Here is a 72,089-nt window from a genome sequence, read left to right as displayed (position 1 = left end):
ATTCATTGTTGGTTTTTCTCTCTTTTTGGAATATTTATATATTTCTAGTATCAGAAAGGATTATTGGCATCATAATTTATGAGAGTTCGTTTTTTCCTTCCTCCCTTTTCTTAGTAGATTTTCCGTTTAATACCATCAGTTGGGGAAATGGCATCAACTCCTCCAAAAGATCTTCCTCTAGTTCAGACCCATGTATCTTGGACGACTCGACTTTCTTCCTGTGCTCTGTGCAAGTGACATAATTTCTTTTTTGTGACCTGTAAATTTTGCTATGGTAGTGATCAGAATTTGAAAGAATGAATGTGAAAAAAGATGATTTAGAGTCGAAGAGCTTAGCAAGAAACGAGAACGGTGAAGAACAGAGTAGATCTTCCTCTTTGGACAGATTGTTGCGAGAACAAATATCAATATGCAGAAGAATAGATTGAGAATGCAATTTTTTTTTTTTGCTAGATATATACAGGTTACAAGGGAAGTTTACCAGACGAAACAAACAAAGTGAAGATATATAAAATCATACCGAACGAAATTCAGAGCTATGAATAGGAACCATCAAAGAACAAAGTCGGAGTAAATGAAACAAGTAAACAACATGAAAACGAGCAAAAGAGAAAATCAAACCTCAAATGAAAAATATAAGTTCATCAAGTATTAGTTCTTTTATGTTTTTTTTCCTCCTCTTAGTTCAAATCATGTGAAGTTGGAGAATTCAGACCTTTGATATCTTAATCGAGAGTATATATTTATATCAGTTGAGTTATACTCATGATGATGTTAGCTTGTGTTTAATTTAATGGATAAAGCCACGATATTTTCAATTTGAATGGAATTTCAATATGAAAAGCCTTCAAAGTTTACCTGCGATGATTGAACTTTATGAAAAACAAGGACAATATGAACCATTCAGAAAAGCTACTAAACTTGGTTAAAGATTTTGTACTCATTGTTTCTCTAACCTATTGGCGTTTTTATTTATTTATTTATATATCTTTATTCTCACCTACGTTTGCAGTACAAATCCTGGGTATTAAATATTATTATCAATTCAAATCCCATTTGCCTTGTTCAAAACATTGACCTATTACTTCTTATCCAAGCCTACTTACCTTAAAGAATCTATATAAGCATAAGTTTTTCTTACTTATCTCTCACAACTCATAAAGCATCATTTCTCCCCGGAAAGAAGAAAAAGAAAAATGTATTGGTTTCTCACCTTCTTCTTGCTTGTCTCCTCTACTACGGCTTCTTTTCCTCCCTGTAATCGTTGTGTTCGTCAATCCAAAGCTGCTCATTACTATGAAGATTCACCTACTTCATGTAAAGATTTAGTTTTCATTTCATTTTAATTTCTTTTTGGAAGTTGAATAAGTTTTACACCATTTACATATCATCACAAGTTCATTTTTAGTGGAATGAATGATGAATGCCACTAATTAATTTATTGGTTTTGCTTGATTTGATGTAGATGGAGGTGCTTGTGGTTATGGAAATTTGGCATTGGAAATCTCTCAAGGGTACTTTGCAGCTGCTGTCCCTTCCCTTTATAAGCGAGGAGTAGGTTGTGGCGCTTGTTATCAGGTATGAATGTTTGAAAGATACGTGGGTGCATCCTGAGTTGCACCCATTTTTTTCGGCCCACTTTAACACAAAAAATTAAAAAATATTTATAAAAACAAAGTTTGTTACATAGCAAACTGTGGTTAGACAATTGGTTGCAGCTTCAAGTATTTTTCTTTTCCCTCGATTTTCTTTCAATCGGGTCATTTTTTCTTCCTTAAAACATTATTGATTATGTAACCTAAGAGAGTTGTTTGATTTTTATAGGTAAGATGCAAGGACAAACGTCTATGCAATACAGCGGGGACTAAAATAGTTTTGACAGATCAAAATAATGATAATAGAACAGATATTGTTCTTAGTAAGAAAGCTTTCTCTGCAATGGCTTTAAAAGGAAAAGGTCAACAACTTTTGAATACTGGACTCATCGATGTAGAATACAAGAGGTAATCGAACCACAATCTTCATGGTAACTAACACATTAAATGTTAGTAGAGCTATGCTTGCTTTTGGAATCCAATATATATGGGTTAGTTATTTGTTACATATAGAACTAATTAAAAAAATCAACTCATTTTTTGTGTTTTATAATTACCATTCATGGAATTGCAGGATACCTTGTGAATACAAAAACAAAAATCTGTTGGTACAAGTGGTAGAATGGAGCCACAAACCATATTATTTGGCAATCAAATTCCTATATCAAGGAGGTCAAACAGACATACAAGCGGTTAACATAGCTCAGGTTTGACTAAAATTACATTTTTAAGTACTTTGAAAGTCATTTCATGCAGACTCTTACTATATACCAAATTCAATGCTGATTAACTTGATGTCGACTTTCGTAGGTTGGTTTACCAAAATGGCGGCCTATGAAAAGAAATTATGGACCCATGTGGGATATCAATAGTGTACCTGAAGGAGGATTGCAATTGAGAATGGTAATAACTTCAAGATATGATAATGGAAAATGGATTTGGGCAGGTTCTGTGCTCCCAGCTGATTGGAAAAATGGAGAAATTTATGATACTGGAGTTCAAATTAATGATATTGCTTTTGAATATTGCCCTCCTTGGCAATGTGGTGATGGACAATGGAAATAAAGAAAATAAAGACAAGCCTCAATGCATTCTCCTTTTATTTTACTTGTTTATGTATTTTCTGTTTATTTAAATATATTCAATGATGAAAGAATTCAATGGAGTTCTACTATTTATAAATAAACTACTTAGTATGTTTGAAAGAATTCAATCAGTTAATTTTCTCATCAAAATATAAATCTATAGGTATTATAATTATAATTTCTAAAATTTGGTGACAACATTACAATATTTGGAAATATATTAGTTAAAAGTAGATAAATATATACTAAAACCTCTACAAAAAGAGATCCAACAGGACAGTAAATATATAAAAGCAAACTTTTCTTCCTTTCACAAGTGAATGGATCGAATATAAAAAAATAGAGACACAGTAATTTGAAATATGGCAGTTCATCGTAAATTCGGGACTAAATCCAGTTTCGTGTGAAAGTAAGTTCTACTTTATATAGAGATTACAATGAATAAAAAAAAATTTAGAGTTTACAAAAAGAAAATGTATATTTTCTCCTAGTTGAGCACTTTAACTAAGTTAAAAAAAGATCTGTTTAGCGTCGAGGGATAGGTGTTTTGATGATGGTATTTTTTGTCGTCGGAAATAATTGACTATTCCAACGCTTTGCCTTGTAGGCATTAAGTTAACAAACACCTCCCGACGCGTGAAATGACATGTCGTGATAGAGTTCAAAGAAATTTCATTCAACCTAAATACTAAACATATAAACACAAATTAAAGGTAAAATTAATACCTATTCAAAATCAATTTTAAAAAGTGTTAAAGAACCATATCCAACTAATAAAAGAAAATCCAAAAATGAAACGGTTGAATGAGAAATTTTGGACCATTCACAAATTGTCAGTAATTTCAGATCCTCAAATTTGAAACCAATTAAGAGTTGACATGTGTCCCAAATTGGAGTTGAAGACAAATTGTGATGACGTCACGTAGTTTCATCATGATTGTTGGATCAGATAGGATTAATTTGACCAAATTTGATATTATTATTTGGGTTGAAGTCCAACTAAACCAAAAAATGGGCTGAATTTGACCCAAATGTGTCCAAATCTAACTAATTGGGCCCAAAAGCCAGACCTATGGACCAAACAAGTCTAAGTCCAACTAATCAGGCCGCCAAACCCATGGACCAAACAAGTCTAAGTCCAACTAATCAGGCTCAGGAGCTAGACCCATGGACAAACTAAGCCCAAGCCCACGAGGCCCACCATAGAACGTTATAAATAGAGGTGTTCTCTTCATTTGTGGGGTCAGTAATTCTACATTCCAAAGAGTCCAAAGAGAATTCTCCCAACAATTGGAAGACTCTTAGACTACTTTTAGACTACTGAAGCTGCACACTCCTTGAAGATACAAGTCTTCACGCACTTTACTCCTTCAAGTCAAACACACACATTCAACCGAGAAAGAATCAGAGAATCAAATACTAGAGATCGAACCACAACGCATCAAATCAACATTAACTCCAACTCAAGTTCATTCCACGAAATAACTCCAAAAACCTCGTGCGAACAAAGAAACTTATGATTGAAATTTAGAATTGTTGAAATTTAGATGAGATTTCCACAAAATAAGTTTCTAGAAGTTGACCACAATTGAAAATTGAAGTCCTTTGGAGATAAAAGCTGTAAACCCCGAACTTAGGTTCCCTAGATAAGCATGTTTAGCCAAGGGATGTTATATTACATATTTATTAAGTAGAAATTCATGTTGTTTATAGGACTTATGAATTAAGGGAAGGAAATATATTAAATAAAGAAACTCAATCATTAATCTGGCTGGAGACACTAAGTGTGGGGTGACGTAGCAATCTACTCTTTGAACTCAGGAAGCGGCAACAAGATTAAAAGGGAAGTGAAATTTCAAAAGCATGGTTTCGGCAATTGACAAGAGCAAATTTAGCGAATTCGGTGCCATTTGAGAGCTGGGAGAATCTAGTTTTCAAGGTTGTCTTGCTGGAGAAAGATTGCAAGAGGAGAAGAACAAAAGTGGAGAATTTGCAGAAGAGGCAGAACCACAGATTAATCAGGGCTCGAGATGAAGTTTGAAAGTTCCAAGCTAAACTATAAGAAATTATGGACTGAAATTTTAAGGTAAGGAAGTAACTCAAATCTAAACAAGTTTGTATAAGGAAGTTTCTTGAAAAGAGCTCTGGATTTTGAGTTATGATTTTTTGAAGTTATAACAGGGAATCGGTGCATAAGTAGACAGCTGTTTGTGAAGAACAAGCAAACAGTTCATTGTGGAGAATTATAGCGAGGTTTGGGCATGAAGATCTCGTTTATAAAGGAAATATCGCTGATTTTGTAAGAAGGATCTCGTTGTAGGGGGAAATCTCGCTAGGAATTGAGGTGAGTGTCGCTAAACATTTCACAGGAAAAGTTTGAACTCGCTCTAGAGGATCTCGCTGGTATCGCTCTAGAGGATCTCGCTGGTATCGCTCAGGAGGATCTTGCTAGCATCGCTCAGAGGGATCTCGCTAGCATCGCTCAAGGGGATCTCGCTGACCTCGCTCAAGGGAATCTCGCCAGTAAAGCTGTCTATATTGATGGAAGTTCCTTTAATAAATGAATTATTTGAGGTATTTTACTAGAAATTCTAAGTAGTTTAATCGGGAATTGTATCTTTTCAGGCCAAGAAGAGCTAGAGGAAACGTATAAACCAATAAGTGCCTGATCAACGGTGGGTGACTAAATAAACTTAAGGTTTCCAATACTCATGCATATATGATCAAGTAAAGCACAGTGACATTAATGATGTATTTATACTTCCTCAAGCAAAAAATGGTTGGAGAATAACTTAATGCATGTTTCCCGGCTTGTATGTGTGTAACACCGGCTAAGGTATATTGTGTAACTATTACAAAAGCTATGTTTTTGATTTTGATATATGTTTCCTAGAGGAAGGCTATGAGAGAATGAGTTCTTGTATAAATGAGTGGCAATGGAACAACTCTTGTGTAAATACTAGGCAATGGAACTTAATTTGATGTTACAAAATACACATTTGATACCGAAGGACGTTGAGATGGTATCTAACCAATTAGGTACCGAAGGACATTTGAGAAGATACCTGGCCAATTTGATACTGAAGGACATTTGAGAAGGTATTTGGCCAATTTGATACCGAAAGACATATGAGAAGGTATCATAGTAGCTCGATATTGAAGGACAAATTTCAGAAGGTATCTGAGCGAAAGTACCTAAAATATGAGGGTACTTAGTGTGGCCACGTGCACGTAGGCAGTTATGAATGAGAGACCGAAGTATGGGTCTCTTGGTCGGTAATAAACGTTTGGGAGCTAGAGCGTTTAGGTTCGTTCTCAACTAGGGAATAATAATGTTTAATGATGTTAAAGAATGGTTTATAGTTACATATAGAGACAATTGTTTGAGTTTACTCATTGGTATATTTACATGTTTATAGTAATGCTACGATTGTTGCTTTACGATTCTATAGTCACTCACTAAGCTTTTAGCTCACAGAATTTCTGTGTTTTCCCTTTTCAGGTAGCGGTCAGTTTCTTCAAGATTGATCCTGCTGCTGCTTGCCACCAAAAGACTCGGCTTATTAAAAGACTTAGGTTGATGATCTGTTTATGTACACATGTTTTGTGAGGGACTAGGGCTTCCATAGGAATGCTTGGGCCACATGTGAATATTTTTTCTATAAAAGTAATGTCTTGGCAGTATGCATGTATTTATGTAATCTTTGTAGAACCTTAAGGGAGGTTAGCTGTTTGCGTATATTACTAATGAGATGAATAGGTTGGTATTTAGATTAGAAGGCTTGGGTGATGAGTGCTGGTAGTAGGACTAGTAACTACCACGGTCATATCCTCTTCCAGAATAAAAGGATAATCTGGGAGGGGGTGTGACACAAGTATTCTTCCAAGACTTCAATTCCAAGAACATCACGTGCTCCGCTTCCTCAAATCAGGCGTACACATTCAAATGAGAGAGAATAAGAGGATCAAGTATTAGAGATTGAACCACATCACATCAAATCAATATCAATATCAACACCAACTCAAGTTCAACTCCATGAAACAAGTTTCTCTGGAAGCCTCGTGCGAACACTAATCCTCCAAGAAGATCAACAGGCCCAAAGATCGATCATTCAATAAGATCAACAAGCCCAAAAGTCGATCATCTAAGAAGGTCAAAGGCCGATCAACCAAGAAGATCAGTTAGTTTAAATATTAAAGTTTATTTTGAACGCATCAAAGAATCATATATTAGAGATTGTACTTGCTATACTAAAATCAATACAAATACGAAGTTCAAATCCACGAAACAAGTTTCTCTAGAAACCTCGTGTGAACAAAAACATATACCCATTATCAAGTCACATACCTCTCAAACTTTAACTGCAAAATTGAGTAGATAAAGATTGCCCCATTTGGTAACTAATTCATTTTTCTTTTTTAGTTTTTGAAAATTAAACCTACTTCATCCCCATTTTTTTACAATGATTTGCATCTTTATCAAGTACAGTGATTGAATTTTTAGTCAAATTCCAAAAACAAAAACAAGTTTTTAGAAGTTAATAGGCCCCGTTTAGTATATGACATTTCGTTTTTTGAACTTGTTTTTGTTTTTGGAATTTGACTAAGAATTCAATCACTGTACTTGATAAAGATGCAAATCATTATAAGAAATGAGGATGAAGTAGGTTTAATTTTCAAAAACTAAAAAAGAAAAATGAAATAGTTATCAAATGGGGCAGTCTTTATCTACTCAATTTTGCAGTTAAATTCCAAAGTGATGATCGAAAATGCCTATAATAGGTTCTATTATAGAAGTGTCATACAAAATTTATGATCGAAATTTTGTTGCCTTCGAAAAATGATATTTTGTTGCCTTACTCAATATCATTTCGATCATTAAGAAATGATGCTTCTAATAGAAGTGTCATAAATGGAAATCCATTCACAAAAAAGCAAAAGCAAACCCAATTTGTCTTGAATTAGGCAAAAATTTCACAGTAATTATCCAATCTTTGAGACACCTATATAAGTATCATCATCCTCATGCCTTCTTCCTCACACTCATTCATCTCATACACTTTCCTTACCAAAATGACTTGGTTTCTTAGATTTCTCTTTCCCTTTTTCATCTCTTTTTTTCATCTCTTCTGTTACTGCTTGTGATCGATGCATTTTCCAATCTAAAGCTAGCCATCTTTACGAATTGCCTACAACATGTAACCGAATATTATTCGTGGTTTTTATTTTATAAAAACAAACTTGCATGCATACGCAGTGGCACTCATTTATTGCAACTCAACTCAATGATCCAATCCTAGTTTTATCATTTGACACAAACTCTTCCTTTTTTTCTTCTTCAAATATACTCGGGTTCATCACATATGATCTTTGTACAACCCACCTAGCTATCCCATCACAAATTGTCATGTGTCAAATTTCTTTTTACTAAAAAATAGTTTATTTTTTTTTATTTTTTTTTATTTTTTTTATTTTCCCTTTACAATTGAAAAAGGAGAGTGCATCCAAGTATTACTTTTTGTTTTGTTTTGTTTTTTTTTTTTTTTACTATTTTTGAGTTTTTTTTTTCTATGGTATAGTTGGTGTGAGCTGCAAAACAGATGGGTGCAACCTAAGATCCATTCAAGTATTATTTTTTTTATTATTATTATCTTTAAATCTTAGCTCTCTCTCTTTTTCATCTTCTACTATTATTTGTGATCGATGTATTTTCGAATCTAAAGCAAGTCATCTATATGAATCATCTACTACGTGTAAATAAATATTATTTATATGTTTTTTAATTGTAGAAAAATACTTGCATACATACTCGATTGCACTCAGTTTTTGCAACCCAACTCGGTGATGTAACCCTAGTTTGTCATGTGGTGCAAACTCTTTCTTCTTCTTCTTTTTTTTTTTAGAAAAATACTTACATGTATCTTGAGCTGTACCTATCTTTGTACAACCCACCCAGGTATCTAATCAGAAATTACCACATGGTGAACTTTTCTTTTTTTAAAGAAATAGTTTATTATTTTCTTTTTCCTTTGTGATTGAAAGCGAGAGGTTGACAACATCCAAATATTACTTTTTGTTCTTTTATTATTGTATAGTTGTAAAAAGATGGGTGCACCCTAAGATCCACTCAAATATTATTATTATTATTATTATTATTATTATTATTATTATTTACTATTTTTGGGTTCTTTCTACTGTGAAGTTTGGGGGTGAGTTGCAAAAAGATGGGAGGAAACCAGGATACAACTAATTGCATTTTTATTTTACCTTTCATTTAAAACTGTTAAAATATATAATTTTTGTATATATTATATTTGACATTTCAGATGGGGGAGCATATGGTTATGGAAACTTGGCATTGCAGTTCTCTAATGGCTTCTTTGCAGCTGTTGTGCCTTATCTCTGTCTCTTATACACATCTAGATGTGTATAAGAGACAGGCTTTGCAATACAGTAGGAACTAAGGTGGTATTGACAGATCAAAATAATGACAATGTAACAGACCTTGTTCTTAGTCCAAAGGCTTTCTTTACTATGGCTCTCAATGGTAAAGGTTCAGATCTTTTGAATCTTGGAGTGGTTGATGTTGAATACAAGAGGTGAGCTTTCAATTATTTATAAAATTAGATTATTAAAATAATAAAAATGTTATAATATCATTTTAGTCCATCTACTTCGAGAGTTGTTGAATTTCAGTTCTTATACTTTCAAATGTCCATTTTAGTATTTGTAATTTTAATAAATCTTAAGTTTAGTCCATACTATTCGTACTTATTGTCTATTAGTATTTTCACAATAAATTTTAGAAACATATTTACATAATATGCATTTTCTTGCTTGAAAACAATTATTATTATTTAACCAATCTTGATTTTAAAAAAATAATTTTGAGAGATTAAATTTAAGATTTATTGAAAGTATAGAGATTAAACTTTGACAATTGAAAGTGTGTACATGGATAGAAATTTGCCCATTGTTTTAAAAATACTCTTATTAGTTCTTTAAAAAGTTGCAATGTTACCGTTGATTTCATATGAGTTTTTGAAAGTATAGAAATCTTTAAAATAATGGACAAAAAATCGATATGACGACGGTCAATAGGACGCTTTGTTAGGAATAGGTTGGGAGAAACGACATTCACACGCCGATGTTTCATCAACATTCTAACAATTTTCATACTCTAAGAAGTGCAGTTTAATTTTTGAAATGTTTATGAAAATTGTAAAGAGAAATATTGCAACTTTTGAAGAGTACTTTTTAAAAACATAAGGCAAAGTTTAGGGATATATATAATTTAGCCAATTTTTTAATGATATATAACAACAATATACCTTTAACTTTATGTATATATAATAAAAACAAATATCTATACGTATAATGATTCTTTTATGGACAGTTGCAAATATAGACATTAGACCCAAAATATTAGTAGATATAACATAATGTAAAAAAATTGCAAATATGGATAAATTTGAATAGTCTATTAGTGATAGACGATATTACTGATAGAAGTCCATTGGCAAGAGTCTATAAACGATAGAAGTCTATCAACGATGGAAGTCTATCGCTAATAAACTTGTCTATATTTGCATTTTTTTAAACTAATGTTATACACTTGATTATTATTCATAAAAATGTTACCAATTGCAATTACCCTTCTTTTATTTTGATAGGGTGCCATGTGAATATCCAAACAAAAATTTGTTTATGAGAGTGGAAGAATCAAGTTACAATCCATTCAAGTTGGCAATAAAATACTTCTACCAAGGTGGCCAAACAGACATGGTTGCTGTTGATATTGCTCAAATTGGGACCTCAGATTGGAGCCATATGAAGAGAAGTTATGGAGCTGTTTGGGAAACAGACAATGTACCTGAAGGTGCATTACAATTGAGAATGGTGGTGACTTCTGGATACGATGGAAAATAGGTTTGGGCAAAGTCCGTACTTCCTGCAAATTGGAAAGCTGGAACGATTTACGATTTACGATACTGGAGTTCAAATCAAAGATATTGCCCAAGAGAGTTGCCCTCCTTGGCAATGTGGTGATGCACAATGGAAATAAAGAAAAACTTTATAAATATATATGTAAAAAGTTTATAAATAGATATGTAATATTGACGATGGAGGGAAATGATTCATCTACATGCGATAATAAAGAATTCAATAGAATTCTATTCTTATTAAATTAATAATAAAATATTTTAAACATTGATTATGTCTTTGATTCTCTTTTCATTATTTTTCTGCCAAATAGACATTAGTTTTTTATGTTAAAAGTGACTGGTTGTTATTGTTGACATATAGTCCTCCCCTTAGGTTGGAAGTTTTGATTCTCACGTATCTCCACACTACTACAAAAAAAAACATTATTTAATATTTTTATGAAAAAAATGTCAAGTAATATATAAAAATGTCAAAAATAATGAAAAAGGCGGAGGAATTGTGAATTTTTCAGATATTTTTCACGTTGACTAAGTACATGATAGTTAAAAATCGTAAAGTTTAATTTTCTTTTCTTGTCATTTTTAAAACCTCAAGTATAACTAATTTTCTTAAAAACTAAAAAATCCTCGTGTGCAAATTTGGCTTCCATCGTATATGGAAAGAAAATTGATCGACACTCGTGCTTTTCGCTTCATCGTCCTCCATCGTCTTCAAAGTTCTTCCCAAAAGTTAGGGTTTGACGCTTGCAATCGGTCCCTTTATGGTTGCAATCGGTAGTTCCACGCTGCTATATCGACGATAGTACTGACACAAACCCTTTATAAGTTCAATTCATACATTTTGATTCTACTTGCTTTCTTCTTCCTAAAATGGATGGTGCTCCTCTGTAGTTTAGGTTTTTCAGTTCTTTGTAATTGATGGTGCTCTCTCTTACTGATGTTTGTTTCTTTTTTCTTACTAGTTTTATCTCTTTCTCTTCTAGTGTTGGTCTCTGCTTTCTTAGTTGATCTTGTTTTATTTGGAGATTTTTGGCATTGTTCTTGCTCAAATGTGAATCATATTTTAGTCCTAAAATGTTTGTTCGGTCCTATTTGATGTTTTATTTGGAGATTTTTGGCGTTGTTCTACTCTAGTTTTTACTAGAACGTTTGTTTGGTCCTAAAATTTGTTCAAATCATAAAGATAGAATTGATTGGTTTTACGAACTTTGCATTGTATTTTCTAGATTCACCCTTAACTAGAATTATACGTATACTATGCTAAAGACCCAGAGAAAGCTAAAAATTTAATAGAATGTTTGATCCAAAGATACTTATGTAAATGTTTGCATTGAAAATTAATTAGTAAGTAACAAATTTCTTTAAACATCGATGTTATTTGGTCAACAAATCTCACTATCTCTAGTAGTCATCACCTAGGACATGACTTTGGTCAAAGTTGTCACCTATTTTGTTACCGACACTTTATTTATGGAAAATTAATTAGTAAGTGGCATTTGTAGGTGCCATTTTTTTAATATAAAGGACAAAATTTTATCGAAAGTTAACCATCCTGTAAACTCTTTGGCTTGGAAGTTAGTAGATTTTATGTGGCCAGACTTTGGTTCTGAACCTAGAAATCTTTGTTTAGCATTGTCAGCCGATGGAATAAACCCACATGGTGAAATGAGTTCTAAATATAGTTGTTGGCCCTTAGTGATGGTTATTTAATCTTCCCCCATGGTTGTGCAAGAAAAATGAAGTTCATGATGCTATCAATGTTGATATCGGGTCCAAAGCAACCAGGGTATGACATTGACACATACTTAGCACCTAATTGAAGATTTAAAACTCTTATGGGAAAATGGTGTTGAATGCTATGATGCTTATCAAGAAGAACTATTCAATTCAAAGGCAATTTTTTTATGGACAATTAGTGATTTTCCTGCATACAGAAATCTTAGTGGATGTAGTGTGAAAGGGTATAAGACATGTCCAATTTGTGAAGATAATACGTCTTATATAAGATTGAAATATGAGAATAAAATAGCATACCTTAGACATTGAAAAATTCTGATGCGCAAGCATCCATACCGACGTCAAAAGAAGTCATTTAATGGTCAAAAGGAGCTTGGAACAATGTTTGTACCTTTTTCTGAAGAGACTATATATTCAAGAACAAAAGATCTTGAATTTTCAAAAGGGAAGAAGAAGAATAAAAAGTAATTTGTGAAAGGAAACACAAAGAGTTGTTGGAATAGATTATCTTCTTTTTTTTTTTAGCTACCATATTGAGAAAATCTTCATGTTAGACATTGTCTAGATGTGATCCAGATTGAAAAAAATGTTTGCATGAATATATTGGGCACGCTTCTTGATATTTCCAAAAAAGTTAGGATGGATTGAATGCTAGATGTGATTTAGTCCATTTGAAAATTCGATCAGAGCTCTCACCTATTAACATGGACAAAAAAATCTTCATTGTGTTTTGAAGACATTGTCAGAAATGAAGGTTCTTAAAGGTTATTCTTCCAATGTTAAAAACTTGTGTCAATGATAGATTTAAAACTTAATAGTATAAAATCTCATGATTTTCATGTAATCTTACAACAATTGTTTCCTATTGCGATAAGATCTGTGTTTTCAAAACATGTTTGGTATGCAATAAGTCGGTTGTGTATATTTTTCAATCTTATAATAAAGTTGTAGTTGTGCAACAATTGGAAAAGTTGAAAGAAGATATTGTGTTGACCATGTGTTTACTTGAGAAATATTTTCCTCCTTTATTTTTCACCATCACGATGCATCTTGTAGTACACATTGTTAGATAAATCAAACTTTGTGGGCCTATATATCTACTATGGATGTATCCCTTTGAAAGATTCATGAAATTTCTAAAAAGATACGTGAGAAATTGACATCGTCTAGAGGGTTGTATTGCTGAAAGTTATATAGAAGAAGAAGTTATTGAATTTTGATAGACTTTTTATAAGGATTGGATCTTATTGGATTTCGCACTGACCAATTAGATGACTGTTTAGACAATTCAAGCATTGGTAGACTATTGCTTATCGAAATTTCTTTCAAACCTGAACAAGATCTTCTATACCAAGCTAATCGATATGTTTCGAAAAATTCAATTGATATGCAACCATATATAGAGTAATTTTCAACGATCTAACTATATTATATATGTAAGTGTGAACCTTTGTTTTTCATTGAATTTTATCATATAAACCTAACTATATTATAATGTTTCAAAAAGTAAACATATTATAGTATTGCAATTACAATACCCAAGTAGAGTCGCTTATCAAAAATGGATTCAAGAAGAACACAATCGAACTTTCATACCTTGGTTACGAGAAGAGGTAAAAAGTTAAACTTAACTATCTTACAGATACTTTTCTATACAGAAAAATAATCATTAATTATGTTGAGGTAAAATTCATGGTAGGTGGAAATTGAGATTTCGATGGGAAATGTTGAAGTTTTAGATAACTTGAGGTGGATTGCTCATGGTCCTCATCCTTTTGTGATTATATATAATAGTTATGTCATTAATGAATTTCGCTATCACATAAAGTCTTATGATAAGAATCGAAGTGTACAAAATAGTTGAGTTAGTTTAGTGGAAAAAACAATGCAAGTGTCCAGTTCAAAAGATAAAAATCCCGTCATTGGAGATATATCTTTTTATGGAGTGAATCAAGACCAGGTAAAACGTCCACACATTGCGTTTGTGTGTTCAAAAGAAGGAAGGGTTCAATTTGAAGAGCTTAGCCAAGAGAAAGAAGTGCTTTGTTTGTACATTAAATAATTGGAAGCTATTCAAATGACACAAGGTGAAATGACATCTGCACATGGATCTTGCTCTAAACCAAGATTGGCATATGAGATTGAATATGAAAATAAATTGAAAAAGAAGGTAAAAAAAGAAGGTGAAGATGAATGATGTTATGCAAGAGGACAAGGTGAATATGGACATGATCATTCTGAACGATGAACATGAGAATTTCAAGAACGGACGCAAACATGAACAAACTTTAGAGGTAATTAGTTAAGTTTGTTCAATTTGTTGTACTAGTTTATGTTTTTTTTATGAATTCCATATTGTCGCATTAATGACTTTCATAGACTTTCATATTATTACTTTATGATCACTTTGTTACATTAAGATAAAACTTCAATGATGGTTGGTAAGGAAAAAGATGTTGTCTGTGAGTCTACAATCAATTTGCCCTTTAAAATCAATACTTAGGTTTGTTGAAAAGGTAATGGCCAAAGAGTCTGCATTTCTTTCTAACTACCTGTTGAGCTGTTTGGTATCAGTAGAAGGAGTTGTGTTATGCAGGAGGATATTATTGACTTCTGTAGCATGAGATAAGTTAAGACTTTGACGTTGGTTGCATATATGACGTAAGAAATATAATTTCATTTGTTTAGGTACTCAAATTTATTATAGGTACTCATTTATTAACTTTTAATCTTTTTAGGTACTTGCACTCAAAAGAAGTTTCAAATCACATATTTGTTAACCCATCCCTTATATCTGTTGGACAAATCACTCAAAAAATTAGGGCTCAGAAGCTATGTAGTAGATTAATGGCTTCACAAGAAAACCAAATCATTTTTGCACCTTTTAATTCAGGGTAAGTAAAGTTTTACTAGTCAATTCATTCAAAGTTCTTGTACTAATATTAAACATATACTACTTGTATTTTATTTAGTGGTCATTGGGCACTACTGACTATTAACGCGTATAATGATATCATCTATTATCTTGATTCATTACAAACATCATCTCAAGTAGATATCAAATACATAACAGACACGTAAGTTAACTTCTTATCCTATGCTGCTTTTCGTCATTTTAAAGTTGACTTTATTTTACTGTTTTATGGGTATTACATGGCAATAGGGCTATTGTGATCGTTTGATCCCAAAAATATATTCATAAAGGTCGAAAACAAATATTACGGAAAACCGTAAAGGCAAGTATAAACATATTTTAGTTCATATATATGTAGGTTATTCCTAGTGTGTATGCAACATAAATTATTTTAGTTTATATAGTATTGCAGTATCCTTTACAAGTTGGAACCACTAAATTTGGATACTATGTGATGAGATACATGAGAGATATTATCACAAAAGGGAGCAAAATAGTCACAAATTCAGTTTGTTGTTAATTAATACCTATTTGCATTATTCTCAATAGTTCAAAAATTTAACATTTGACAAAACATGTATTGACTTCAATTTTTGACTTCAATTTTTGGGCTTTGTATTAGATTGATACGAGGGACTCTTACAGTCAATTTGAGTTGGACGAGGTGCGAGTAGAGCTAACTGAATTTTTGGGTTCCCACATGTGATGGTGACGATTTGCATTTTTTTGGATATTAACATTCAATTTTTTGAAGATAAGGCTTAGGCATATATTGTTGATATTGGATATAGTGATAGAATGTTCATATTATAATTTTGGAAACGTGTGTGTTGATCATATGGAGTACCTAAATCTATATAGTTGGTGTAATTTTGGAATTGTAGATATTTGGATTTGTTCTTTTGGGATTTTAGTTTATATTTGGGATTGAACATTCTTTTTGAAACTGTTCATATGCATGGTGGGTTGATAGTCTTCTATAGAACATACAAATTAGCTATATTGTTCGTGTTTGGACTTTATTCTAAATTTTATAAACATTTTATGTTGTAAGTATATATGACGACAACTATGTTTAAGGATGCACTTTTCTTAGCTAGGTTGGTGAAAAGTTTCAAATGATTGAACAAATTAAAAAAGTTCAATATATGTGTTGTTTGTAATTTCTATATCATTGTTGAATTTCAAAATTGGAAATTTTACGGGTAATTTCTAATAATACAATTTTTTTTTTTAAAAAAAAAAAGCTTGACGAGGTCGTAGGTTCAAGTCTTGCCAATGTTTTTTTTTGTTTTCCTTTGTTCTTTGTATTTTTTTAATTAATTAGATTAATATAAATTAGTTATATTAATTTAATTCATTTTAAAGTGTAAAAATTAGTCCAATTTTTACTGTTTAAGTTAATTTAAATATGTATTGGATGTATGTTTAGATTAATGTTTGAATTCATATTACATATTGTATGTTATATAGATTCAAAAATTCTCACCTTAGGATAAACTTTTTCATGGATCATAATTAAATATAAGGGTTATATTTTATGGATGCGTGATTAAATTAGCATGCTCATGCATCATAATATAAGTGTTATGTTATAAGGATGTATGATCACATTAAGCATGTTCATGCATCACGCCATGTTATAATTATTATAATGAATGGTGGAATGATGCATGTGAATACTTGATTTTCATGTATGATTAATATAAGTGTTAATGAAAATTGAATTTGCATTGAGCATGACATTACTTAGATAAGTATAATTGTTGTATTTAATCAATGTCATTAAATGCAAATTTATAGGTTTTAATAAAGCATTAAAATATAAGTGTTATGTTTTTAATGAGATAGATTAAAATCTATATTCAATAATTACATGCAAATATAGGTCCAAATTAATTTTAAATGGTTTAAAATTAATTCACCTAGACCTATGTTGAAAATATTTCTAATGAGATTAGAAATAGATTAATCTTTTAATTTATTTTAATAGGATTAAATGAATTCCATTAAAAGATTAAATTTATAAAATAATTGCCCATAAGGGACCTTTGTCTCATGAATGTTCTATCTAGGCGAGGGTATTTAAGTTAACAAAAACGAAACACCTCCACCTGGGAACCGACCTGGAAGGTGAATTGGGTAAATATTTAACTAAGTGGATGTAGTGTGGAAGGGTATAATAATTGATTTTATTAAACAGTTTAATAAATGAAATCAAGTATTGTTAAATCATTCAATATAAATATTATATTGAGCAAATTAAAAGGGCTTAGATAAATTCATTAGCCGATTTTTAACTAAGTATAATAAAACCCTAAAAGTATTATAATATTTTAGTGGGAGAAAACTGGTATATGTGATATATCAAATTTCAGCTCTCACGTCCCTAACAGTTCACACTATGAGATCCATGCTCGGCTTTGTGTTGCCCTAGGCATGGACTCCCTTCAGAAAGTATTTGCATAGGTCACTAGCAAGGTGAATGGAGGAAGTATTTGTAGTAAGTGGGAGAGGGATGCGTGTCAACGTATCCTACGGTCTCCTTCATTAGGTTGTACCGTGAGATTCCTATGGTTCGCTTGCATGTTGTCCAGGAGCGACCATCCCTTCGGAGGGCCTGATCATAGGAGTCAGAACAATGCACACTTTAGCAATGGATAGGATTTCGTAGGTTAATCTTCAATAGTTATCTTTCCTTACGATAGTCTGTTGAAGCATACCTTTAGGATTCGAAAATGAGAGGGTCACACTTACGGGTGGAATTAAGCCAGTTAATGAATCTTTGACCGAAAAATGGTAGCTAAAAACTATAGGAATAAGAGTTATTCTGGTATTAGTGATCAGCTGAGATTGTCTCAATTCAGGGGAGGAGTAGCTAATCACCCTTCAGTGACTGTTGCTCTAAACCTTTGAAGTACCGTTGCAAAAATTAAATCAATAGTTTAATTAGGGTTCTATAATTACACATGTTTTTACTAAATTGATTGGATAATTAAGTAATAGATTAAGAAAAATATAACTAATACGGTCAATTGTTTGTTATTCGTTTCAACATGTCTTCCACAATCATTTTCTTGCTTAAAAACAAAAAATTAACCAATGAAAACTATGCGACGTGGAAATCTAACATGAATACGATTATGTTTATTGATGATCTGCAATTCGTCTTGATGGAGGAATGTCCTTCAGTCCCCCCCACAATGCATTCGAAGCATTAAACGATGCTTATGACCGTTGGATGAAGGCCAATGACAAGGCCAGAGTCTACATCTTGGTAAGTCTATCTAACGTTCTTACGAGGAAGCATGAAGCCATGATGTCTATGCGTCAGATCATGGAGTCCCCTCCAGGAGATGTTTGGACAACCGTCCATTTCAGTATGAGGCCCTCAAGTACATTTACAATGCGCGCATGAAGGAAGGCCAATCAGTGAAAGAACATGTTCTCGACCTGATAGTCCAGTTCAATGTCATCAAAACAAACAATGCGGTCATCAATGAGTAGAGTAAAGTGTCCTTTATTTTAGAATCTTTTCCAAAGATTTTCCTTCAATTTTGCAGCAATTCAACTATGAACAAAATACAGTACACCATGACCACCATTTTTAATGAGTTTCATTATTATCAGTCCCTTATGAATGGTAAGGGACTGATAGAAGGAGAGGCAAATTTTGTCCATTCCAATAAGTTTCAGAAGGGTTCATCATCGGGAACTAAGTTTGTTCCTTCATTCTTTGGCTATAAGAAGATCCTGAAAAAGAAATGAAGGAAGGGAAAGGCTTCCGCTGTTGGGATAGGCAAGGGTAAGGCCAAGGTGGCAAGAAAGGGTAAGTGCATCCGCTGCAATGTGGATGGTCATGGGAAACGCAATTGCCCCAAGTATCTCACCGAGAAGAAGAAAGAGAAGGAAGGTAAATACGATTTACTAGTCCTGAAAATTTGTTTAGTGGAAAGTGACCATAATGGCTGAATACGTGATTCGGGAGCCATTAATCACGTTTGTTCTTCTTTATAAGGAATTAGTTTCTTTCAATAGCTCAATGAGGGTGAAATGACGCTCAATGATGGAACGGGAGATACCATTTCAGCTCGTGCAATGGGAGCTGCTAAGTTCTTTTTTGGGAATGGATTCTTGTTCTTAGAAAACTTATACATTGTCACTAAAATGAGGATGAACCTTGTTTCTATTTCTTGTTTAATTAAACAATCGTACTTTGTTACATTTTCATTTAATGAAGCATTCATTATGAAAAAAGTTGTTCAACTAAACTAGAAGACAACTTATATGTGTTAAGACCAATTAAATAAAAAACACTTTAAAATCATGAAATGTTTAAAACTGTGAATACTCAAATAAAAAGGCGAAGAATTACTCCAAGTAACAATGATACGTATCTTTAGCAACTTTAGCATTTGAGATTAAGTCACATAAATCTCGATAGGATCGGGAGATTGGTAAAGAATGGACTTCTTTGCAAGTTAGAAGATGACTCGTTACCTTCTTGTGAATCCCATCTTGAAGAAAAAATGACTAAAAGACCTTTTAGTTTAAAAGGTTATAGAGGCAAAGAACCCTTAGAGCTCATACATTCAGATCTTTGTGGTCCAATAAATGCAAAATGCTAGAGGAGGGTATGAATACTTCATTTGTTTCATAGATGATTATTCGAGGTATGGTTACTTATACCTAATGGAACATAAGTCTAAAGCCTTTGAAAAGTTCAAGGAGTATAAGGTTGAAGTTGAAAACCTATTAGGTAAAATAATTAAATACTTCGATCTGATCGGGGTGAAGAGTACATGAATTTAGAATTCCAGGACTATATGATAGAGAATGGAATTCAATCGCAACTTTCAACAGCTGATACACCTCAACCGAACAGTGTATCAGAGAGAAGAAATAGAATCTTATTAGATATGGTTCATTCTATGATGAGCTATGCTCAATTACCTAACTCATTTTGGGGGTATGCAGTGGAGATCGTAGTTCATATCTTGAACAATGTTCCATCGAAAAGTGTTTATGAAACACCTTTTGTGTTATGGAAGGGGCGTAAATCGAGTTTACGTTACTTCAAAATCTGGGGGTTTTCTGCAAATGTGTTTGTGACAAATCCTAAGAAGTTAGAACCTCATTCAAGGTATGCCAATTTGTTGGTTACTCTGAGGAAATGAAAGGTGGTCTATTCTATGACCATCAAGAAAATAAAGTGTTCGTATCGAAAAATGCTACATTTTTAGAGGAAGACCACATGATAGATCATAAACCACACAGCAAAATAGTATTAAGTGAAGCTACTGAAGAATCAACAAGGGTTTTTTATGCAGTTGGTCCTTCATCAAAAGTTAATGAAAAAGCTAGCACTTTGGGTCAATCTCGTCTTTCTCAATTGTTGAGAGTGCCTCAACGTAATGAGAGGATTGTGATACAACCTGACTGTTAGTTAGATTTAACTGAAACTCAGGTTGTCATACCAAATGAGGTGTTGAGGATCCATTTCCCTATAAACAGGCAATGAATGACGTAGACAAGGACCAATGGGTCGATGTCATGGACCTTGAAATGGAGTCTATGTACTCCAATTCAGTATGGGAGCTTGTAGCAAAGGGTGTAAATGGATCTATAAAAGAAAGAGAGACATAGCTGGAAAGGTAAAGACCTTTAAAGCCAGACTTGTAGCAAAGGGTTATACCTAGAGAGAAGGGGTTGATAATGATGAAAATTTTTCCCCTATTACTGAAGGAAATCAAACACGAGGATTTCTATGAGCAGCGGAATGATCGTTCTAAATTTTCATTCGAAATTGAACATACTCAATTATAGTCAAGAAACGAAAACTTACAGGTCATGCATAATACGAAATTACTTCATGCTTTACAAAGATCAAGGGAAAGATTATCATACCTTTGAAGACTCATCTTCAAACTCCCTCGATCACGAACGCTCGTTCAATCTCCAAGACTGCAACACACAAACACTTAAACACAGTGACTACAATACAACACAATCAAAGCGAACTCAAACACAACTATCTTCGAGATCACGATCCTATCGAACGGCCTCCAAAACCTCGACTCAGTGGAGTTGAGTAAGACACCACCACATTAGCTACCTTGGTATTCTTGGTGTGAGAATCCAGAAGTGTGGACTCTTTGTGGGCTTGGTTAGAGGAAGAGACTGTGGGAGTAACAATTGTGTAAACGATTAAGCAAGTGGGAGATGACAAGAGTCTATTGTATAGACGATGGCCAATCATTTAGAAGATGGCAAGCTATCGTATAGAAAATGTCCCGCGATTGTATAGCAAAACGATCACGATCGTTTAGCTACGGCTAGCTGAATGAACTATCGAGTAGTGTCACTCCACGATCGTTTAGTTTCTCTTCAGCTATCGTTTAGTGAATCCTATTCACTTGACATCGATCCGTGAATCTATCCGAGAATGGAAACTCTCACAACAACTACTAAATTTAGGAAAATATTTTTCCTTTTATCTCAGGTTATCATGAAACCACCAATAACCTTCCACTCAATTGGTTATTAGAGAAAAAGATATAATTATCCAATAATTAATATTATTATAAATATATATATGATAACCAACTTACCACATTCTATTTATAACCTATAGTTTTAATAATTCATCTCATGAAACATATAAACCATATTTCTTTTTCTATTTCATGGTACTTAATGTAAATCTCATTTAAATTAATCCTCCACTTGATGTATCTCATACATCACACCGATCATATCATATATAATCGAATATTCTCCTGTCAATTTGAACATTTCAAATCAACACCAAGAGCTGATTCTCAACTTGAATCCATTGAGCTACCAAAGGGACCTTATGAACCTGTAGCTTGAAGCTCCAACGGTACATGAATAACTATCTAAACTCTTTAGTCACAGGATCCACCATTCGTTAACTGTCAGGCATTCCACTAAAGACCGATAGTTTAACTCTCCTTACTACAGATATATTTTGTGTCCATATCAACCAATAAACAGTGTGATAATCCTTCACAGATCGCGCGTAAGAATAGCTAGGCCAATAACCGTTATGCCCTTGTAGTTACATCTAACTTCTTAAGTACACTAATCCCTCTAGTGAACATAAGTCATAGTCCTACTATGACTGATTCCTCTCTTCCAAAAAGAAGTTGTGGTCACTATGTTCAAGACCCAAATCAGCCCCTAAGGGAGTAATCTATCTACTTACCTCTACTTCAGGAAAGGAGTGAATTCCATCTTGTGTAACTGAGTTCCCGGCTCCCAGATCAGACAAGTCCCCAAAAAGGTAGGTATGTTGAGTTGGCAATCTAACCACTCTCACCCATACTAATCAAAGGACTGTCCTCAAAGATAAGAGTTCCCATAACATTCAAGATTGAGATCATGTCACCTATGGTCGTTTAGGTGAGATGTAAGTCTCAAGTATCAACGGTGTTATATAAAGAGACTGGTTCGGTCTTATAGAATTCTTTGTATAGGACACCCCCGCTCGCATGTCTCCACATGAATGGTCAGGATCTGCCATCTGTAATAGTTCACAACACTTGCAAACCTCTACAAAGCGGGCCATATCTGTACTTTCACCAGGATCAGGTATCCCTTCTTAATTCTTATACTAGAGACCTTTTTAGGTTATAACTCTTATTTTATTCATAACAATGTGTAAAATTTAAAAACTACGAGACTCCGGGAGAATTAGGACCCCAATCTCAACAATTACTATGCTTAAGTCTATAAGAATTCTCTTCTCCATAGCCACATGTTATGACTATGAGATATGACAAATGGATGTCAAGACTGTTTTTCTAAATGGAAATCTTGAAGAGATCATCTTTATGTCTTAGCCTAAAGGGTTCATAGCCCAAGGTTAGGAGTAAAAAGTTTGCAAGATGAATCGACCCATTTATGTAACACTGTTCGTTATATAACACCGTTCATGACAGAGACTTCACTTCACTAGGATGACCATAGGTACCATGACCTCAATCCTGAGTGAATTAGGAACTCCTGCCATTGAGGACGGTCCTTTAATTTGTATGAGTGCGAGTGGCTAGGTCGCCGATTCAAACCTACCATTTTGGGGATTCGTTTAATTTGGGAACTGGGAACACAAAATGGAATTCACTCCTTCCCCGAAGCAGGGGTAAATAGATAGATAGCTCCCTTAAGGGCTTATTCCAGGGCTTGAACGATGTGGCGCCACACACCTTCTCTTGGCCCGAGAGGTGTTCATACATAATTGGACTATGGTGTATTGTTCATTAGAGGAATCAATGGTACTTAAGAAGTGAGATGTAACTATAGGGGCAAAATGGTAATTTGGCCCAGTTGTACTTACGAGCATCTGTGAAGGGTCATCGTACTCATAATTGGTTATATCCGATGGACACAGAAATATATCTATGGTAAAAAGAATTCAGCTGTTGGTCTTTACTGGAATGCTTAACGGTTAACAGATGGTTGATCTTGTGGCTAAAGAGTTTACTCAGCTATTCACGGACCGTTGGAGCTTTGAGCCATAGGTCCATTAGGACCCCTAGGTAGCTTGGATAAAGTTGAGAATCAGTGTTTGGGTTAATTTGAAATGTTCAAATTGACAAGAGGAAGTTCAATTATATATGATATAATTGGATTGGTTAATTATATATGATATAATTGACTAAATGTATGAGATACATTATTTTGGAGAAAATTAGATATAAATAGGATTTATATCAAGTAGAGGAGAAATTACTATAGTAGATATGTGATATCAAGCTATAGGGTAAAAATATAATATGATTATATTTATTAATAATTTAATTGGTTAATTATATGATAATTGGCCTAAAATTTCTCTCAGACGTGCAGTAGTGGGAAAAACCGAAGAATAAAATGAAATTTTGTTTCATTTTGCAAAGGTTTGAAAAGGTTTGAAAGGTTCGGAAAACTTGGCATCAGTGTGGAAACGTTAAACGATCGCATAGTTGAGAGCCTATACGATAGTCGCTTAGCGCCTAAACAACTGCATACCTTACGCCTAACCGATCGCACACTAATTCTTAAACGATTGCATAGCTTTCTTAAACGATCGTATAGTGTGCCGTGTTTTCTAAACGATCGTATACATTTTTCTAAACGATTGTTTAGTAAAACCTACACGATTGTGTAGCTTCTTCTAAACGATAAGCATTTAGCTATACGATAGCTTCCTTTTCTCTTCCAGTTGCTTATCGTCTACATGACTTGTTCTTCCTCCTACCTCTACCAAACTCACCAAAGACCACACTTTGGGTTCTCACTCTGAGAATACCAAGGGCTCCATTTTGGTGATGTTGTTGCCACTGTGTTCACTTGTTTGTGATAGAGATCGCATAGAAGTTTTTCGCTACATCTGAGTTCCAAACCTTGAAGAGCGTCTTCAACTGGTATGAGAACTCTTTTCCTTGTTATTTATTATTCAAAGCATGCCGTTAATTACTGTATATTTGCATAACCGTATGTTTGAATGTATATGTTGTATTTCAGTCACGATGAAATCGGAAAGATCCGAATGTGCTCATGGATGCTCTTCGTTAAGAGATTCTTTAGCCTCAACTGTGGTCAGCTTAATATATGTTATGCTCTGCACTAGGCCAGACATTTGTTATGCAATGGGAACAGTCAGTAGGTACTAGTCCAATCAAAGGCTAGACCATTGGACTGTGGTTAAGAATATCCTCAAGCATCTTAGGAGAACGAGGGACTACAAGCTGGTGTATGGAGCTAACGATTTGATCCTTACGCGATACACTGACTCTAATTTTCAAACTGGCAAGGATTGTAGAAAATCCACATCAGGATCAGTGTTTACCCTACCCTAGACGAGGGAGTTGTAGTATGGCGTAGTATTTTTGCAAAGGTGTATTGCAGATTCCACTATGGAAGTTGAATATGTAGCTACTTGTGAAACAGTAAAATAAGTAGTTTGGCTCAGGAAATTTCTAAATGATTTGAAAGTGGTTCCAAATATGAACATGCTCATCACCTTATACTGTGACAACAGTGGGTAGTAGCCAACTCTAAAGAACCTCATAGTCACAAACGAGGAACGAGGACATGTGATCATCACAACCACAATATCTAGAGAATCATCTGATACGGTAGATTGTGCAACGAGGACATGTGATCATCACAAAGGTCACCTCAGAGCACAACATTATTGATCCATTTACGAAGGTTCTCTCGGCTAAAGTGTTCGAGGGTCATCTAGAGAATCTAGATCTACGAGACATGTACATTGTATAATCTAGGGCAAGTGGAATATGTGTAATGGGTATATGGATACCCTAGTTTATTGTATTTATTTACCATATTCCCACTGTTTTGGATTTTGATATTATATACAACCCACTGACTAGAATTTTAGTTCAAGTGGGAGTTTGTTGGGTTTTATGCCCTAAAACTCGTAGATAGTAAATGTTATCAATTGATCGTCATAAATAAAGAGTTATCGATGTTAATTCAATAAATGTTATTAATTGTGTTGTATTCTATTTTGCCTTAATAACTCTAAATCCAATAAACTAACATCAAAGGCTACTTTATAAATCTTGAACTGTATGTGGAGACTGATGCGTTTTAAATATGCGATGGAGTCAGTGCTATGTGGTGTCTTATTAACATATTAGTTTACCTAGTTAAACCTAAGTATAAGTCTAACTAGAGTTTTGGTAAGTCCAGGGTCGAACTCAGAGGTTGCGTTCTATATATGCGAAGATAAATATTGTCTCGATCTTGACACGAGTTGTTGACTAAATATGCGATGATTTTGATCCTATTCTATTGTTAGAAGTGAGATGAATGTGATGGAAACCACACTTGAGAGTAAAACAATCAATGTGAGAAGTACAAGATTCAAATGAATGAAGGTAGAGTTAAGTAAAATATTCACTAACATTCCTAAGTAAAAGCATAAATCATGCATTCAAGCAAACTACTAAAAAATTACAACCTACACTACTCAGTGTATTCAACCATAATATCTTATCTCTAGGATGCAGGCGATGAGTATTTGATGCAAGAGATGTTTCTTTATTTCTAAAGATGTTCTCTTTTTGTTTTATGATGTCTAAATATTTGGTCTTTCCAAACTTGGATTTAATCTACTTAGAATAATCTTTCGACTTATTCAAATAATTTATAAAGCATGCATAAAACAAGTTAAACGCATGATTAAGCCTTGCTTAGTTCAAGTTAGCCACAATGTTTCTTAACCCATAAAGATAGTAGTTGCTCATGGTAAAAGTTGAGGAGATGGATAAGAGATAAATTGTAAATGCATTAATATTGAAATAAAGAAATCTTTCAATACACAATACAAATAATAGTTATAAAAAAAAAATGATAAAGATAGAAAGTTAAGTGTGGAATGCAATTTCTTGCTCCCTCTGGCTCTGTGGACGACTGCTTCACAAACAGTGTGTTGATGATGAGGTTCCCTTGTTACTTCCAGAGAGGAATCCTAAGATTTCACCTAAGATTCCATGAGGGCTCGAATGGGAAGTAAGAATTTGAGCAGAGTTTTTCTCCAATGTCTTCGTTGTTTTGCATGGAAATCTCGTTGGGTATTTATAAGTGTCAAAGAGCAACTTTTTCTTCTCTTTTTAATGATTATGCTGATAAGGTGCATTAAATTTCATACTCTGATGCACCACATTCTCCACGTTGGATGTTCATTGCTCTACTGTGGAACTTTCTTGTCAGCTACCAACTTGGTTTCTGATTTGACTTCCACCGCCCATGTGTCATGTCATCCTTTATCGCATACGACTACCAACTTATTCAACTACGTGATTCCAATGTTGGCGGTGAGAATTCCTTGCGATCACATAAGTAGATTTCCTGCACCCAAAAAAAGCACGATTTTTATAATTTTCATAGATAGAGACTTTGTACATGTGTGATGCATGATATAATTATTTTTATGAATTCCTTCTTAAGTTGTCTCATTTTCAGAGCTTTTTTTTTTTTTTCTAACTGCTTTAGATAAAAGAGGTAAATTAACTTGTATTTCTACAAGTTATCACACTTCCAAATTTAAAGCAATACTTATCCTCAAGCATATATTTAGAATCCTAATGTATCTTGAATGCTTTGACGCATTTCCTAGACCTCTCAAAGTGCCTTCAACTCTAGATTTGCTAGACCGATGTTGGAAATATTTCCAGCATTTAGATGCAGCAAGCTTATTCTTCAAAAATTTCTTGATCATTTTGAAAGCTATCTTATATTTCGTTTTCAGGAATAGGCTTTGGGTCTTTAAAATTTAGTAAAAAGAAATTCTCCTTGTGCACTTATTTAGGTTTGATCATGTGTTGATATGAGTATGTCACCTTCATTTTAGCTTGCCTCCACAGGTATCATGCAGACATCCAACTACGAACAAGGTGCTCTTTTCAGACTTGCGACCAATTATTTCCTATGTTGATCATGATTCCTACTTTCATTTTGGCTTGCCCTCACGGGTGACATGAGAACATCCAACTACGAGCAGGTTTCGATCTCAACTATGGTAAGGCTAGGTACCTTATCATAGTGACACTATAGATACGACCTACTTTGTATTTGATAGAAATGCAATGATCCAATGTATTCGTGTAGGTGACACACGATTAGAGGTATCCTATGCAATGAGTTTGTATAAGACCGAACTACGAAATAATAAACACTAGATGTAACGCCATTAACTAGTTAGGTTCCTATTTTAATTAGATGACCTAGGTAACTTAGTCTTAATCTTTAGTGTATTATGAACTTCTATTCACGAGGGATTGTCCTTTGATTTATATGTGTGGGAGTGGCCAGTTCGCTGATTCAATAAGCCTACTATTTTGGGGATAAGATCGAGTGGGAAGCTTGAAACATAATAATACAATATGGAATTCACTCCTTCCCGACTTCAGGGTAAGTAGATGGGTGTTGCCTTAAGTGGTGTCTCTGGGACTTGAAGAAAGGGCCCTACCTTTTCATTGGCCCAAAAGGGGTTTTGGTTTATTGGGTGGACCATAAATAGGTTGTTCATTAGAGAAGTGCTGGTACTTAAGGATACAGAGGTAATCCAAGAGTAAAACGACAATTTGACCTAGTTGGTGTTATGAACACTCATGAAGAACTAACTTGCTGTTATTGGTAATGCGTGGACACAGAAATATATCTATAATGCAAAGAGTGCAACTATCAGCCTTTAGTGGAGTGCCTAGTAGTTAATAAATTGATTAATTTAATAAAGAGTTTAATCAATTAATCTCATGTCATTGAAGTTTCAATCTATATGTTCATAAGGTCCCCTTGTTAACTTGCTAAAGGAAAAGAGGAATGATCTAAATTGTTCAAATCAATTGATGGAATAACATATTAATGAGACTAATATGATATGGTTAATTATAGACCTAATCTATAATTAAGAAAGAGATATTTGAATAGAATTCAAATATTAAATTCTTATGAATTTGATTCATAAAGAATTAATTAATTAATTTTGAGAGGTGGAGGCAAATAAATATATGATGTTTATTCATTAATTAAAAATATATATTAAATTGGATTTACTATGGTTATTTAATTAAAGAGTTATTTAATTAAATAATAGTTATTCAATTAAATTACCTCTAAGTGTAATTTTGGAAAGCTAAGGAGAAGATCTCCATATAAATTTATAATTGTGCCCAGGATAAGGGAATTCATTTTTAGTGAAATGAAACCCTAGCCTCCAAATTAATCTCCTATCAAAATTTCTCTTCTTCATATCGTCTATTCTTCTTCCTCATCCAAAGTGTATAGGTTATGAGAGGAAAATATATTTAAATATATTTAAATATAATATTAATCAAATATAGGATATTTAATTAACTGAACTTAATAAATTTCATTTATTAAATACTATTTTGGGAAATGATTTCAAATGGTAAAACTGTGGAAACTATTTACAAGATATAGCAAAATTTTTAAACTATCAATGATAGACGTTGATAGAAACTGATAGACTTTAGCATCTATAATTGATAGTTCTAAAATTTTACTATATTTTGTAAATATTTTGGTTCATTTTTCTATATTTAAAAATAGCCCTATTATTTAATTAATTTAAATTAAATTTTGATTTAATTTACATTATTATATAAATAAAAAAAATTACACCCATGTGAGGAGTGATTGGGAGTTAGTGGGAGGGAGTAACTCCCTTTCCCTTTACACAACGTGAAATGAAGAAAGAGATAAGATAATTGATTTTGTTTTTCATCTTATTCTTCCTCTCTAGTCTTAACTCTCCATTTCTCTCAAAAAATTCTCTCCTTCCTTTATACTTTCAAAAGGGTTCCCACAAGCCATGATTGTACCGAAAAATAACAGAGATACATTGTGGTGGGTACAAAACATCTTGATGGGAGAATCTCTTGAAAAATGGTCTTCAAAAGTGAGTATTTCTACAGTTTTTTTTTATTAAGTTACAGCATGTTTATTTATCTTTTGTTCTTGTTTTTTTAACGATTTTGAAGCACGAGCGTTCACATGTTTTTTTCACGAGATTCAATCACTTCTAGATACATCCTAATAGATTGGATAGGTGTCGAATCCAGTTCACCAATGTATTTAATTTGAGCAAAGTTACAAGTTTTCTTATTAGGCTACACTAACTTTCAAAAAAGAGCATAACATATTTGAATTCCTACTTTCTTATCATCATCTGTTCAAATTATGTTCTCATCAAATACCTAAATTAATTCTTCTTAGTAAAATTGCAATTTTGAGGATAATCTTTTTAGCTTTTATTTAAATTGATCATATGTAATTTAAACAAAAATACTTGATTATGAAGGTTTTGATTGTTTGTCAAATTAAGTTCTTACTAAACATCCAAATTGTTTTTCTCTCGTTACAAGGAGGGTTTATTAAAGATAATCCTTACTATTGGTCTGTAAATATTTTTAAACAATGCGATGATTTGAGTCGAGTTCTTAAACTCTATTAATTAATGTTAATTATTTTTGAAAATTAGTTTGGAAGTCTAGGTTTGATTTCAAGTACATTATATGTTAAGAGTTGGGGCATTAGATGTCACAAAGAGAAGTGATGTTTACCATCTTCATACTTCGTTCTAGGTTAGAGAGAATTTGGAACAAGGTGTGACAAATAAGTTGCAATTTTGAGGAAATTTTTTGTTATTTTTAAGAATGTTGTTGAAAATCATTCTCTTGGAGAGACGAATTGAAATACTTCCAATTTTTTTTACTACTTGTCTACAGGTGTGTACTTTCAGTGGATTGGAGATTTTTCTTCAAAAGGTTTTCAATTTAATCAATGTGTTTTTGGCCTACCTGTTAACTATAGTTATAAATTGTTTCAATAACATTATGTATCTAATATCATCTAGACATTTTGCCACCTGTTGATGAGGATATTTTTCTTATAGATGATGCTGATGTCCTGGTTGAAGCTCCACATATTACTCCTAACACTAGAAAAACGCATCATGCAGCTTGGGGCCTCCACGTCAGGTGAAAATGTTGAAGGCTTTGAGCTCATGTTAGATGCAACAAACTTGAATGGATAAGATGATATGCTGATGGGTTTGAGGATTCAAAGGATTCTGATTGATTATATTTGTTGCTGATTGGCTACTTTTTTCTGATGATTTAGTTATATTGTTTTTCTTATCTGTCTTATATTGTCTATAATTATGTTGTATTTGGCTGTTTTGTAAGTCAAACAAAAGAGGGAAAATGAGTTTGGTACTACAGTTCCTTGTGTTGGGGTTGATGCCCTAAAGTCTCGTGTCCTGTAGTTTGTAAACAGTTTGTACGAACGCTTGTGTTGTTAATATATGATATTTACTTCACATCTTGTATTTTGTTCAGTTACTTGTTTTATTTACTTTACCACAAACCAATAAACATAAAATCCCTCGTTATCTGTATGTAACTCAAGCATGTATGTGGTGACATACAAGTGGATCATGTCTTGAATGATAACCAAAATGGTCTGTAGTATATGGATATAGGAGGGAAACCTTATCCTGGTAACACTACGAGCGAGGGAGTTGGGGACATGCGAGCGAGGGCGTCCTATACAAAGAGTTTGTATAAGACCTACGTCTCGTTATATAATACAGTTCATGATAGAGACTTCACTTCACTAGGATGACCATAGGTAACATGACCTAAATCTTGAGTGAGTTGGGAACTCCTGCCATTAAGGGCTGATTTCGAGGCTTGAACGATGTGGCACCACACATCTTCTCTTGGCTCGAGAGGTGTTCACACATAGTTGGACTATGTTGTATTGTTCATTAGAAGAATCAGTGGTACTTAAGGACTGAGATGTAACTACAGGGGCAAAACGGTAATTTGGCCCAGTTGTACTTACAAGCATTTGTGAAGGGTCATCGTACTTATGATTGGTTATATTCGATGGACAAAAAAATATATCTATGGTAAGAAGAGTTTAGCTATTGGTGTTTAGTGGAATGCTTGACAGTTAACGGATAGTGGATCTCGTGGCTAAAGAGTTTAGTCAGCTATTCACGGACCGTTGGAGCTTCGAGCCAATGGTCCATTAGGTCCCTTAGGTAGCTTGGATAAAGTTGAGAACCAGTTTTTTGGTTAATTTGAAATGTTCAAATTCACAAGAGGAAGTTTGATTATATATGATATAATTGGACTGGTTAATTATATTTGATATAATTGGCTAAATGTATGAGATACATTATTTGGGAGGAAATTAGATATAAATATGATTTATATCAACTAGAGGAGAAAATACTATAGTAGATATGTGATATCAAACTATAGGTTAAAAATATAATATGATTATATTTATTAATATTTTAATTGATTAATTATATGATAATTAATTCAAATTTCACGTTTGGACATGGGTTAGTGGGATCCATCGGTTTTGTAACCGATGAATTAAAATGAAAAAGGTTTTCATTTTGATTTCCTCATCGTAATCGTCCAAAAGAAAGTGAGAGCGCGCGCTGGTGAAAGAAAACGATCACTTATGTTTTTTTCGAGAGCTTATATAATAGTTGCCTCGCGCCTAAATGATCGCACGCTATTTCCTACACGATCGGATAGCTTCTCTAAATGATTGTATAATGTGCCGATTTAGCTAAACGATCGTTTAGTAAATCCTACACGATCGTGTAGCTTCTCTTAAACGATAAGCATTTTGCTATGCGATAGCATCTTTTTCCCTCCCACTTACTTATCGCCTACACGATTCGTGTTTCCTCCTTCCGCTACCAAAATCACCAAAGACCACCCTTTGGGGTTTCACTCCGAGAATACCTGGGGCTCTTTACTGGGGGTGTCGTCCCCGCAGCGTTCTTGTTCGTGCAATTGTTCGTGCTGCTTTTGTTGACGATGCTGCTGGGCGTTGGTATATCGTTTGGAGGGTTTCGCTACTTGGAATGCCGAAGTTTGAAGAACGTCTTCAACTGGTATGGCACTCTTTCCCTTGTTATCTGGTTTATAGCATCCCGATAATTAATTTTTGTTTGCATAACTGTATGCTTGAATGTATATTATTGTATTTCGATCATTGTGAGATCGGAGCGATCCGAACGTGCTCATGGAACTCTTAGATATGAGATCCTTCACCTTGCTCTATTCGGTGCTGTATGGTTTGTTTTGATTTGGTTTGGTTTTCTTTCGTTGTCTTATTTTTTTGTGTTGTTTGTTTTGCATTAAAAAAATAACCAAAGGTGGAGATTATTACTACAATATGATTGACTAATTTTATTATAGGAAAAATTGAGCAACATATTCTGTAACATGTCTTGTATTATGTCAGCAACATGTCATATGCCATGTAGATTCTCCCTAGAGTTCTTCTATTAATATGCTTAGGGGTGAATGAGGTAATCTCAGATGCTTTATCGAGTTTACAAGGTGAATGAGAGGCTCCAATATAGGTAGGGGCAGGCAAAGTCATCATTAGTGGTTGATTAGGCCATTTTTTGAAAGCAAATTCATCATTTTTTGCTCGTTTTTCATGTGTACCTGTATGAATTGTATATAAGCCATTAATTCGTCTTAGAGAATGGAATTAGGAATTCGATTTGTTTCTTACTGTAGGTGACTGGAATGTATACCCTAAATCCTCATAGTTATATGTTATTTGAAATACTGGTTGATTATTTTATATATACAATAATTCATTAAAGAAAGATTCAAGATTATTTTATGTAACTTAAACATGTATGTGATTGACATATAAGTGGATCATGTTTCAGTATTAACCCAAATGGTTTGTAGTATATGGATAAGGCTCGTTAGCTTATCCTGGTGAAACTATGATACGACCCACTTTGTAATTGTTATACAAATAATCTAATCTTGATCGTTCATGTGGACACATGTGAGTGAAGGTATCCTATACAAAAAGTTTTTATAAAATCGGACTGCGAAATGGTTATTCTCTCTATATAACACCATTACTTAAAGAGACTTGCATTTCATCAGGATGACCATAGGTGACTCGACCTTAATCTTGAGTGAGTTGTGAACTTCTATCTATGAGGGCAATCCTTTGATCTTGTGGGTGAGAGTGGCCAAATTTGCCGACTCAGTATCCCGACTATTTTAGGGATTTTTCTGAGTATAGAGCTGGGAACACAATTACACAAGATGAAATTCACTTCTTCCTATCTTGATGGTAAGTAGATTAATTGTTCCGTTAATAGCTGATTCTGGGTCTTGAATAATGAGGCTTCAACTTCTCATTGTCCGAGAGGGATTAGTTTATAATTGGACTATGAATTGTTTAATTATTAGAGGAATCAGTGATACTTAGGAAGTTAGATGTAACTACAGGGGTAAGACAATAATCTGACCCAGATGTTGTTACGAAAAGTTCGTGAAGGGTCGATTTATTATTGATTGGTTATATCCATGGATACCGAAATATATCTACAGTGTGAAGAGTACGACTTTGGGTCTTTAGTGGAGAGAGCTATAGTGAATGAATGTTGACTTATTTAATTAAAGAGTTCAATTAATTAATCTCTATTCTAATCTATACGTCTATTAGGTCCCCTTGCTAGCTAACAAAGGATAAAAATAAGAATAAATTAATTTTAGATTAATTTGAATTGTTCAAATTAAATAAAAAAATTAATTATATAAGATACAATTAATATAATTTATATAGATACATTTGAATATATAGTTAATTCTAAATATGATTTATAATTAATACTATATATAAGATAAATAAATATTTGAATATGATTCAAATATTATTTATATGAATAAGATTCATATAAAACTATAAATTAAAATTAATATGAATATAATTCATATTAAAACTATAGGTTGTATGAGAGAATAGTGTATTTGATTAATATTCAAGTATTATTTATTATGAATGACATTCATATCATAACTATATGTTAAATTTGATATGAATGAGATTCATATTAAATCTATATGTTTAATTTAATATGAATAAGATTCATATTAAAACTATAGGCAAGATTAATTTGAAAGAGATTCATATTAAAAACTATAGTATATGAGAGAAAATTCATTTGAACATGATTAATTAATATGAATTAAATTAAATTAAATTAAATTAAATTAAATTAAATGTTAATGTTAACTCCCTAGTAGTTAGCAAGGGAGTTAACATGAAGATGGGAGTTATCTCCCCTCCGATGAGTGAGGCACATTAGTGTTCTGTTGAAAACACAGAAGAACAGTTCTTCTGTAGAAGGCTCTCACTCATCTTCCTTTCTATAGAACATCATAATTCTCTCCCTCTCTCAAGTGGTCTTCCTTTCCCAAAATTGAAAATACCACAACTCTTTCGATTCTTATTCGGAGAATAGTAAGGAAGACTCGATGGTTGTGTTCTTGGAAGAAGCTTCAAGTTCGAGGGAGATTTCACTATACGAAGAGTTTGTGGCCTGAAAATTCGTTCGAGAGGAAACAATAAAGATTGTATTCAAGGGTTAGTCTTCTAATTTCTCTATTCCTTTTTAAGAGCATGTTGAGATCTTTTATGTTTATTCTGCATATTGTACGTTTTTTTTATATTCTTTATGGATTTCCAAAACAAATTTCGAAAGCACAAGCGTTCGCACTTCTATTGAGGAATTTGATTCCTTCAGGTTATTTGTTCAATCTAAAATGTCATCTCTTGTTTGGTTTTTGGTAAAGATTTGATTTGAGTTCCCTTTCCAATTGTCCTGTCTTGTTTAATCCCTTGTCCTCCTATAGTACAACCCTCATAATTCTAAGTAAAAAGTTATAATAGCTTGTATTTTTACAAGCTATCAACTGACATGGAAGCTCCCCAAAATTCTGTCACTATTTTCCATTGTGACAACCATAATGCCACTCAGATAGCGCATAATGATGGCTTTCATGAACAAAACACATTAAGACTGGCTGCCACTTTGTCTGCCATCATCTCCAGAGTTCTACTCTGCGCCTTCAATCTATACCTACAACCGAGCAACCGACTGATATCTTCACCAAAGCCCTCTCTTTCGGCCACTTTCATCAGCTACTGTGCAAACTCAAGTTGGTCTCTACTTTACCACCTTGAGTTTGAAGGGATGTTAAATTGCATTGTAAAGATTTAGTTGCTAGCTTGCTTTTCTATCCTCAGCAACATGTTTTGCAACATGTCAATTATGATGTCAACTGTAACATCCCAAGTTTTCAAGTAATATTAATTTAGCTATCTTGAATTATTTTGGTGATAATTTGAATTTGAGGCTAAAATTGAATTATTGGGTTATGATAATTCAATTTTGTTTAAGCAATAAAGATTTGGAAATTTAGTTTAATTCAAATTTGATTGGGAGATTTAGAAGTTTGAATTTCATTTGGAGTTTTTGGAGAAATTGATTTAATTTGATGAATTTGTAAAGGGAGAAAGAAAAAAAAGAAGGATTTGATATATATATATATAATAATAATTAAGGTTAGATTTAAGAAAATGAAATATATTTATATTAAATCACTTTGTAAGGCATGCTAGACTTTTTCCCCCTTTGTTCTTCTTCTTCGTGGGCCTCTTTAGAGATAATTACCCAAAAGATCCATTTTAAAGGTCCAAAATGTCAAATGACCCAAATTTTGAAAAAAAAAAAATGTCAAATGACCTTTTGATCATGCATGATCACGTGAAATTACAACATTGTCATTCCTTTCTTCTTCACTGCGTCTTCTTCTTCTTTGACACAATGAGTTCACATGAACAGCTTCAAGGAGACTGATTGTTGATGTCGGGCGTGTAGCAAGACTATTTGAGGAAAGGAAGAGCGAAAATGGTGAAGAATGGAAGAGCGAGACCAGCAAGAGCGAAACCGTCGAGAGGGATACACATTGTTTGATGAATAAGACCGGACCACGAGATGACTAATCTTTGTATATAACATTGTTGATACTAGAGACTTACATCTCATCTAAATGGCCATAGGTGACACGACCTCAATCCTGAGTGTTTTGGGAATTTCTGCCTTTGAGGGTGGTCCTTTGATTAGTATGGGTGAGAGTGGTCAGATTGCCAACTTAACATGGCTACCTTTTTGGGGACTTGTCTGATCCTGTCTCTTATACACATCTAGATGTGTATAAGAGACAGGTGTTAAGCCCTCTTCCACTTGCTCAATCGTTTACACGATTGGTGTTTCCTTCTTCTTCTGCCTCAATCGAAGTCCACACAGAGCCCACCCTCTAGATTCTGTCTCTTATACACATCTAGATGTGTATAAGAGACAGGAACGGAAGTTGTCAAGTAAATACGATTTACTAAGCGACAGCTTAAAAAAGGTACACGATCATGTAGTGTTTGTAGGCGACAGACACGGAACTGAGCGATGAGCTAAACGATCGCTTAGCTTTTGCTAGACGATCGCTTAGCTTTTGCTAAACGATTGGGCATCGACCTATGCGATAGGTTTCAGCCATCTTCCACTTGCTCAATCGTTTACACGATTGGTGTTTCCTTCTTCTTCTGCCTCAATCGAAGTCCACACAGAGCCCACCCTCTGGATTCTCACACCGAGAATACCAAGGTAGCCTTCTTGGTGGTGTCATACTCAACTCGACGCCATTGGGGTTCTGTGTAGGCTGTCATGCTATTGGGGTGTTCGTGACCAATGCGATCACTGAGTTCGAGTGCGCGGTGTTCGTGTAGTGGAGCGGTCGTGTTGTTCGAGCGTTCGAGGTTGCTGTGTTCAAGCGTTCGTGATCAAGGAGCGTGGAGATGAGTCTACAAATGTTCGTAGCATTTCTCTTTGATCATTTGTAGTATCATGCTGTAATTTCTGTAATGAATGCATAATCACTTGTTTCGTCTTATAACTGTAAATTGTTAAGTTCATACATGATTGTAATTTGGAATGATATATTCCGCTGCTCATGGAAATCGTAATGATCGAATTTCCTTCATTAATAACATAGTCATTCATCATTTATATTACAAGGGTTATAATATATAGTTTGGATGTATGGAAGTATGTATATTATTAATTATTTCTTTACTTTAGTATATCGGTGTTATGTATGTTTAGTAATGAAATGGGAATTGCATGATGCATGACACTATTTTAAATAATCTTATAATTGTTATAATTTTATTAAGTATATTATTCGATGCAATAAATTATTTTAATTTATTTCATTTACTTTATAATTGTTATAATTAAATGTAATTAAAATCAATAATCCAGAGTTGCATGCAAACTTAGGTTAAAATCATTTTCTAAAATAATTTTAAACAATGATTCACATAGACCTAAGATCACAAAATTTGTAATGAGATTAGAAATTAGTTTAATCATTTAATTAGTTTTATAGGATTCAATTGGTTTCAATCAAAAAATTAAATTTGTAGCAAACGTATCTTTAAGGGACCTTTTGTCTAGGGCAAGTTCTATCTAGGCTGAGGTATTTATGTTGACAAAAATGGAACACTCCTACCTGGGAACTGATCTAGAAATGTGAATTAGATAGATTTACTACAAGCATGCTATTATTGATTAAAGTTCATTAAAATGTTTAATGAACATTAATCAAAGTTATTTAACTATCCAAAGTAAGTGTTACTTTAGAAAAATTTAAACAATCACTTAGTAAAATAATTAGTCGTATTTTTCTAAGTTATTAACCCTAGGTAAAATACTCAGTGGGAGAAAAATAAGATATATGATACTTCATTTTTCTATTTCACGTTTTTCCCTTAAAGTTCATACCATGAGATCTATGCTCGGCCTTGAGATACCTTTGTTTGTGTCTCCCTACGGATTGTGTTTATATAGGTCAATATCAAGATGAATGGAGAGAGTGTTTATTGTAAGTGGGAGCAGGACGTGTGCCAACACATCTCACAGTCTCTCTCAATATCAAGGTGAATGGAGATGGTCTCATTTTAGTGAAAGAGTACCTGATCACCCTATGGTGGTTCTTACCCTACTTCACTGAAAGATCATTGCAAAATAGATGTCACATAGGATGCAATAAATTATTTTGCTAAATTTGATTGGTGTTTTCCAAATGGGTATTGCAAGAATACTAATATAAATAAATTATATGTTTCAGAAAATTTTACAAATGACTTCCATGACATTAAACATGCTCGTGGTCAATAAGTTAACAGGCGATAATCACATCACCTAACATAGTTCTAATCATCAATGAACTGAGATTTATTCTGATGGAAGAATTTCCTCCAGTACCACCTCCAAATATCGCTCGAAACCTTTGGGAGGCATATAAGCAATGGGTACGGGCAAATGAAAAGGCCCAAACGTATATCTTGGTAAACCTTTCTGAAGTCTTGGCCAAGAAGCATGTGTTGGGGTTGATGCCCTAAAGTCTCATGTCCTGTAGTTTGTAAGCAGTTTGTACGAACGCTTGTGTTTTTAATGTATGATATTTACTTTACATCTTGTATTTTTGCTCAATTGCTAGTTTTATTTTCTTTACCATAAACCAATAAACATAAAATCCCTGGTTATCTGTATGTGACTCAAGCATGTATATAGTGACATACTAGTGGATCATGTCTTGAGTGATAACCAAAATGGTCTGTAGTATATAGTTAAAGGAGGAAAATCTTATCCTGGTAACGCTACGGATGCGGCCCCCTTTATGGAATGGTCACAAGTGTTGTGACTTGTCACAGATGGTCTGATCCTAATCATTTATGTTTGGGATATGCGAATGAGGGCATCCTATACAAAGAGTTTGTATAAGACCTGACATGTTAACGTCTCGTTATATAATACCGTTTATGACAGAGACTTCACTTCACTAGGATGACCATAGGTAACATAACCTCAATCCTGAGTGAGTTGGACACTCCTACCATTGAGGGCGGTCCTTTGATTTATATGGGTGCGAGTGGCCATGACGCCAACTCAAACCTACCATTTTGGGCATTCATCTGATTTGGGAGCTGAGAACTCAGCTACACAAGATGAAATTCACTTCTTCCCTGAGGCAAGGGTAAGTAGATAGATAGCTCCTTTAAGGTCTGATTCTGGGGCTTGAACGATGTGGCGCCACACACCTTCTCTTGGCCTGAGAGGTGTTCACACATAGTTGGACTATGTTGTATTGTTCATTAGAGGAATCAATGGTACTTAAGAAGGGAGATATAACTATAGAGGCAAAACGGTAATTTGGCCCAGCTGTACTTACGAGCATTTGTGAAGGGTCATCGGACTCATGATTGGTTATATCCGATGGATACAGAAATATATCTATGGTAAGAAGAGTTCAGCTGTTGGTCTTTAGTGGAATGCCTGACAGTTAACGGATGGTGGATCTCGTTGCTAAAGAGTTTAGTCAGCTCTTCATGGACCGTTGGAGCTTCGAGCCACAGGTCCATTAGGTCCCCTGAGTAGCTTGGATAAAGTCGAGAACCAGTGTTTGGGTTAATTTGAAATGTTCAAATTGACAAGAGGAAGTTCGATTATATATGATATAATTGTACTGTTCATTGTATATGATATAATTGGCTAAATGTATGAGATACATTATTTTGAAGGAAATTAGATATAAATATGATTTAATCAAGTAGAGAAGAAAATACTATAGTAGATATGCGATATCAAACTATAGGATAAAAATATAATATGATTATATTTATTATTAATTAATTTGTTAATTATGTGATAATTAATACAAAAATCATATTTGGACGTGGGTTAGTGGGAATGAGTCGGTTATTGTAACCGATCAAATAAAAATTAAATTGTTTCATTTTGAGTGTTCGTTCATCTATCGTCCAAAAGAAAGAGTGAGTGCACGTTGTAGAATCCTAAGAGATCCCTTAAGCATTTTGAGAGCCTATACGGTAGCTCATCTCCGCCTAAACGATCATCCACCTCGTGCCTAAACGATCGCACATTTGTTCCTACGTGATCACATAGCTTCTCTAAACGATCATAGTGTATGTCGTTTTTACTAAACGATTGTATACCATTTCCTAAACGATCGTTCAGTAAAACCTACACGATTATGTAACTTCTCCTAAACGATAAGCATCGTGCTATGCGATAGCGCCTTTTTCCCTCCCACTTGCTTATATCCTACACGATCCGTGTTTCCTCCTTCCTCTACGAAATTCACCAAAGACTACATTTAGGGTTCTCACTCCGAGAATACCCGGGGTTCTTTTCTGGTTATGTCGTCCCAGCAACATTCGTGTCATGCAGTTTTTCGTGCTGCTGTAGTCGATGCTGCTGCTAGGCGTTGGTTGATCAGGTGGAGGGTTCCGCTGCGTTTTGTGCCGAAGTTTGAAGATTGTCTTCAACTGGTATGACACTCTCTCCCTTGTTATTTTGTGGTTCATAGGATGCCAATAATTATTGTTTATTTGCATAACTGTACGTTTGAATGTAAATTGTTGTATTTCGGTCATTGTGAGATCGGAGCGATCCAAATGCACTCATAGAACTCTTCGGTAAGAGATCCTTCAATTGGTATCAAAGCTAGGTTCTGATACTCCGATTTCATCTGTTGCAACGAAATGAAATTTACATTCATGGTGGGTGTATTTCTACACTAGTTAATGGTTAATTTACTATGGATGTGCGGATTAATGGATGTTTTCGGGATAATTAGCCTCGGTTTGATTTAAATCCTTTTACATTTGCGGTTGTTTGTAAGGCCCCTGTGTTTTGGGGCATTAATAGTCATTATCGAGTCTGTATTCAAATTTTGTTTGAAGTTTTGAGTCGTTCGAAGTTCTGAGCAAGCACTACGGTTCTTCAAGGAAGGAGGCGATCTAGTGTTGATCGCATCATTTAGAAGATGTGGTATGCGATCACTGTTGATCGTATCGTAAAGATGATGGAGTTCGTGATCGTTGTTGAATGCATCGATTAAACGATGGGGTATGCGATGAAGAGTTGATCACATCGTATTAACGATCGGGTAAGCAATCGCAGAGTATCGGGTCGTGTAGACGATGAGATGCTCGCATATGGTTTAATTCGTGCGCACTAGATGATCGTTTAGGTCAGCAAGCTTCATCGCTTAGTAATTGACTAAACGATCGCTTAGTAACGCACAGTAAATCATTTACCTATCGTCGCACTATGCAATTGCATAAATGATTAGGCTTCGCAGCCTCGTCGTTGTCTACGCAATCGTTTAATTATGATCCTACCGTCTAGTACGCGCTAAACGATCGTCTACCTACTGAAGTTTACTACACGATGGAGACCTCCTGGCGGTTCAAGACCTGGTTCACCTGTGAACCAATTTGCTCGATGAAAAATGTAATAGATAGGTTTTTTTCATTCCGATTTTTGTAAACGCTCATCCCAGTCCATTAATTCTTTATTTATTACATGTGATGTATGTTTTTTTATATGTCATATGGTATGCATCATCTCATTATTGTAATTTTTATAATTTAGAGAAGCATGATTTAATTATGTCAGAGCATGCTCATGAATCATTTAATATAAGAGTTATATTTATGCATGCATAAAAAGCATTGACATGCATCATTTTTATATTATAATTGTTATAGTATAAGGGTGAATGATAGCATGTTTGCTTGGTTGTTACACGTTATATAAAAGTTATATATAGTAATGACCGGATATATAGTAATGACCGGAAATTGCATGAAGCATGACACATAGGTTACTTTATAAATGTTATAAACCTCGTTGTGTGTAATGGTTTTAGTTGTTTCTTTTTAAAAGTTAAAGAGAAATCAGAATTAAAAGAAATAAGAAAGACATGCATGCTCACTTAGGTTCAATTCATGTTTTTAAAGTGTTAAAAACTTGGATCACATAGACCTAAGATCACGATTCTAATACAATTACCAACCCTAGCTTTAATCTTTTAATTAGTTTAGTAGGATTAAATTGGCTAATAAAAGGTTAAAATGTAGCAAATCTATCTATAAGGGACCTTTTGTCTAAGGTGGGTTCTGCCTAGGCTGGGGTATTTAAGTTGACGAAAACGTAACACCCCTACCTGGGAACTTACCTGGAAAGTTGAATTAGATAAATTTGATACATGCAAGCAAGTTAAGGACAGTCCATTAAAGTGTTTAAATGCGACTACTTGAACTTGTTCATATTTCATAGACAAACGTTGTTTAAGAGCAGAGTTTATAAAGATGACTTAGACTAAATTCAGTAGCCGAATTTTCCAGGTTAATGAAACCCTAGGTAAAACATTTAGTGGGAGGTACTTGAGGTATAAGATGCTTTACTTACACATTTCACATTTCTCCTAAATAGTCCATACCGCGAGATCTACCCTTGGTCTCGCAGCACCTTTGGCGTGTCCCCCCAACGGATGGTGTTTAGGTAGGTCAATATCAAGGTGGATGGAGAGAGTGTTCATAGTAAGTGGGAGCGAGAAATGCGACGACATATCCCTTGGTCTCCCTCGTTAGGTTGAATAAAGTTACTGCGCATCGCCTCGAGGCACCCTAGGAGCTGTCTCTTATACACATCTAGATGTGTATAAGAGACAGATTCCATAGAGGTTCGACCTCAGAAACGAAGACTGTACCTTCTACTTCTAACTCTGCAAAGGGGAAGAAGAAGAAGGGTGGTAAGGGAAAAGGGAAGGCACCTGCTAACCCACCGTCTGTCGCCCCAAGGAGGCGTCCACAGGTTGCTAAGGGAAAGTGTTTCCATTGCAACCAAGATGGACACTGAAAGAGGAACTGTCCTCAGTATCTAAAGGAGAAGAAAGCAGCCAAGGCTAAGGCTAAGGCCGATAACTGTCTCTTATACACATCTAGATGTGTATAAGAGACAGGGATAAGGGTGAATGAGAATGCCCGAGCCTACATCTTGACAAGTCTTTTTGAAGTATTGGCCAAGAAACATGAGCCTATGGTCTCAACACATAAGATCATGGAGTCCCTGTGGGGGATTTTTGGACAACTGTCTAAACAGCTTATGCATGAGGCACTTAAATACATATTCAAGTCCAAAATGGAAGAAGGCACCTCTGTTCGTGAACATGTACTTAACATGATGGTCCACTTTAATGTGGTGGAGTTGAATGGGTCTACCATCGATAAGGGCAGCCAGGTTAGCATAACCCTGCATTCGTTGCCAGAGAGCTTCCTGCACTTTGTTAGCAATGTGATTCTTAACAAAGTGAAATATAACCTTACAACTCTCCTTAACGAGTTGCAGACATACAAATCTGAAAAGTAAGAAGAGGCAGAAAGGTGAGGCAAATGTTGTTTCATCCTCCAGGACATTCCATAGAGGTTCGACCTCAGAAACGAAGACTGTACCTTCTACTTCTAACTCTGCAAAGGGGAAGAAGAAGAAGGGTGATAAGGGAAAATGGAAGGCACCTGCTAACCCACCGTCTGTCGCCCCAAGGAGGCGTCCACAGGTTGCTAAGGGAAAGTGTTTCCATTGCAACCAAGATGGACACTGAAAGAGGAACTGTCCTCGGTATCTGAAAGAAAAGAAAGCAGCCAAAGATAAGGCCAAGGTTGATAAATGTATTTACTTGTTCTTGAAACTTGTTTAGTGGTGAATGATGATTCTGCTTGGATAATTGATTTGGGCGCCGTCACTAACCATGTTTGTTCTTCTTTTTAGGGAATTAGATCTTGGCGACAGCTGGAGGCTGGTGAGATGACGATGCGAGTAGGCACCGGGCACGTTGTCTCAGCTGTGGCAGTAGGAGGACTCTAGTTAGCTTTACATAATAGTTTTTTTATTTTACATGATGTATATATTGTTCTCGAACTAAAGAGGAACCTCATTTCTGTAAAGTGTTTATTGTAATGTAAATATACTATCTCGTTAATGTGGATAAATCGTTTATTCATAAAGATGGTATTTTCATTTGCATAGCAAATCTGGAATCGAATTTATATGTGCTAAGGCCGTTAGCAATTAATTCCCTCCATAATATTGAATTGTTCAGAACTGCTGTAACTCAAAGAAAACGTCGACGAATTTCTCCAAAAGAAAATTCCCACTTTGGCATATACGTTTAGGGCACATCAATCTCAATAGGATTACGAGATTGATGAAGAATGGACTTCTAAGTGAGTTGGAAGAAAATTCTTTGCCAGTGTGCGAATCTTGCCTTGAGGGTAAGATGACTAAATAACCTTTTACTGGAAAAGGTGATAGAGCCAAGGAACCTCTTGAGTTAGTATATTCTGACCTTTGTGGTTCTATGAATGTGTGAGCGCGAGGTGGTTATGAGTATTTTATTAGTTTCACTGATGATTACTCCAGGTTCGGGTATGTTTATCTATGCAACAGAAGTCTGAATCATTTGAAAAGTTCAAAGAGTTCAAGGTTGAAGTTGAAAACGCATTGGATAGACGGATTAAAACACTTTGATCGGATCGATGTGGAGAGTTTTTGGACTCGGCATTCTAGGACTATTTGATAGAACATGGAATTGTTTCCCAACTCTTAGTGCTGGGTACACCTCAACAGAATGGTGTAGCGGATAGGAGAAATAGAACTTTGTTAGACATGGTTCGCTCGATGAGGAGTTATGCTTCCTTACCGAACTCGTTTTGATGTTTTGCAGTGGAGACTGCGGTATATATACTCAACTGTGTTCCCTCTAAGAGTATTGCAAGAACACCTCTGGAGTTGTGGAACAGGCATAAAGCTAGTTTACGTCACTTCCACATTTGGGGTTGCCCTGCACATGTGCTTGAGGCTAATCCCAAGAAGTTGGAACCACGGTCAAGGTTATCCTCTTTGTAAGCTACCCCGGGTTATTTTTATGATCTGACGGAAAATAGGGTGTTTTTTTCAACAAACGCTACTTTCCTGGAGGAGAATCATATAAGGAAGCACAGTCCACGAAGCAAAGTCGTGTTGTGTGAGCTTTCCAATGAAACTACTAAAACTTCAACAAGAGTTGTTGAAGAGCCTGCTACATCAGTAAGAGTTGTTGATGGAAGTTCATCTAGTAGGTCGGTTCCACCTCAAGAGTTTAGGGAACCTCGACGTAGTGGGAGGATCACGAACCCACCCGTTTGTTATCTGGGTTTCACGGAAATCCTTGCTATCATAGAAGATGGCAACGTTGAGGATCTGTTGTCTTATAAGAAGGCAATGGAAGATGTTGCGGGATGAAAGGCCATGGATCTCGAGATAGAGTCGATGCACTTCAACTCAGTATGGAATCTTGTAGACCAGCCTGATGGGGTTCGCTCTATAGGTTGTAAATGAATCTACAAGCGCAAACGAGGTGCTGATGGGAAGGTATAGACTTTCAAGGCTCGACTTGTGGCAAAGGGTTATATCCAAGTAGAGGGAGTCGACTATGAGGAGACTTTCTCGCCTGTTGCCATGTTAAAGTCGACCCGCATCCTCCTATCCATTGCAGCTTATTATAATTATGAGATCTGGCAAATGGACGTCAAGATGGCCTTTCTGAATGGCAATCTTGAAGAGACCATTTACATGGTGTAACCTGAGGGATTCATAGCCCAAGGTCAAGAGTAAAAGGTTTGCAAACTGAATCTTTCCATTTATGGACTGAAACAGGCGTCTCGATCTTGGAACATACGGTTTGATATTGCGATCAAGTCGTATGGCTTTAACCAAAACGTTGATGAACCTTGTGTCTACAAGAAAATCATCAACGCTTCAGGTCTACTGACTGCAGTTAAGAACTGACAAGCGACCCAATTCCAAATAAAAGATTTGGGAGAAGCTCAGTTTGTTCTAGGTATACAGATCTTTCGGCATCGTAAGAACAAAGTGCTAACACTGTCTAAGGCATCGTACATTGACAAGATGTTGCTCAAGTACTCGATGTAGGACTCCAGGAGCGGCCTACTACGGTTCAGGCATGGAGTCACTTTGTCTAAGGACATGTGTCCTAAGACGCCTCAAGAGGTTGAGGAGATGAGACGGATCAGTCTAACCCAGGCCATTTTAATGTTGCTGACCCGTTTACGAAGACTCTCACGGCTACAGTGTTTGAGGGTCACCTACGGAGCATGGGTCTATAGGATCGCCCATGGCTAGACTAGGGTAAGTGGGGGATTTTATTGTACTAGGCTTTTATGCCCTAGTTTATTGTTTTGTACTAGTTTATTGTACACCCCACTTCGCTTTAGGACAAGTGGGAGATTGTTGGGGTTGATGCCCTAAAGTCTCGTGTCCTGTAGTTTGTAAACAGTTTGTACGAAGACTTGTGTTGTTAATATATGATATTTACTTCACATCTTGTATTTTTGCTCAGTTGCTAGTTTTATTTGCTTTACCACAAATCAATAAACATAAAATCACTGGTTATCTATATGTGACTCAAGCATGTATGTGGGGACATACAAGTAGATCATTTCTTGAGTGATAACAAAAATAGTCCATAGTATATGGATAAAGGAGGGAAACCTTATCTTGGTAATGCTATAGATGCGGCCCGCTTTGTGGAATGGTGACAAGTGTTGTGACTTGTCACAGATTGTCTGATCCTGATCATTCATATTGGAGACATGCGAGTGGGGGCATCCTATATAAAGAGTTTGTATAAGACCTGACCACGAAGTGTTAATGTCTCGTTATATAACACCGTTCATGACAAAGACTTCACTTCACTAGGATGACCATAGGTAACATGACCTCAATCCTGAGTGAGTTGGGAACTCCTACCATTGGGAGCGATTATTTGATTTGTATGGGTGCGAATGGTCAGGTTGCCGATTCAAACCTACCCATCGATTGGATGGATCTATATGCTATGGGGGGCGGAAGTGCTTGGTCGCTAGGGTTTCCTTTTCCTCAACCAAAACATTTGGGCATTCATTTAATTTGGGAGCTGAGAACTCAACTACACAAGATGGAATTCACTCCTTCCCCGAGGCAGGGGTAAGTAGATAGATAGCTCCCTTAAGGGCTGATTCCGGGACTTGAACGATGTGGCGCCATACACATTCTCTTGGCCCGAGAGGTGTTCATACATATTGGACTATGTTGTATTATTCATTAGAGGAATCAGTGGTACTTAAAAAGTGAGATGTAACTACAGGGGAAAAACGATAATTTGGCCCAGCTGTACTTATGAGCATCTATGAAGGGTCATCGTACTCATGATTGGTTATATCCGATGGACACAGAAATATATCTATGGTAAGAAGAGTTCAACTTTTGGTCTTTAGTGGAATGCCTGACAATTAACGGATGGTGGATCTCGTGGCTAAAGAGTTTAGTCAGCTATTCACAGACCGTTGGAGCTTCGAGCCACAGGTTCATTAGGTCCCCTGGGTAGCTTGGATAATATCAAGAACCAGGTTGGGTTAATGAAAAGCATTGACAATAGAAAGTTCGATAGATAGTGATATAATTGGCTAAAGGAATGAAAATACATTATTTTGGAGGAAATTAGATATAAATATGATTTATATCAAGTAGAGGAGAAAATACTATAGTAGATATGTGATATCAAACTATAGGATAAAAATATAATATGATTATATTTATTATTAATTAATTGGTTAATTATATGATAATTAATCCAAAAATCATGTTTGAATGTGGGTTAGATGAAATAGAATGAAATTGTTTCATTTTGAGTGTTCATTTATCAATCGTTCAAAAGAAAGAGTGAGCGTGCGTTGGTAGAATCCTAAGAGATCGTTTAAGCATTTCGAGAGCTTATACGATAGCTCCTCTTTACCTAAACGATCGTCCACCTCACGCCTAAATGATCATACACTTGTTCATACACGATTGCATAGCTTCTCTAAATGATCGTAGTGCATGTGGTTTTTCTAAACGGTCGTATACCATTTCCTAAACGATCGTTCAGTAAAACCTACACGATCGTGTAGCTTCTCCTAAACGATAAGCATCGTCCTATGTAATAGTGCCTTTTTCCCTCCCACTTGCTTATCGCCTATATGATCCGTGTTTCCTCGTTCCTCTACCAAATTCCCCAAAGACCATGCTTTTTGTTCTCACTCCGAGAATACCCAGGGTTCTTTTCTGGTGGTGTCGTCCCCGCGGCGTTCGTGTTTGTGCTACTGTAGTCAATGCTACTGTTGGCATTGGTTGATCGGGTGGAAGGTTCCGTTGCATTGAGTGGCTAATCTTTAAGATTGTCTTCAACTAGTATGTCACTCTCTCCCTTGTTATTTTGCTGTTCATAGCATGGCGATAATTACTGTTTGTTTGCATAACTGTACGTTTGAATGTAAATTATTGTATTTCATTCACTATGAGATCGGAGTGATCCGAATGCGCTCATAAAACTCTTCGGCAAGAGAACCTTCAGCATGAGCCCATGCTCACTGCCCGTGAGATCATGGAGTCCCTACAAGGGATGTTTAGACAACCGTCCGCATAACTTAGGCATGACGCTCTTAAATTCATCTTCAATACCCGTATGTAAGAAGGGGCATTTGTTCGAGAATATGTTCTCGACATGATGGTCCACTTTAACGTGGCTGAGATGAATGGGTTTGTCATTGATGAAGCCAATCAGGTTAGCTTTGTCCTGGAAACTTTACCTGAAAGTTTCTTGTTGTTCCGTAACAGTGTTGTTATGAATAGGATTGACTATAACTTGACTACTTTGCTCAATGATCTACAAACTTTCCAGTCCTCGATGAAAGTCAAGGAAAAGAAGAAAGAGCAAAATGTTGCCTCATCCTATAATAATTTCTTCAAAGGTTCAACCTCGGAAACTAAGTCCGTGCCTTCTTCCTCTGGCACGAAAAGGTGGAAGAAGATGAAATGTGGAAAAGGGAAAGCTAACCCACCAGCTACTATCTAGAAGGGCAAGAAAGCTAAGGCTGCAAAGAAAATTTGTTTCAATTACAACCAAGAGGGATACTGGCAGAAAAGAAGAAGGCTAAACAAGGTAAATGTGATTTACTTGTTTAGTGAAGAATGATGATTTAGGCGCCACTAACCATGTTTGTTCTTTATTTTAGGGAATTAGTTCTTGGTGGCAACTGGAGGTTGGAAAGATGACGATGCGTGTTGGAACTAAGCACGTCGTCTCAGCTATGATAGTGGAGGGCTTCGACTCTGCTTATAGAAATCTTACATTTTATTAGATAATGTATATGTGGTTCCGGACTTGAAAAAGAAACTGATTTCTGTAAAATGTCTTCTAGAACAACAATTCTCTTTAATTTTTCATGTAAATAAAGTATTTGTTTAAAAGAATGGAGTACATATTTGTTGTGCTAATCTCAAAGATAATTTATATGTGCTAAGACCATTAGCAACTAAAGCTCTCCTAAATACCAAATTATTTAAAACTGCGATAGCTCAAAATAAAAGACATAGAATTTCTCCTAAGGAAAATTCCCATCAAGCACCAAAGATTAGGACACATAAATCTCAATAGGATTGAGAGACTGGTCAAGAATGGACTTCTAAGCGAGTTAGAAAAAAAATTTCTTTACCTATGTGTGAGTCATGCCTTGAAGGCAAAATGACTAAAAAATATTTTACTGGAAAAGGTTACAGGACTAAAGAACCTTTAGAACTCGTACATTCAAACCTCTGTGGTCCGATGAATGTTAAGGTAAGAGAAGGGTTTAAATATTTCATCACTTTTTCTGATGATTGTTTTAGGTATGGGTATGTTTACTCAATGTAACATAAGTCTGAAGCCCTTGAAAAGTTCAAGAGGTACAAAGCTAAGGTTGAAAACGCATTAAATAAAATGATTAAAGTATTTCGATCAGATCAATGTGGAGAGTATTTAGATTTAAAATTTCAAGAATATTTGATAGAGCATGGAATTGTATCCCAACTCTCAACACCTAGTACATAATAGTAGAATGGTGTATCAGAACGGTCTATGATGAGTTATGTTTCCTTACCTGACTCGTTTTTGGGTTATGTAGTACAAACTGCAGCTTACATTTTGAATTGTGTTCCTTCCAAAAGTGTTATTAGGACACCTTTGGAATTATGAAATGGTCGTAAAGGTAGTTTACGTCATTTTAGGATCTGGGGTTGCCAAGCATATGTGCTTGAGGCAAATCCTAAGAAATTGGAACCTCGTTTGGAATTGTGCCTATTTGTAGGTTTTCCTAAAGGAATGAGAGGTGGTTACTTCTACGATCTCAATGATGATAAGGTGTTTATGTCGAACAACACTACCTTCATAGAAGAGGACCACATCAGGGAGCATAAGCCCCGTAGTAAGATCGTGTTGAATGAATTTTTCAGTGAAACTACTGAACCTTTATCAAGAGTTGTTGAAGAACCCAACACCTCAACAAGAGTTGTTGAAGTTGGTTCATGTAGTAAGCCACACCCACCTCAAGTGTTAAGGGAACCTCGACGTAGTGGAAGGGTTGAGAACTTGTGTATTCGTTATATGGATTTAATAGACACCCTAGCTATCGTAGCTTATGGGATGTTAAGGATTCATTGTCATACAAAAAGGCAATGGAGATGTTGACAAAGATGAATGGATTAAAGCTATGGATCTCTAAATGTAGTCTATGTACTTCAATTTAGTTTGGGATATTATAGATCAACTTGATGGGGTAACATCAGTAGGTTGCAAGTGGATCTATAAGAGAAGACGGGGTGTTGATGGGAAGGTGAAAACATTCAACGCTAGACTTGTGGCAAAGGATTACACCCAAGTTGAGGGAGTTGACTATGAGGAAACTTTCTCACTTGTTTCCATGTTGAAGTCTATCTGGACACTCCTGTCCATTGCCTCATATTATGATTAGAAGATTTGAAAAATGGACGTTAAGACTGCTTTTCTAAATGGTAATTTTGAGTATACCATTTATATGGAGCAACTTGAGGGATTCATAACCCAAGGTCAAGAGCAAAAGGTTTGCAAGCTTAATCGATCCATTCATGGATTGAAGCAAGCTTCTAAATCTTGGAATATAAGATTTGATACTAAAATCAAATCTTATGGCTTTGATCAGAATGTTGATGAGCCTTGTATTTATAAGAAAATCATCAATAGTTCAGTAGCTTTTCTTGTGCTATATGTAGACAATATCCTACTCATTGGCAATGATGTAGGTATACTGACTTAAATTAAGAATTGGCTAGCGACCCAATTCTAAATGAAATATTTGGAAGAGGCGCTTGAGACCAAAAGAACAAAACGCTAGCCTTGTCTTAGGCATCGTACATTGAGAGAATGCTTGTCAAGTTTTCAATGCATAACTCCAAGAGGGGTTTACGCTCTTTCAGGCATGGAGTTATTTTGTCTAAGGAACAGTGTCCAAAGACACCTCAAGACGTTGAGGAAATGAGACAGTTCCCCTATGCATCAACTGTTTGTAGCTTGATGTATGTGATGCTATGTACTAGACTTGACATCTGCTATTCAGTGGGGATAGTCAGTAGATATCAATCTAATCCAGGATATGATCACTGGAACGCCGTTAAGAACATCCTCAAGTATCTTCAGAGATCGAGGGACTACACGCTTGTGTATGGTTCAAAGGATTTGATCCTAAGAGGATACATAGAATCTGATTTCTAGACTGATAAGAATTCTAGGAAATTCATATCTGGATTAGTGTTCACTCTTAACAGAGGGACAGTAGTCTAGAAGAGCACCAAGCATGAATGCATTGCTGACTCCAATATAGAGGTTGAGTATGTAGCGGTTTGTGAAGCTGCTAAGAAAGCTATGTGGCTCAGGAAGTTCCTGACTGATCTGGAAGTAGTTCCAGACATGTCTAAGCCCATTACCCTTTATTGTGATAATAGTGGTCTTGTATCTAATTCCCGAGAGCCTAGGAGTTACAAGCACGGAAAGCACATAGAGTGGAAGTATCATCTCATTGAGGAGATTGTGCATCGAGGGGACCTGATTTTCACGCAAATAGCTTTAGAGCACAAAATTGTTGATTTGTTTATAAAGGCCCTTACGACTAAGGTGTTTGAGGGTCACCTATAGGGTATGGGCCTATGGAACAGGACACATTTAGTCTAGGGCAAGTGGGAGATTTTGTACTGGGCAAGTAGCATGCTTAGTTTATTATTTTTGTGTGTACTTTTATATTAGTATGACTTAAACATGTATAAACATGTATGTAGAGACATATAGGTGGATCATGTTTAAGTGATAACCTAAACGGTCTGGAGTAGATGGATAAGGTTGGGTATCTTATCCTGGTGATACTACGAATATGGTCCACTTTATAGATGTTACAATTTTTTTAAAGTGTTACAAATAGTCTGATCTTGATCATTCATGTAGAAATATGTGAGCGGGGGTATTCTATACAAAGGAGTTGTATTCCCGAAACATGAAATAAATAGTCCCATTATATTGAAGGAAATCAGACATGAGGATTTCCATGAGCAACAGAATGATCGTTCCAAATTCCATTCGTATTTGAACATACACAATTACACTCCAGAAACGGAAACATACAAGCTATGCACAAAACAAAATTACAGCATGCTTTACATAAGATCAAGGGATAGAATTATACACACCTTTGAAGATTCATTTTCAATCTCCCTTGATCACGAACGCTCATACAATTAGCAAGACAAAAATCACTAACACTCCAACACTTCGATCGCAACACAACACGATCATAACACAACACGATTACAATGATCACGAACACAGCGATCTCTAAGATCACGAACACAGCGAACGACCTCCAAAAACCTCGACTTAGTCGAGTTGAGTACGACACCACCATAATGCCTACCTTCATATTCTCAGTGTGAGAATCCAAAAGTGTGGGCTTTATGTCGACTTGTTTAGAGGAAGAGACCAAAGGAAGAACAATCGTGTAAATGATTGAGCAAGTGGGAGATGAAAAGTCTATCGTACAGATGATGCCCAATCATTTAACAAATGTTATGCGATCGTTTAGCAAAAGCTCTACAATCGTTTAGCTAAAGGCTAGCTGAGCGAACTATCATGTAGTGTCACTCCACGATCGTCTAGTCTCTCTTCAGCTATCGTTTAGTGAATCTCATCCACTTGACAACCAAGGCTCATCCATGTTCTGATCAAAGCCAAACAATTTGAGCGCACAGTTAAATCTAATGTTCCACGATTGAGATGTTTGTTTCAGCCCATAAATAGACCTATTAAGCTTGCAAACTTTTTTCTCTTAATCTGGAAGTACGAACCCCTCTGATTGAGCCATGTAGATGGTCTCCTTAAGATTACCATTAAGAAAGGAAATCTTGACGTCCATTTTCCATATCTCATAATCATAAAATGTGGCTATGGACAGGAGTATCCTGATAGACTTGAGCATGACAACAGGGGAGAAAGTTTCCTCGTAAACCACTCCCTCAATCTAGGTATAACTCTTTGCGATGAGTTTAACCTTAAAGGTTTGGACCTTTCCATCTACACCTCGCTTTCGCTTATAGATCCACTTACACCTTATAGGTCTTATCCCATCAGGCAGATCCAGAAGCTCCCAGACATTATTGAAGTACATAGACTCCATCTTCTGGTTCATGGCCTTAACCCATTCATTCTTGTCAACATCATTCATTGCTTGCTTAAAAGACAATGGATCCTTGACCCCATCATTAGAAATGACATTCTGAGCTTCAGTCAAACACATGTAGTGATCTGATAGGTTCATAACCCTCCCACTATGTTGAGGCAGTTTCAACTTTTAAGCTGGTTGACTAGATGCACCGATATCAACAACTTTTGTTGATCTATCGGCCTGTTCAACAACTCTTGTTAAACCCTCAGTAATCTCAGTCTCACAAGAAATCTCACATAAAACAAGCTTACTTCGTGGTTTATGATCCCTGATGTGGTATTCTTTCAAGAAGATACCATTTGTAAAAACAAATAATTTGTTCTCACACAGATCATAAAAGTATCCACCCCTCGTTTCCCTAGGATAACCTACAAAGAGGCAAACTTTCGGACGCGGTTCCAACATCTTCAGGTTAGTCACAAGCACATATGTCGGACACCCTGAAATCCTGAACTGACGTAAACTACCTTTACGGCCTCTCCACAACTCAAAAGGTGTTTCAGAAACACTTTTCAAGAGAACGTTGTTCAGAATGTAGCATGCAGTCTCCACTGCAAAACCCCAAAACGAGTTTGGAAAATGAGCAGAACTCATCATAAACCCAACCATGTCCAATTTAGCTCATGATTTTATTTAGTTTTTTAAACTATGATTTCTTCTTTTAATCCAAATTCGACTTTTACAGTTTTCAAAGGTTCTGTTTCTCCTTTCCGATACACGATTCTGCTAAGGTGTACCTGGGGTCAAGAGTTGGGACGCAATCCCATGTTCTATCATATAGTTATGGAATTGGAGATCCATATACTCTCCACCACGATCAGATCGTAGTATTTTTATCTTCTTACCTAAAAAGTTGTTTTAACTATCCAAGGTAAATGTTACACTTGCGCAAACATAAAAGTCACTTAGTTAAAATTCTTAGCCATGTTTTTTCTAAGTAAACTAAACCATAGGTTATAAAATACTCAGTGGGAGGAAGAGATGTATCTGATATGTCAATGACTCCACAGGTCCTAGGATCGGAACCTGGCTTAGATACTAATTGAAGGAAATCAGACATGAGGATTTTCATGAGTAGCAGAATGATCGTTCCAAATTCCAATCGTATTTGAAAATACACAATTACAATCTAGAAACAGAAACATACAGGCTATGCACAAAATGAAATTACAGTATTCTTTACATAAGAGCAAGGGATAGAATTATACATACCTTTGAAGATTCATCTTCAATCTCCCTTGATCACGAACGCTCGTACAATTAGCAAGACACAATCACGAATGCTTGAACACTTCGACCGCATTATAACACGATCACATCGATCACGAACACAACGATCTCCAAGATCATGAACACAACGAACGATCTCCAAAAACCTCGACGTAGTCGAGTTGAGTACAACACCACCACAATGACCACCTTGGTATTCTCGGTGTGAGAATCCAGAAGCGTGGGCTCTGTGTGGACTTGGTTAGAAGAAGAGACCGGAGGAAGAAAAATCATGTAAACGATTGAGCAACTGGGAGATGACANTCTGTGTGGACTTGGTTAGAAGAAGAGACCGGAGGAAGAAAAATCATGTAAACGATTGAGCAACTGGGAGATGACAAGTCTATTGTATAAACGATGCCCAATCGTTTAACAAATGCTATGCAATCGTTTAGCAAAAACTCCACGATCGTTTAGCTAAAGACCAGCTGAGTGAACTATCGTGTAGTGCACTCCACTATCGTCTAGTCCCTCTTCAGCTATCGTTTACTCAATCTCATTCACTTGACAGCCAACCATGAGTCTTTCCGAGAATGGAAAATCTCAATCATTCTAAAATTAAGAAAACAATTTTTCTTTTATCTCACAGTTATCATGAAACTACCAATAACCTCCCACTCAATTAGTTATTAGAGAAAAAGAGATAATTATCCAATAATTAATATTATTATAAATATATATGATAACCAACTTACCATAGTATTTTTATAACCTATAGTTTTAATATTTCATCTCATGAAACATATAAACCATAACTCTTTTTCTATTTCACGGTACTTAATGTAAATCTCATTTAATTAATCCTCTACTCAATGTATCTTATACATCACCCCGATCATATCATATATAATTGAATTACCTCTTGTCAATTTGAACATTTCAAATCAACACCAAGAACTGATTCTCAACTTGAATCCATTGAGCTACCAAGGGGATCTTATGGACCTGTAGCTGGAAGCTCCAACAATACGTGAATAACTGACTAAACTCTTTAGTCACGGGATCCACCATCTGTTACCTACCAGGCACTCCATTAAAGATCGACAGTTGAACTCTTCTTACTACATATATATATTATGTTTCCATATTAACCAATCAACAGTGCAATAAAACTTCACAAATCACTCGTAAGTACAGTTAGTCGTTTAGGTGAGATGTAAGTCTCCAATGTCAACGAAATTATATACAGAGACAAATCATCTCGTGGTCCGGTCTTATACAAACTCTTTGTATAGGAAACCTTGCTCGCATGTCTCCACATGAATGGTCAGGATCTACTATCTGTAGTAGTTCACAAAACTTGCAAACCTCCACAAAACGGGTCGTATCCGTAGTGTCACAAGGATCAGGTATCCCTCCTTAATCCTTATACTACAGACCTATTTAGGATATCACTTAAGGTATGATCCACATGTATATCTCATATACATGCTTAAGTTTACATACAATAACCTTGGAGCTTTGTTTATTGGATATGAGTAAATGCCAAATAAAATAACTCTTGTTTTGTCCATAACAATGTGTATAGATTACAAACTACGAGACTCCGGGAGAATTAGGACATCAATTCCAACAATCTTCTACTTGTCCTAATGCCTCGGGAGACTAATGTACAATACAAGATGAATACGTGTACAATATACAATAAACTAGGGCATACCCTAGTATCATATCCCACTTGCCCTAGACAAGATGTTGTATGTCCTGCAGACCTAGAATCTCTAGGTGACCCTCGAACACTTTAGCCATAAGTTCTTTGTAAATGGATTAACAATGTTGTGCTCCGATGCGATCTTCACGACAATCTCCCTGATCAAGTGGTATTTCTGTTCGATATGCTTGCTTCGACGATGATTCCGAGGTTCCTTCTAATTTGCCACAACCCTGCTATTATCACAATAAATAGTGATTGGTAAATCCATATTTGGAACAACTTCCAAATCTGTAAGGAATTTCCTCAGCCAAAAAGCCTCTTTAGTTGCTTCACAGGCTGCTACGCATTCAGCTTCCATAATGGAGTCTGCGATACATCCTTGCTTGATGCTTTGCCATACTACAGCCCTTTCATTTAGAGTGAACACTGACCCCAATATCGATTTACAAGAATCTCTATTGGTCTAAAAGTTAGAGTCTGTGTATCCTGTAAGGATCAAATCCTTATCTCCATACACGAGCATGTAGTTCTTCGTTCTCCGAAGATACTTGAGGATCGTCTTGACTGTCGTCCGTGATCAAACCTCCCACTACGGGAGGCAGTCTCAACTCTTGAGCTGGTTCATAACCTTTCCATTGTTCAAATTAATGGAGGGAATTAATTATATGTGATATAATTAATATAATTTATTAGATACATTATAAAATAAAGTTTATTAAGAGAGAAATTAAATATTTGAATATGATTCACATACTAATTATATGGATGAGATTCATATAATTATGTTTAGTATAAATGTTATTAATATTAAATATGAAAAATGATTGAGAGAATTAAAAACTATAGGTTATATTGTAATGGATATAATATAAAAACTATAGGTTATGTGTTATATTTGATATATTATATAGTTATATATATATATATATAATAAGTTAGTTATTATATATATATATTATATATATATATACACATATAATTTAAACTAAATTTATTTTAATTTAAATTTAAATTACAAAATTAGAATGGAAGTTATCCTTTTAATTGTCTCTCGATGAATCGTGGTAAGGGAAGTTTTTTTTAGTAACGTAACATTCAACTTCTCCCCCTGTTCACAGAAAAAAAAAATTCATAGTTCTCTCTATGTTATTTTGAAACAGAACACATAAGAAAATTCTTTTCTAAAACCTTCTCCCTCTTCCCAAAAGAACACAAAGGTCACACCTCTCGTGATTCTCATCCCCCATAGAGAATATAAAGGAAATTCTTGTGGTGGTGTCCTCGTTGTTGGTTGTTGGTTCGTGTTCGATCGTGGCCAATTTGGAAAGGAGGATTTCGTGAAGAGGTTTTGGTTCTTCAAGGGTATGTAATCTTCTCCTTTTTCCTCCTTTTTTTCATGCTATAATTTTTGGTCAATTGCATAATTGTTGTTTTATAATTTTTGTATTCTGTGAAAATTGATAAGTGGGACTAATCCTACTTCCACAGTGGACCTTGGGGTTCCTTCATTTGGTATTAGAGTGGAGGTTCTTGATCCCACTTTTAATTTTTCATAATTAAAATTATGTATTTTGTTCATATTAATGAATTTGTATGGAATGTGAATGGTTTGCAATTGTAGATAATTTCAGGATTGGACCTTTTAGATTTACAACTTTATTTTACAAATTGGTTTGTAAGGACCCTTTGTTTTTTTTTGGCATAAATTGTGATAGAGTCTATAATTTTTTTGCCTTGAGTCGTTCGTGAGTTTCCCAATGTTTTTCTGGAGGAAACGAGGCCTATTAGCCTCTATCAAAGAAAATTAAAATTTTGTTATTTTGTATAAATAGTTTTCCTTATTTTTCTATTTTTGAAAATCTCCAAAAACTTAATCTATTTATTTGCAACGTTAAATTTTATTTCAAAATTTTAATAATTTGTGTGTAATTATGCAACAAATTTAAAAAAGAAAAGAAGTACAAAAGCATGTAGAAAATAGTAAAAATTATTATAAACCCCAAGACTCATTGGTGTGGATTTACAAAAATTAAAAATAGTCAATCACTCTCTTCTTCATTCTTTACCAACCTCTAAATTACTTACCTCGAGAAATTTCTTGAATTTCAAAAGCAAGATCTTCTTCACCATTTTCAATATGTGAGAATCAACAGGTGAATCTGTGTGTAGAGAAACAAGAAAATGATATTTATAATAGACAGTAGAATAAGAGAAAAAATCTAAACATATATTACATCTTTAAAATATTTGCAAATGTGGGTGATTTGACTAGTCAATCTTTAAATTTTTTTTAATTTCCTATTTTTCCATCCCTTGTCTTGTCTTGTTGCACACCTTCTTTTTTTTTTGTAGTCTTTTTATTTTCTTTATTTTCTTCTAATTTTGCTTCTTCCTTCACTTTTTTCACTTTTTTCATTTTATTTTCTTTCTCCAGTTTTTGCTTCTTCTTTTTTTTTTTTCTTTCCTTTATCCGATTTTTGCTTCTTTCCTTTATTTTTTTTATTTTCTTTCATTACCTTCTTTTTTCCTTTACTTTTCTTTTCTTTATTTTTTTTCTTTCATTTTCTTCTTTTTTTCTTTTTTTCTTTTTTTCTTTTTTTTTTTAATTTTCTTTTTTTTCTTCGGTTTTTACTTATTTCTTTTTGTTTTATTTTTATTTTCTTTCCTTTCTCCAATTTTTGCTTCTTCCCTTTTCTTTTTTTATTATTTTATTTTCTTTTCTTTCTCTGATTTTCTACTTCTTCTCTTTCTTTTTCTTTTTTTATGTTTTTTTTTTTCATTTCTCTGGTTTTTGCTTTATTTTTTTCTATTTAATTTTCTTTCCTTTCTTCAATTTTTGCTTCTTGTCTTTCTCTTATTTTTAAAATTTTTCTTTCCTTTATTTGAATTTTGTCTTCTTCCCCTATTTTTCACAAGAATTATGAGGCTGAGTTTCATACCCAAGACTTAAAAGTACTCAATTCATAAGTGACTTAACACCAACAAGTCAATCATCAAGTTTGATTATTATAACAAATAACAAATATAAATAGCAAATGAAAGTCTATAAGTGATAGCCACTAATATTTTCTATCATTGATAGCTTAATCTTTGATTATATTTTCATAGTTAATAGCCACTTATAGAAATCTATCATTGATAGCCAACTTAGTAAATTTAATTAATAAAGTTGAATCTCGAACTAAAATGTAAGTGGAATGCCTAGAAGTTATCACACATGTTTATCAGTGATAGAAGTTATCATCGAAAAGAAAAAGGACTTATAAATGTTTGGGAAGGATAAGAAAGGGGCAAAAAGGTGTTCAGTGGCTATGATTGATAGAAGCTACTACTGATAGCATGTTACCAGTGATAGAAGCTAATACTAGTAGCATGTTATCAATGATAGAAGCTACTCGATAGTACGTTATCAGTGATATAAACAACTCGATAGCACATTATTGGTGATAGAAGCACTGATAGCATGTTATCGATGATTGAGAACTATCACTGATAGCATGATATCAGTGAGATCATTGATAGCATCTTATCAATGATGTTGTCAGTGAAAGAAGCTATCACTGGTAACCACAATATGAGTGATGTTAGTGATATCGGTGATAGAACTTAGGTAATATCTATATATCGAGTTTCTTTCAAAGATGATAACCAGTTACAGAAGTCTATCATCGATAGCCTTAAGTGTTAATATTTCAAGGTTGATTCTAATTGATGAAAGTCTATCAGTGAGAGCGACTGGTAGTTGTTATCAGTGATAGTTATGATAAAAGATTATTAGTGATAGCTAATGTGGTAATCAAAGTTGTTGGTCTTCTTTCAAAATTGATCACCATTTATAAATTTATGATTGATAACCATTTATAGCCTTAAGTGTTGATATTTCAAGTTTGATTCCGATTGATGAAAGTGAATCAATGATAGCTACTGATAATTCTTAGCAAATTAAAAACTAATATTTTAAGATTATATTAATTTTTCTCAAATTGAAAGCTATCGCTGATAGCAACTATCATCGATAGCAATTGATAGAAGTTATCAGCGATAGCAGTTGATAACAGCTATCAGTGGCTATCACTGATAGCTGCTATCAGTGATAGCTTTTAATTTGAGAAAACTGGAAAGAAGAGAGCAAAATGGTGGCTATGCATGAATTTTTTAATCTTTTACCATTTTTTGATCTATATGTGCAATTATTTTATCATTGTACTACATATTCTATTATTTTGGGCTTGAATTCTATTTATGCAACTAGCCCAAAAAGAAAATACAAAAGCATATAAAAATACATTAACTCACCCTAAATGTTCTTATAAAATTGAAAAATGAAAAAATCGAAAAAGATGACATATGTTAAAACAAAAAATAAAGAGGTGATATATTCTTCTAGACATAGAAGAGAAAGGAGAAAAGTTAGATTTCAAATCATAACTTGGTTTTATTTTCAATCAAATTATATTAACATGTTAGTAACATGAGATAATTTTTTTTTTTTTTTTTTTGTATAAAAAAGTATTATAATTAAACATGAATTCCAATTTATAATGAGATTATTTGATGATTTTGAAATTAACTAAGATATCATTTTTTTAGATAACTTTATATTTTTTTTCTTTATTTAACATGAAGTAGATATTAAAAATAAATTTTGATTCTTTAAAAAAAGAATTTTTCCCTTTATTTAAGGCAAGGTTTAATTTTTTTCCTTTATTTAACATGAAGTAAAGATTATTATTATTATAGATAATATGTGATTTTTAAAAGATTTCTTTTTCCTTTATTTAACTTGAAGTAGATAATTAGAGATAATTATTAGAAATAATATGTCATTTGCTTTACTTTGTTTTAGGATAAAAAATGTTTTTGGTCCCTTGGTTTTGGTGGAGTTTCTATTTGGTCTCTAAGTTTTCAAATGTTACACAATTGGTCTTTAAGTTTTGAGTTTTGTTTCAATTTAGTCAATAAGTTTCAAAATGTTATAATTTTACCATTGAGATGTGGATTTCATTTTGATTTGGTCCTTAGGTTTCGAGATTTTACATTTTTAACCTCAATTTTTCATTAAATATTCACTTTCAATTTTCGACGCCAATTTCTATTAATTAATTAAAAATAATTATGAAGTGAAATCTTGAATTCAATTTTAAAAATGATAAAAAAAATAATGAAACTTAATTAATTATAATTCTTTTAGTGGCTTTTAATTTATTAACATAAATTAATACTAAAGATGGAGAATGAGTATTTAGTGAATATTCGGGTTTAAAAATATAAATCTTGAAATACAGGGACCAAATTGAAGCAAAACTCAAATGTCAAGGGTAAAATTGTAACATTTTTAAATTTAGGGACTATATTGAAACCAAACTCAAAACTTAAGGAGTAAATGTGTAACATTTTGGAACCTAAGGACTAAATAGAAATTATATCCAAAACCTAGGGACTAAAAAGTTATTTTTTCCTTATTTTATTTTTAATGTGAATTAGAGATGAAATAGAGATGATTAGAGATAAAATGAAATTTGTTCTTTCTTATATTTTTTTAACGTTAATTAGAGATAAAATGTGATTTATTTTAATTTTCTTTTTAAGTGTAAATGCGAAAAACTTTATCAATATTTTTTTTCTAGCACTATAAGAAATAGGAAAAAGATGTTTATTTAATTATTTAAATATCAAATTATTTAAGATAACTGTATAATCATCGACTAAAAGGGGTCAAAGGGGAAATAAAAAAAATTTCTCCTCATAGCCCCTTCTAGATAGTATAGATAGATTAATACTGAAATACTCCTCATTTGTGAGTTTAAAAACTTATAGACGGTTCAACTAATGAAAATCAATATTAATTGGGGAAGATATTTACAAGGATTCAAACGACGACCTTATATTTTGATGAGTTTTTTTTTTTTTTTTTTTTTTTTTTTTTGGATTTGCACACAATGAAAAGGCATTATGGTGAGAAGTCATTTGATTAACTCTTTATGAAGATTATCAAATTTTGAAGAATTTAAGAAGGTTTGGGAATACTCAAATTACAAGAGTTCCCCTTTTGACCTATATCCCCCAAAACCCATGGACCAATATTTCTATACTATATGCTAATCCATTGGGATTGACTTCTCTTTTATACATACCATGGATTGGATATAAAAGAGGGAGAGTGAATATCTATTTAACTAATAAAGATATTATTAATGACTCATTTATTTATTAATTTGAGCTGTTTTTAACCTTATTAATATTCAAGAGCAGGTTTGATTAGTAAATTTAAGTGATACAAATGTTCAAAGTTATATAATCTTAAAGCATAATCTAAAATAAATAAATTATGTGAATAATGTTTGTATGTATTACAGCAGTATTGCAGCGTTACAACAAATGTCAAGACAGCGTCGTGATGCTTATCGTCTCAAGAGCTTGAGCTTAAGGGCTTGCTGTAACAATTATCTTTTTTTTCTGTTCTATATTCTTAATAAATCTTTGTTTTAGTATTTAATATTACCCTTCTCTCTCCCGGTTTAAATTACTCCTCCTTTTAGAGTGCAGCAAGGCCAGCAAGGATTTTAGAAGAACCGGCTTTAAAGATAATGGTATAATATTATTTTCTTAAGATTTATATTTTAGTTGGCTATTTAAATTACCCTTTAAAATATTTAATATAGAAAGATGACTTGGTCTCTTTGAACAAATATTATTAATAAATGCAAAGATCTAACTAAGGACACGTAAGGATTAAATAAAAGAGTTTTTACTTTATTTTAGTTCAACTAAAAAAATTATCTTGCACTTTGCCATTAATTTTTAAAAAGATTGTTACTTTTCAAGCTTACATTATTAGATGAAAATCTACTATGCATTTGAAGTAAAATTTGTTCAAATTTTTAGACGAAAATGTACATAAAACAAAAACCTAAAACTAACGTAAATGTTGATTATCACATTATTCTAAATAAAAATTGTCACAACATGCCAAGGTGAAGTCAATTTTTTATCGGAATTCTTCAAACTTTCTATTTTAAAAGTAGTTTTGAAATATCTATGAAATATCGAAGATATAATATTTACAACTTTTAATTAAAGAATAAAAGTACGAGATTTCTTTAAATAATATAACCTTTTGTTATTTTTCTTGAATATGTGATGTTGAAATCAACTAGCCGTAGAACTTTACTGAATCTGCTGACTAAAGAAGACGGATTCTTACTTCAAAGTCCAAACAACAAACAACTCTCTGACTAGCTAGCCATAGGTGCATATACTTCCATATTTTGGACTATTTTTTTGGTTAATTAATTTTTCTCACATTAACCTAATCAATTCCTTTGTCTTTTCCTAATTAATTCATATCTAATCTCCAAATCAACACTTCAAAATCCATTTACACAAAAAGGCAAAAGCAAACCCAATTTGTCTTAAATTAGGCCAAATAAATTTCCCATCTTTGAGTCACCTATTTTTTTTTAAAAAAAAATACTTATATGTATCTCAAGTTGTACCTATTTTTGTACAGCCCATCAAAATATCCAATAATAAATTATCACATGGCAAAATTTTCTTTTTTAATAAAATAGTTTTTTACTAAGTATTACTTTTTTTTTTTTTATTCTGTGGTCGGAGTGAGCTGTAAAAAGATGGGTGCAGCCTAAGATCCACTCAAATCCTACGTTTTTTTTTTTTTTTTTACTATTTTTGGGTGAGCTTCAAAAAGATGAGCCAGATTACAACTAAAAATTGCATTTTTATTTTACCTTTCATTTACAACTGTTAAAATATATCATTTTTTGCTATATTATTTGACATTTCAGATGGGGGAGCATGTGGTTATGGAAACTTGGCATTGCAGTTCTCTAATGGCTTCTTTGCAGCTGTTGTGCCTTCTCTTTATAAACAAGTAGCTGGTTGAGGGGCTTGCTATCAAGGAAATAAATACATCTATTTATTTTCTTTTGAATTCAATACTTTGATTATATTGGAAACTATATGGTTATTAATTAAGTATAATATTTGTAGGTAAGGTGCAAAAATAGAAGGCTTTGCAATACAGTAGGAACTAAGGTGGTATTGACAGATCAAAATAATGACAATGTAACAGACCTTGTTCTTAGTCCAAAGGCTTTCTTTACTATGGCTCTCAATGGTAAAGGTTCAGATCATTTGAATCTTGGAGTGGTTGGTGTTGAATACAAGAGTTGAGCTTTCAATTATTTATAAGATTAGATTATTGAAAATATAAAAATGTTATAATATCATTTTAGTCTATCTACTTTGGGAGTTGTTGAATTTCAGTTCTTATATTTTCAAATGTCCATTTTAGTATTTTTAATTTTAATAAACCTTAAGTTTAGTTCTGACTACTCGTAATTATGTCTATTAGTATTTACACAATAAATTTTGGAAATATATTTACATTATATGCATTTTCTGGCATGGGAACTATTATTATCCAATCTTGATTTCAAAAGATTAATTTTAAAAGATTAGATTTAAGATTTATTGAAAATATAGAGATTAAACTTTGACAATTGAAAGTAGGTACATGGATCGAAATTTGCCCCTTATTTTAAAATTACTCTTATTAATTCTTTAAAAAATTGCAAAGCTACCGTTGATTTCATATGAGTTTTTGAAAGTACAGAAATCTTTAAAATAATGGACAAAAATCGATATGATGACGGTCAATAGGATGCTTTGTTCGGAATAGGTTGGGAGAAATGACATTCACACGCCGATTTTTCATCAACATTCTAAAATTTTCATATTCTAAGAAGTGCAGTTTAATTTTGGAATGTTTTATGAAAAGTGTAAAGGGAAATATTGCAATTTTGGAGAGTACTATTTAAAAACATAAGGCAAAGTTTAGGGATATATATAATTTAGCCAATTTTTTAATGATATATAACAACAATTTACCCTTAACGTTATGTATATATAATAAAAACAAATATCTATACGTATAATGATTCTTTTATTTTGGTAGGGTGCCATGTGAATATCCAAACAGAAATTTGTTTGTGAGAGTGGAAGAAACGAGTTATTCAAGTTGGCAATAAAATACTTCTACCAAGGTGGCCAAACAGACATGGTTGCTGTTGATATTGCTTAAGTTGGGACCTCAGATTGGAGCCATATGAAGAGAAGTTATGGAGCTGTTTGGAAAACAGACCATGTACCTGAAGGTACATTACAATTGAGAATGGTGGTGACTTCTAGATACAATGGAAAATGGGTTTGGGCAAAGTCTATACTTCCTGTCAATTGGAGAGCTGGAGCGATTTACGATACTGGAGTTCAAATCAAAGATATTGTCAAAAAAGAGTTGCCCTCTTGGCAATGTGGTGGTGCACAATGAAAATAAAGAAAACGTTTATAAATATATATATTTATAATATTGATGATGAGGGAAATAACTCGTCCATATTCAATGAATTCTATTATTATTAAATCTATTATAAAATATTTTAAATATTGATCATGTCTTTGATTCTCTTTTCATTATTTTTCTGCCAAGTAGACATTAATTTTTTATGTTAAACGTGACAGTGGTTGTTATTGTTGAAATATAGTCCTCCCCTTGGGTCAGAAGTTTTAATTCTCACATATCTCCATGCTACTAATAAAACAATATTACTTGACACTTACAATTTAGAAGTACTTGACGTTTTTCTGAAAAAATATAAAAAAATAATAGAAAAGACGAAGGATTTGTGAATTTTTCAGATTTTTTTTCTAAGAACTTGATAGTTAAAAACCATCAAGTTTAATTTTCTTTTCTTGTCATTTTTAAAACGGCAAGTATAACTAATTTTCTTAAAACCTAAAAAATCCCCGCGCGTGATTTTGGCTTCCATCGCATATGGAAAGAAAACAGGTCGACACCCGCGCTTATCACTTCATCGTCCTCCATCATCTTCGAAATTCTTCCCAATAGTTAGGGTTTGTCGCTTGCAATCAGTCCCTTCATGCTTGCAATTGGTGGTTCTACGTTGCTGCATCGATGACTGTACCAACGCAAACCCCCTGTAAGTTCAATTCACACATTTCGATTCTGCTTGCTTTCTTCTTCCTCAAATGGATGGTGATCTCTCTGTAGTTTAGGTTTTTCAGCTCTTTATAATGGATGGTGTTCTCTCTGACTAATGTTTGTCTCTATTTTCTTAGTGGTTTTCTCTCCTTCTCTTCTAGTGTTGGTCTTTGTCTTCTTGTTTGGTCTGGTTTTATTTGGAGATTTTTGGCGTTGTTCTTGCTTAAATGTGAATCACATTTAATCCTAAAATGTTTGTTTGGTCCTTTTTGATGTTTTATTTAGAGATTTTTGGCGTTGTTCTACTCTAATTTTTACTAGAATGTTTGTTTGCTCCTAAAATTTGTTCAAATCATAAAGATGGAATTGATTGGTTTTACGAACTTTATACTGTAGTTTGTAGATTCACCCTTAACTAGAATTATGCGTATACTATGCTGAAGACCCAGTGAAAGCTAAAAAATTTGATAGAATGTTTTGGCACGGTGAACAATTACCTATCTCATCCTTACGTGGTCTTACAAGTTTGACACCTACATGTATGAAGAAAACGATGTCGGAAGTATAAAAGAAATAGTTGAAGTTACTCATGAGGAATATTTAAAAGTCCCAAATAAATTTGAGAAATTGTTTAATGATGCTGAAAAACCATTATACGAAGGATGCAAAAAATTCATCAATTTATCTACATTGGTCAAGTTGTATAATTTAAAAGTTAGATATGGATGGAGTGATATTAGTTTTTCAGAATTACTCAAAACTTCAAAAGAAATTTTGCCTACTACTAGTGAGCTCCCAACATCAATGTATGATGCAAAGGAAACATTAGGCGCACTAGAAATGAATTATGAAAAGATTCATGCATGCCCTAACGATTGTTGTTTGTATAGAAAAGAATATGCTAATGCAATTGAATGTTCTGAATGTGGTGAATCAAGGTGGAAGTATGCTAAGAATGCAAGCGAAGGGGAAAAAAATTCCTACAAAAGTTGTATGGTATTTTCCATCAATTGGATGATTCAAAAGGTGTTTAGAAGTATTGACTGTGCTAAGAATTTTATTTGGCATGCTAATGAGCGAGAAGTAGATGGTAAATTACGACATCCTGCAGACCCTTCGGCTTGGAAGCTAGTAGATTTTATGTGGTGAAACTTTGGTTCTGAACCTAGGAATTTTTTTTACCATTATCAGCGGATGGAATAAACCCAAATGGTGAAATGAGTTCTAAATATAGTTGTTGGCACGTAGTGATAGTTATTTATAATCTTCCCCCGTGTGAAAAGGAATTTCATGATGCTGTCAATGTTAATATCGAGTCCAAAGCAACCAGGAGATGACATCGACGCATACTTAACACCACTAATTGAAAATTTAAAACTCTTGTGGGAAAGTGGTGTTGAATGTTATGGTGCTTATCAAGAAGAACTATTCAATTTAAGGCAATTTTGTTATGGACAAACAGTTATTTTCCTGCATACGGAAATTAAGAGATAATGCTTTATACTCCTTTGATAATTTCACATATCTAGAGCTAATTTTTTCAAGATCACATTGCATACTTTCAAATGCATTAAATAATCCATCATAAGAAGAGGTTTTATGACTTGGCTCATTTTTGTCACTATCTGAATGAGCCATTAAGCTCAATGAGAACTTATGACATTTTTCTTTCTCTACTTTATGGATTTTCCTTGATTTTGAGCATTATAATTCTCCTTCACATCAAATAAATCATTAGTAGTACAAGGAGAACTTTCTACACTATACATATTTTCAAGAAAATTTCAAATGTCATACGCATAATCAAAATGTAAAATTGTATCACATATTTTTCTATCCAATACACAATATATGATATTTATGATTTTGGCATTAAAAGTGAGCAACTCATTATTCAAATGCAATTTAGGTAAATCATGCTCACAAACATACAAAATGTTAAAATCCATAGCAAGCATAACAGTTTTCATTCTATTTATACAAGTATCAAAGAATGGAGGTCTATCAACACAATCATCTAAAGTTGCCATATAACTCTAGCAATTAAACTTTCAAATAATTTTTCAAAATGTTAATAAGATACTTTATATATCAAAATTAAAACTTAAAAAATAATTTATGAGAAGAGTTCCTTGCTCTGATATCAATTGTAGGAGTGAGAAACTCAAATAATGGGTATCAATCTAAAATGATTTTTGAAAAATATTATTACAAATAAGAGAGCAGTCGACTCTAATACCAATTGTAGAATCGGTATGACAACCCTAGAGGGGGAGGGGTGAATAGGGTTTAATTAAATTGATTAAGACTTTTTACTAATGTGAGTCCAATTAAACAAATTAACAAACTTTTTCCTAACAAGTAATTTAAACAATAAATTCATGCAAATAAATTCAATTCAAAATAATCAAGAAGTTAATAATACAACTTTAAAGTACCCAAATCGGTTCTCATAACAAGATTGATAATGAATGTAGAAATTCAAGAATAACTAATCAAATTTATCCAATATGAACAATTAATTTTAAGAACAAAAATTGCAGTTAATTTCAAGCAATAAAATATAATAATAAATTAATTAAAAAATTAAATAGGAGAAGGATAGAGAAATTGACACCAAGAATTTTATAGTGGTTTGGCACAACCGGCCTACATTCACTTCCCTAGCTCCTCTTGGGTATGCAAATATAAATCTAACCGACTCTTTCCATGGATTAGAGCCTAACCGCTACACCGCTTTTTTTGTGATTTCAAGAGCAAACTCAATCGTTTTCACAGGTAACGATCTTTCCACAGTTGAGGATCAAACCGTTACAACCACACTTTTTAGGAATCAAGAGCAACCCTTATAATGAATTTGGAAATGAAGAACAATAAGAGAAAAACTCTCTTGAAGAGTAGATTTACAAATTTAGCACTCAATGAATCAATCCTCACAACATAAAATATCTCTATCAAGAAGAAGATGAAAAGAAGAAAATTGAAGCTTAGAGAAAGAGTAGCAATGGTGGCTTAATGAGTTATGGAGGGTTGAAATAATAAAACTTGTTGTCACGATTTGGAGAAGAAGATGAGTTTAAATACAGAAGAAAAATTGTTGAAAACCATATTTAATTTGGACCATTGGATTTTGGAAACCTTATCTTAATGACACTACAAATACGACCCGCTTTAAGTGATAATCTAAATGGTCCGTAGTAAATGGATAAGGTTGGATACCTTATTCTTGTGACACTACAAATACGACCCGCTTTGTAGATATTATAATATTTATAAAGTACTATAAATGGTTTGATCCTGATCATTCAAGCGGAGGTATTCTATACAAAGGAGTTTGTAAGACCAGGCCTCGAAATGAATAGTCTCATTATATAACACCATTAATAATAGAGACTTACATTTCACCAGGATGACTATAGGTGACATGACCTGGATCCTGAATGAGTTGGGAACACCTACCTATGAAGTCGATCCTTTGATTTGTATGAGTGAAAGTGGCCAGATTGCCGACTCAGTAAGTCTACCATTTTGGGGATTCTTCTTATTGGGGAATTGGAAACATAGCTACACAAGATAAAATTCACTCATTCTCTAATGTTGGAGTAAGTAAATAAATTGCTCCCATAAAGGCTGATTCTGGGACTTGAACAATGTAGTGTCACACCCTTTTTTTGGGCCCGAGAAGGGTTTGGTCATGGTTGGATTGTGACTTATTATTCATTAGACGAATCAGTGGTACTTAAGAAGTTAGATATAACTATAGGAGCAAAATGGTAATTTGTGAAGGTCATCGCACTGTTGACTTGTTATATCTAATAGACACAGAAATATATCTGTAGCGAAGAGTACAGTTGTCAGTCTGTAGTGGAATGACCAGTAGTTAATGGATGTTGAATAATTTAATTAAAGGAGTTTAATCAATTATTCAAGTACCATTGGAGCTTCAATCTATTGGTTCATAAGGTCCCCTCATTAGCTCAACTAGGATTATTGAGAATTAATTTTAGATTAATTTGAATTGTTAAAATTAATGGAAGGAATTAACTATATGTGATATAATTAATATAATGTATTGGATACATTATAAAATAAAGTTAATTAAGAGAGAAACTAAATATTTGAATATGATTCGAACACTAATTATATGGATGAGATTCGTGAGTTTATAAATTGTGATTAAGTCTATAATTTGTTTGTCTTGAGTTGTTCGTGAGTTTCCCAGTATTTTTTTTTTTTTTGGAGAAAACGAAGCCTACCAGCCTCTAACAAAGAAAATTAAAATTTTGTTGTTTTGTGTAAATAGTTTTTTTTTTTTAATTATTTTTTAAAATCTCCCAAAACTTAATCTATTTATTTGCAACGTTGAACTTTATTTCAAAATTTTAACAATTGGTGTGTATTTATGCAACAAATTTAAAAAAGAAAAGAAGTACAAAAGCATGTAGAAAATAGTAAAAATTATTATAAACCCCTAAACCCATGGGTGAGCATTTACAAAAATTAAAAAGCGGAAAACTACAAAAGCATAAAAATAGTCAATCACTCTCTTCTCCATCCTTTACCAACCCATAAACTACTTACCTTGAGAAAGTTATTGAATTTCAAAAGCATGATCTACTTTTCCACCGTTTTCAATATATGAGAATCAACAGGTGAATATGCATGTAGAGAGGAAAAAAAACTACAAAAGCATATAAAAATACATTAAATCACTCTAAATGTTCTTATAAAATTGAAAAAGAAAAAAATCGAAAAAGATGACATATGTTAAACAAAAAATTAAGAGGTGATATATTCTTCTAGACATATAAAAGAAAGGAGAAAAGTTAGATTTCAAATCATAACTTGGTTTTATTTTCAATCAAATTATATTAACATGTTAGTAACATGAGTTT

At 34.0% G+C, this 72,089-nt stretch overlaps 1 protein-coding gene and 3 pseudogenes across 1 annotated transcript; all 4 read left to right on the top strand.

Annotated features, from left to right (window-relative positions):
• Position 1, top strand: part of LOC120077394 — a 4,463-nt pseudogene extending 4,462 nt beyond the window's left edge.
• A 1,181-nt stretch (positions 2 to 1,182) lies between these two features.
• On the top strand, positions 1,183 to 2,670 carry LOC120078535 (expansin-like A1). The gene is made up of 5 exons (XM_039032812.1): positions 1,183 to 1,317; positions 1,466 to 1,578; positions 1,825 to 2,003; positions 2,170 to 2,302; positions 2,406 to 2,670. Exons 1-5 carry the CDS (start codon positions 1,197 to 1,199, stop codon positions 2,658 to 2,660), a joined length of 801 nt encoding a protein of 266 aa, XP_038888740.1. The 5' UTR covers positions 1,183 to 1,196; the 3' UTR covers positions 2,661 to 2,670.
• Positions 2,671 to 7,753: 5,083 nt separating this feature from the next.
• Positions 7,754 to 10,745, top strand: LOC120078595 (annotated as a pseudogene).
• A 7,713-nt stretch (positions 10,746 to 18,458) lies between these two features.
• On the top strand, positions 18,459 to 66,522 carry LOC120077393 (annotated as a pseudogene).
• The last annotated feature ends 5,567 nt before the right edge of the window (positions 66,523 to 72,089 follow it).

This window comes from Benincasa hispida, chromosome 5 (assembly GCF_009727055.1).
Source record: "Benincasa hispida cultivar B227 chromosome 5, ASM972705v1, whole genome shotgun sequence".
NCBI classification, from domain to species: domain Eukaryota; kingdom Viridiplantae; phylum Streptophyta; class Magnoliopsida; order Cucurbitales; family Cucurbitaceae; genus Benincasa; species Benincasa hispida.
This window is presented reverse-complemented; position numbering and strand designations above follow the sequence as displayed.

What these genes read in the sequence shown, in the direction of transcription:
- LOC120078535 (XM_039032812.1), top strand. Translation starts at nt 1,197, where the DNA reads ATGTATTGGTTTCTCACCTTCTTCTTGCTTGTCTCCTCTACTACGGCT. An exon ending in TGAAGATTCACCTACTTCAT is followed by an intron (nt 1,318 to 1,465) that starts GTAAAGATTTAG and finishes GATTTGATGTAG; the next exon opens with ATGGAGGTGCTTGTGGTTAT. An exon ending in GTTGTGGCGCTTGTTATCAG is followed by an intron (nt 1,579 to 1,824) that starts GTATGAATGTTT and finishes TGATTTTTATAG; the next exon opens with GTAAGATGCAAGGACAAACG.